Below are 59,966 nucleotides of genomic sequence, written 5' to 3'. Positions count from 1 at the left end.
ATCAGCCACAGCCGTGCTGGGCTGGGGAAGAGGGAGGAAGAGGAGGCCCCTTGCACCCATGGGAACCCGAAGTCTGACTGCTCGAGGCGGCCAGGCCTGCATGCGTGGGAAGGATTCCAAACGGCCTTGGGAGCTCCTGCCTGACTCAGTCAGTGGAGCCACGACTCTTGATCTCAGGGTTGTGAATGAGTTCAAGCCCCATGTTGGGCCCAGAGCTTACTTAAACAAAAATAAAATAAGGGGCACCTGGGCGGCTCAGTCAGTTAAGCACCCGACCCCTGATTTTGGCTCAGGTCATGGTCTCAGGGTCGTGAGATGGAGCTCTGTGCTGGGCGTGGAGCCTGCTTAAGATTCTCTCTCTCCCTCTCCCTCTACGCCTCCAGCCCCCCCAAAGAAAAGTAAAATAAAAAAATATTTTTTAAAATGGCTTTAAATAATAAAAATAAATGGTTAACACTTAGGATGGATTATATAGCAGACACTGTTCTAGGCACTTTACATAACCCTCTCAACCACCCCAGGAGGTAGGAAGTATTATCATCCCCACCTTACAGATGAAGAAACTGAGGCAGAGAGTTGAAGTCACTTGCTGCTGGAGTCAGTAATTCGAACTGAGGGCTCAAGGGTCCAAGCTGCTAACGACCACAGCTTCCGAGGAAAACAGCCAGAAGGATTGTCCAAATCAGAGCTCACCAGCTGAAACGGCCCGTGAAGAGACAGATGTTATGGAAGGGAGCAGAAAATCCGAAAACAGGCCAGGGGAATGTTAAGGATGCAGCCCCATTTCGGATGAAGAAAGAAAATACGGACTATTCACTACATGGCATTGGGACAAGGTTTTGCCACCTGAAATAAATAAATAAGTAAAAGGCTGCTCCGTACCTCACACCTTACAGCAAGGATCAATTACATTAAAGATTTAAATGAAAACAATAAACCACTACATAAAAATAAAACAAACAAACCAACAAAAACTTCTCATAGCAAAAGCCCCAGTGATATGAACAGCAGTCGAGAGGTAACACAGGCGGGCTTGCTTTGTGAAGATTTATCAAGCTGCCCGCTTCCGATCTGATATTTGCTGTGTATGTCATACTTGGAGGTCTTCGTGTTCGTTCTGGTTGGTTGGTTGGTTGGTTGGTTGGTTTTTATAAAAAGGGTCAAACTGGGAAAGTGACAAACCGGCAAAATATATTGGCTCCCTCAAATAACAGAGTCAATTTTCCTAATATGTAAAGTGTTCCTAGACATAAACAAGAAAAAAACTACCCGCCAAAGTGACAATGTATACAAACGGGTCACAGAAAAGAAAATACAGACGACTTTTAAACACATAAAGAGATGCTGGCCTTTTCCTCACGAAAAAGAGAAATGCAAATTAAAACTGCAGCTAGATGCCTGACAGTTTGGCAAAAAGTTTAAGAGTTCAAGAGCGCTCTGAGTTGGCAAGGATGTGGGGAGAAAGGCGCTGTCGGATATTGCTTGTGGGGGTGTCAGCCGGCCCCCTCCCCCGAAGGGGAATTTGGCAATATCTACCAAAATCACACATGCTTGTTCACTTTGACCCAATGCTTCCACTTCTAGGGATTCGTTATACAGAGATACTCCCACGTACGCTCAATGGCATATGTCTGAGGTTGTTCACTGTAACTTTTTTTGGGGGGAGGGGTAAATTATTGGAAGCCATCTAAAATGTCCATCCCTGGGGAGGGGGTGGAGGGTCGGGGTCACTGGGGGATGGGATGGAATGAGCACTGGGTGTTACAGAAGACTGATGACTCACTGACCTCTACCTCAGGAACTAATAATAGTCCATATGCTAATTAATTGAATTTAAATAAATTTTTTAAATAAATTTAAAAAATCAATCGATCCATCAATCCATCAAATGTCCATCCCTGGAGAACTAGAGGACGCACATCTACGTAATGCAGACCATGCAGCCATGGAAAGGAACGGGTCCCTGGCAAGGTGTGACGCTGGCACGTCTCCCTGTACGGCCCACGTCACAGGCGCTCTGCCCACAGGCCCGCAGCTCACTCTGCGGATCTGTCTGTTGTGACCATGTTCTGGAATACGCTTATTCTTATTTGAACAAAATCAACAAATGACGACAACTTCCCGACCAGCAGACATAAAGTCTCTGGGAAATGGAGCATCTTTTTCTAATTTGTACAGACCCAGGTCCCTCTGTCCGGTATTTTTTTTTTTTAAGATTTTATTTTTAAGGAATCTCTACTCCCAACATGGGGCTTGAACTCACAACCCCGAGATCAAGAGTTGCGTGCTCCGCTGACTAAGCCAGCCAGACGCCTCCCTCCAGTATTTTTTTTTTTAACACCAAGAGAATTAGACTGTTATTTTGCCTGAGCAAAAATCGGGTCTCTGTTACCTACAGTCAAATTTAATTCTAACTGATAGAGCGACTAATTTTTTTTAACAATTTTAAATAGAGGGTCACCTGGGTTGCTCAGTCAGTTAAGCATCCGACTCTTGATTTCAGTTCAGGTCATGATTTCAGGGTCATGAGATGGAGCCCTGAGTCGGGCTCCACACTGAGCATAGAGCCTGCTTAAGATTCTCTCGCCCCCTCCCTCTGCCCCCCACCCCACTCACGCTCTCTCTCTTTTTTTTTAAGATTTTATTTTTTTTTTTTTAAGATTTTATTTATTTATTTGAGAGAGAGAGAGCACAAGCAGGGGGAGGAGCAGAGGGAGAGGGACAAGCAGACTCCTTGATGAAGAGGGAGACTGATACGGGGGCTCGATCCCAGGACCCTGAGATCATGACCTGAGCCAAAGGCAGCTGCTTCACCGACTGAGCCCCCCAGGCACCCCTCAAGCTCTCTCTCTTACTAAAAAAAAAAAAAAAAAAAAAAAAAAATTAAATAGGAAAAAAATCCATCTTAAATTCATATGGAATCTCAAGGGACCCCAAATAGCCAAAATAATCTTGAAAAAGAAGAAAGTTAGAAGTCTCCCACTTCCTGATTTCAAAACTTACTACAAAGCTACAGTGCTCAAAAGAGTGTGGTACTGGCCTAAAGACAGACATACAGACCAAAGGAATAGAATAGTGAGTCCAGAAATAAGCCATCACATACCTGGTCACTTGATTTCCACCAAGGGTGCCAAGACCATTCGCTGGGAGAAGGACAGCCTTTTCAACAAATGGTGTTGGGAAAACCAAATATCCACATGCGAAAAAAAGAAGAAAATGAGCTGGAACCTCACTTAACACCATATGTGAAAATGAACTTAGAAATGGATTAAGATCAGGGGCGCCTGGGTGGCACAGCGGTTGAGCGTCTGCCTTCGGCTCAGGGCGTGATCCCGGCATTGTGGGATCGAGCCCCACATCAGGCTCCTCCGCTATGAGCCTGCTTCTTCCTCTCCCACTCCCCCTGCTTGTGTTCCCTCTCTCGCTGGCTGTCTCTCTCTCTCTCTGTCGAATAAATAAATAAATAAAAATCTAAAAAAAAGGAAAGAAAGAAATGGATTAAGATCAAATGGAAGACCTAAAACTATAAAATTCCTTGGGGGGGGGGAGGGTGGCGAGCAAACAGGGAAAAAGCTTCAGGATGTTGGATTTACGATGATTTCTTGGATATGATGCCAAAGGCTTAGTACATGGGACCACATCGAACTTACAAGCTTCTGCCCATCAAAGAACAAAATCAATGGAGTGAAAAGGCAACTCACAAAATGGGAGAAAATGTCTGCGGAGCATATATCTGATAAGGCATTAATATTCAGGATACATATACGGGGCTCCTACAAGTCAACAACAAAAAACCAGAAAACTAGATTTTTTAAATGGGCAAAGAATTTGAATAGACATTTCTCCAAAGACAACACACAAATGGCCAATATGCACATAAAAAAGATGTTCAGGGGCACCTGGGCGGCTCAGTTGGTTGAACATCCGGCTCTTGATTTCAGCTCAGGCCATGATCTCAGGGTCATGAGATCGAGCCCCACATCCGGTCCGCGCTCAGCATGGAGTCTGCTTGGGATTCTTTCTCTCCCTCTTCCTCTGGCCCTTATCCTGCTTGAGAAAGAAAGACAGACAGAAAGAAAAAGAGAGAGAGAGAGAGAGAGAGAGAAAGAAAGAAAGAAAGAAAGAAAGAAAGAAAGAAAATATTTTTTAAAAAAGAAAGAAAAGAAAAGATCCTCAACATCATTCATTAGGCAAATGCAAATTAAAACCACAGTGGGGTATCACCACATATACGTGAAGACGTCTACTATAAAAAAGTAGACAATTACAAGAGTCGGCACGGACGCAGACAAATTGGAACCCTTCTGCCCTGCTGGTAAGAATGTAAAGTCGTGCAGCCTCTATGGAAAATAGTCTGTTCTTTAAAAAAATGAAAAATAGCGTTACCCTAAAGATCCAGCAATGCCCCGTTGGGTACATGCCCCAAAGAATTGAAAGCAGAGTCTCGAAAAGATATTTGCACACCCATGTTCATAACGGCGTTGTTCACAATAGCCGAAAGGTAGAGGAGTCCACAAGGACGAACGGGCACTAAGTGGGGTGCACACATACACAGTGGAACAGTATTCAGCCTTCGCAAGGAAGGAAACCGTGTCACCTGCCACAGCATGGATGACCCTTAGGGACACCCTCAGCGAAATAAACCAGCCACGAAAAGACAACTAGTGCACGATTCCAATTATATGAGGTCCCTAGAGTAGTCAAACACACAGAAACAGAAAGTAGAAGGGTGGCTGCCAGGGGCTGGGGGAGGGGGAGGCGGGGAGGTGTTGTTTAACGTGTACAGAGTTTTCGTTTTGCAAGAAGAAAACGTTCTGGAGGTCTGTTGCACAACGATGTGAATATATTTAACATGATTCGACTGCACCCTGAGAAATGGCTAGATGGTTGAATCTTCTGTTATGTGTGTGTGTGTTTTTTTACCACAATAAAAAAAAATTAAACACTGCGGTGGGCCACCAGTTTGCAATCTCTCCTTTAGACAGTGCTCCCCCGCACCCCTCCACCCCCCTGGGACAGGCATGCACCACTTGCTAGGACGGCAAGGACCGTGGGGAAACTTGTCACGTAGGGGCTGACAAGCTTGTCTTAAGTGCTCTTTTACTCGTTTCATTCGACAATACTTACCAGGTGCGGACTCCGCGCCAAGCTCCAGGCCCTGGAGCGACAGAGATAAGTGGGGGAACTCCTAATCTGGGGGGGGGGGAAGGACAGACCCTGAACACATGAAAAGATCAGAGATGGTGATACCAATTCAATGGGGTTGCAGGATGCAGGGTGACTGGGAGGGCATGAGATTACAGGGAATGGACCGGAAGGGCTCTGAGAAGGGGAACTTCATCTGAGATCCCAGGGACAGAAGCTTCGGGGCCTGTGAGGATGGGCGGGAGCTCCAGGCAGAGGGAGAGGGAGCGCAGAGACCTGGAGGCAGGGGCAGGCCTGGCGGGGCCTGTGGTGGGCAGGAGCAGGAAGGCCTGACTCAGGGGCCGCTGGGGGGGAGGATGGCTCACGGGCTCCCAGCAGCCCTGTGTGCAAGAAACAGATAAAGCCCAGTCCTTTCTTGGCATAAACTTGCTCTGTGAGTTCAAATGTATCATTCTCTTTTATGATAAAAAAAAAAAATTAGAATAAACTAGATATTCCTAGAGAAAGCCTGAATCAATCGATGCCCCTCAAACTCTCATATTTGTCTCCATACACCCAATAACGGCTGGATCTCTGAATTAGCTCCTTGGTGTGATTTAAAAACCACGGATCTGCTTGGGCCCCATCACCCCCACTCGCCAGGTGGGTGTCCTGAGCCCCAGGGTGGGGAAGGAGCTGCAGGCAAGCCCAAGGCTGAGCAGGAGTTAGGTCTGGAGGTGAGGGGTGCCTGACTCCCAGGTCAGGGGTGGGAAGGCCCTTACTTATTGGGGCACTGGAGGGCCCTGGGGCCTGCTCCCCAACCTTGGGGCAGTCTGGGCATGGGCGTGGGGCCTTGGAGGGACAGCTGGCGGTCAAGCCAGTGGCTTGCTGGCTGGGCTGGGGGTGTCTAGGCACCCCAGCAGTGGCAGCCACCTGCTCAGCAGGACCCCCGCCTCACTTCCTGCTGGGTGGCCAAGCCCGCTTAGCCCTCTCCCATGATCCTCTGGGCCTGGCTCCCCGGCCAGGGAATCTCTGGATCAAACAGCCCCTGTGGGTGTCTAGGGCATTCTCCCAGGAACTCCGAAGGAGCTGGAAGTCCTCTCAGGGCCGGCGATCCTCCCACAGCCTGTGTGGTGGCTGCTAGAGTCCCAGCCCTGCCACCGAGCGGCTGTGTGGCCTTGGACAGGTGGTGGTGTGCTCTGCCGGCCTGGGAGGGATGCAGCAGGGCCACTGAAGGGTTCTCAGTCTCTCTAGGTTTCCTAAGGCTCCATCCTGAATCCACACATAGGACTTTTCCCCACAGCCACAGCTGCCCAAGCCAATTTTTTATTAGTGTTCCTTAAAATGGCTTCCTTTTTACACTGAAATTCATTTCCAAGACAACTAAATGGAAAACCAGTGTCGTTTGCCCTGAATTAAAACAAATCCAGCAAAATCACATCAAATTAAATTCCATAGAGCTCCCTGCTCGGGGTGCTGAGCTTGAGGCTTTCTCCCTCGGTGGGGAAAGTCAGAGCAGCGAGTTTCTCGGGGTGTCAAAGGGCAGCCCCGCAAAGAGCCTCTGTCTGTAACCAGAATCGGAATTGAGAAGAAAACGACTTTGTCTCCCCAGGATTGAAGGCGAGGTCATGCTGCCTCTGCCTGAAATGGGCACGTCACCGTACGCCCAGACCCTGGGGACGGTTCGTCTCCTTCAGAATCCTGCACACGGAGGTTTCCTAGCTGTGTGACCTTGGGTGGGTCACTCAGCTTCTCTGTGCTCAGTTTCCCCCTCTGTAAAATAAAGTTGATAACAGTCCCCACCTCCCAGGGGCGCCATGAGGATTCAGGCAGTGGGTGTTGACAGGACCTGTGGCAGAGAAAGTGCTGCCCAGAGCTGCAAGACACGGAAGCCCACCGCCCACCGTGGTAGAGATGGGATGATTGAGGTGCAGGGAGGGGAAGGGATGGGCTCAGCAGCACCTGGGAGCCCCCCTGCTCTAAGCCCCTCTCCGCCCCAGCCAGCCTCACCCTCGGACTCCCCTGCACGTGTCCTCCCTCCTGTCCCTCATCCCCAAACTCCCTGAGCCCCCCACCCTGGTCAGGTTGCTTGGTGGACTCTCGCACCAAGCCTGGGAGGGAGCTCGTTCATCGGGCCCAGTCCACAGAAGGGGGCACTGAGGCCCAAAAAGGGGACATAATTCCTCTGTCTCTGTGTGTGCCACACAGAGGGTACGAGGAAGGCGCAGGGGATTCTGGGCTCCCCCACCCCCATCCAGCCCCAGGCCCCCCCCTGCATTATCTCTAGGCGGTGGCAGCAGCCGAGCCTCCCAGTATCTCTCTGATCCCCCAAATTTCCGGTTCCCCAAAGACAACTCAGGATGTGGGGAGGGAGGGGCAGGGAGAGGAGGAGGGAAACAGAGAACAAGAGAGAGATCACAGAGAGAGACAGAGAGCCACAGAGAGACGAGAGACAGACAACTGGAGACAGAGAGCCGCACAGAGACAGAGAGATGGCAGAGAGACAGAGGAGAGATAGCACTTCCGAGACAGATGCGCCACAGAGGGAGGCGGGCAGAGATGGGGAGACACAGGTGGAGAGCCAGAAGGGGGAGAGGGGCCCCAGAGACACAGACCCAAAGGGAGACATGAAGGGAGGCCAAGAGCCTGAGAGGGAGGCAAAACTGAAAGTGGCAAGTGGGAGAGGGAGTCTGTCAGTGTTGGGGTGGGAGGCACGAGGTGTTGGAGGCATCCGGAAACAGAAAGGAAACTGGTGAGTGTGGGAGCCAGGTGGGAGAGGGTGAGGAAAGCTCAGAGGCCCGCTCGGGTGCACGGGGAGGCAGCTGGGGACAGGGACCCGGCCATGTAGGCCAGAGGGGCCCCAGGGGAAGCAGACCAGAGGCCCCACTTTCCCCTCTTTCTTGGAGCCCCCACGGGGCCGCAGCTGCCCCAAGCGTCCACCCACTGGGCTCATGAAGCCCTGTGTCCCCGAGAAAAGGGACTGTGTTCAGACCCAGCCCCGGAGCCCCCGCAGCCCTGGAGCCAGCCGCCTCTGTAGACGTCCGGCTGCGTGCGCTCTGAGGGGCTCAGCTGCCCACCCTGACTGAAGCCTGTGGACGGACCCGGTGGGCACAGAAGTAGCCCTTGAGGGCTGGCTGCTCGGGGACGGAGCGCCAACACCCTGCTTGGCCTGGCCACCTGCCCTCTGTGAGCCTCAGTTTCCTCGTTTGTCCAAGGGTGGTCATGAGAAGAACATACTCAGGATCACAGTGAGGACCAAGCACATGTGAAGTGCGTGGCGCAGGGCATATGTAGGGGCCTGGAGGTGGCCTGTTGAAGGTCGCTCCTCAGCATCCTGTCTCGATGAGTCAGGGCCCTTTCATTTGCAAATGACAGAAACCCAGCTGGAGCTGAGCCAAGTGAGGGAAGGGTGTTAATAAACTCAAGTAACTCAACAGTTCTTGGGTGGAGCAGGTTTCAGGCACAAATGGATCCAGGACCTCAACCCACATTCCCAAGAACCTTTCTCCCCGACGTGGCACTGCTCACCTCTGTGTTGCCTTCTCTCTCTCTCTCTCTCTCTCTCTCTCTCTCGGGTGCCCTTCCCGTGGTGGCCTCTGGCAGCTCCAGGCTCCTGTCCGCCCTGTTGACTGGTCCCAGAAGACAGAGAGAGAGAGACCAAGAGAGCGCCTTATTCCCCAGGGTTCTGACAAAAGTCCCTGTACAGAGCACAATTTACTCTCTGTGGAATTTCTCTTTTGGTTTGCCTCTTTGTTTTCTCCCTTTGCACTAACTTTTCACCAGAACATAGCCTCCCTCCCCCGACCCCAAAGTAGGCTGTGCTTCCCTAAATAACTTTGGAATGTGCTGTGTGACCTTAAGCAAATCACTTAACCTCCCTGAACCTGTTTTCTTTTCTGCAAGAAAGGTTCCTCATACCTTATACAGACAGGAGTGTAGTGAGACTCACTGAAATGACGAGCGTGGCACGCAGTAAGTGTGGAACAAGGGCCTCTCAACAGCTGTCCTCCTTTCTACCAGCAGTAGCCCCTCAGCTTGGGAGCCTTCCCATCTCCAGTCCAGAACTGGGGGTGGCGCATACGACACAGCCCTAAGTCAGTCAGCACATGGCATCCTCCTGGGCAGAGACCGGTTCAGGCAGTCCTGGGCCCCGAGCCAGGGCAGTTAGAGTCGCTGGAGGTGCTCGGACATCTTGCCCCAGGCTGGGAACCCAGGAGCACGCGGTGTCTGGAAGTGCTGGAACTGTCACGTGACCACACAAGGGGCGCCTACAAATAGAGGCATTAGAGAAAGGAGGGCTGAAGAGAAACTAGAAGGTGGCGATAATATTTAGGCCTCTGACTCCAGCTACACCTGATCGTTTCCAACCTTCTCAGCAACCAGGGAGCCCATCTTTCTACTTCTGGGGACACCTTTTGGGGCTATGGCCCTCAGAATGAGAAGGTTTTACAGTTGAGGTCTAACATCCTTGAAGGTCCCCAAAGTTCAGAAATCTAGTGGCGGAGTCGGGACTAAAACGAAGGCTCCTCACTTGTGTTCCGGTGTGCTTGCCACCAAACGTGGTCCTTGTTCTGGAATCATTGCTCATCAGCTCCGAGACTAAGAATTCCAAGTAAATAAAGCAAAAGTAAGGAACACCTGGAGAGATTTCCCCGCGGGGATTGAGGCGGGAGGGAAATGGAATGCAGGGCACGAACGAGGGTGGGGTGCCTGGGACAGATGGGTCACCTGCCTTAAAGTGTCCTCCCGGGTGTCTCCCAGAGGCAGTTAGAAGAGGTGGAGGGTGAGGGAAAAGGTGAGTCTGGAGTTTTCTCACGTGGGTTGCTAGGGTCTCATCATTAGACCAGGGTAGGCTGATTGTGGTTGTGATTTGGTGGAAATGATAGCAGCCATGGTTATGTTAGAAACCTTCCTCCTGTACGTGACAGAAAGCCTGGCTTAAATTAGCCTAAGCAAAAAAAAAAAAAAAAAGTCGATTGGCTCTTCAAGTAATGGCTTCAGAAACACTGATCTGGGTGCTTTGAGGGGCTATCAGAGCTCAACCCTTCTATTTCCATTTCTGTCCCCTGCTTTCTTCTGTGGTGCCTTCCTTCACAGGAAGGCGTTCTCCAAGCAGAAGCCTGCAAACCCTGCAAGTGAGGACCTCCCTGGTAGCCCCACACCCAGGGCACAAAGAGCTTCTCTTTGCCAGGAATTCCTCCAAAGTCTCAGGAACGTGTCTCATTGGCCTGAATTGGGTCACATGTTCCAGTATCAACCAATTACAGGGCCAGGAGGACAATGGTTGGCCATCCTGGGTCACGTGCCCATCCAAGCCCGCAGCGCCACGCAGTCGCAGGAACATTTCCAAAGCAAATCCCATGGCGGCGCTGCGTTGGACAAAGAAGGAATGGATGCTAGGAAGGTGAAAACAAAAAAATGTTAAAAGGTGGTCTGCAGATTGCTAATAATAACTTTTTTTTTCGTGAGGTCAAATAAGGTCGGGAAATACCAGATTAGGCAAAGAAAAAGCAGATATTTTATCCCAGGCCCTCTCCCGAGCCATGAACTTACCACTGCGCATGTCTCTCTGAAAGGGTGTAGAAAGAACGCTGCTTTTCCCAGGCGCCCCCGACCACACAATTCTTTCTTGAGAAGCCTCCCTCAGGGGCCACAAGATGCATTTTGGGAAAAACAACACAAGACACCACAAAAAGCCCAAGCAGTCACCGTCCGTGTGTCCTTCCGTTTCGCGGGGCACTGGCCTGAACGGCTCCTGGCACCTGTCTTCCTTTGCTCAAGGCTTGCTTCGGCCACCGGAAGCCGGAAGTTCTGGAGAATTGGGTGGGGACAACTGGGCAGAGACGTGGAAATACCCCCGCCCCCTCCCCAGGACGGCAGGGCCCACACTCACACGCTCCTCACCCACACGCACCGCGCTGGCTCCCAGCTGTCACAGGACCGTGCCCCAGGGCCCAGGAGTAACTGGCTTCATAATGCACCCTTGTTGGACGCCTTCTTTTTCCCGTCTCACTCCCCGACTCCCATGCCAGTGTTTTGGGACCACCTCCCAAATGAACTACTTGCACTAGGACTCTCACCTCAAGGAGTGCCTCTGAGAGAACCTAAATCAAAAGTGCTGTTGCCTACCGACGGCTTCTAGAAGCACCTAGATGTCCCCCCCAGCAATTCCAGAGAACACTCGCTTATCACTACACCGACCTTTCCAACAACAGACTTAAAAAAAAAAAAAAAGTCTAATTCGCTCCCCAGCTTCCAGGGGAAGCTCTTAGGGATTCTTTCCACCGGCCACCCCAGTGGGCTCAAATACCCCAGGCCCAGCCCTATAGACCTCATTGCATTGGATCTCTCTGTCATGCCTGGCTCGACTTGTGGTAGAAAAGCCACATGTTCTTGCTGGTCCAAGAAGCAAAAATGGGAAGCTGCTTCATGCTTCAGGGAATGCCCCTACCCCCAATGCACCAAGGAACGGACCAGAATCACCTTGGATTTCCCCATTCCTCACAATGCAGGGCCGTCACCACACCCCTTGCTTCAGCCTCCCAAGCATCTCATTCTACCACCTCTGTCCATTGTCCCTCCTTCTTTAGCCAGCTTACCACCATCTTTCACATAGATACTCCCAACAGCTTCCTCTCTGCTCCCACCTCAGGGCCTTTGCACATGCTGCTCCTGAGGCTGCAACACCATATGCAACTCGCCGACTTGGCACAGACAGATCCATGACTCTCAGCCTGTTTACTGTCTCTTAAAACTGCCCTGACCCCCCCCCCCCGCCACTCCCTCCTTGGGCCTCCGCCTCTCTTATTATGAAATCACTCAGATATGCAAACACTTAAGAGAATCATATATCAAACACTTGTGAACCCAACCCTGCTTAAGAATTAGACAGTACACTTACCGCTGAGGACTTCCTGAATGCCTTCCCAACCATTCCCCACACGCTGCCGCATGGTTGCCTCTCCCCTGAATTTGGTATTCCTCGTTGCTTTGCCTATCTTGCATATGTGTGTATCCCTGAACCATATATACCCGTTTTCATGCTTTCAACTTTATATAAATAAATCAACTTGTTTTCCTTTTCTCACTCCATACTCTCTCGGTGATGTTTATCCATGCTGACAGGTGCTGCCCCAGTGCACTCATTCTTACTTGCTGGGGAGCGCCCACCCGCGGTGTGATGGGCTACCAGTGCTCCACCCACTGTCCGGCCTCTGTCCGCCATCGCCCACCGCCACCACCATCGCAAGGCCGCCCCAGCCTCTGGTACTCGCCCCCTTAGCTGGCGGGCTATTTGATCAGGGTTTATACCCAGGAATTTGCTAGGTAAAAGGACACACCGTCTTCAGCCTTACTGATGTTGCTAGATTGCTCTCCAAGGTGCTTGTACCAACATCCCTTTTTGATAGATTTTCTGTTCCTCGGCCCAGGGACAAACGTGCCTCTTCCCTTGTCTGTGTCCTCCAAATAAACTCTGCCTGTTGACGTCCAGCCCGTCCAGCCCTCTCCCTGGGGCCTCCCTCCCCCACTTCTCCAGTCGGGCCTCTTACAAGCCTCCCTTGGAGAGCAGCCGGCACTTTGGACAACAGCCAGAGCAAGGACGTTGGCAGCAGGGACTCCAGAGGCCAAGAGCTGCAGATGCAATCCCAGATTTACCACTTCGGCTATGTGCCTTTGGGCACATCGCTTCTCCTCTCTGGGCCCGTTTCCCCACCTGCGAATGGGGATACCCCCAGTCAACCGACCACAGGGGAATGGCAGTGATTAAATGAGATAAGCACGGAGACATGGCGGGTGCTTGAAGATAAGTTGTTACTATTGCCTTTGAAGCCCACAGAGGACGCCGACAACTCTGCGTCGCTCCGGGCTACTTTGTGTATGCAACAGAAACCCCAAGTCAAGCCGGTTGAAGACAATTGGGAATTTATTGGTCCACGTAACTGGGAAGCCGGAGGGGGTGTCTCGCTTCAGCTGTGACTGGATGCAGGAATTCGGACACCATCAGGAAGCTGGCCCTGTCCATCTCTGGGCCATTCTGTCCTCCACACCGCCTTCAATCTCGGGCAGCCTCTCCAATAGGGGCTCAAGGAAGAGACTCTTCCAGTTTACCAATGGCCATGAACGAGAGCTTCACCTTCCAGACACTTCCTGCCCAAATCCCAGGGCCGGTCCTCAGGGGCCCAGGTTAGGTTACGTGCCCAGACCAGAGCCAGTCACAGTGACCGAGGCATCGCCCAGAAGCTGCTCAAAGTGCGGTTCTCAGCACAGAGCTGTCGGAAGGCCCTGGTAGCTCCTGTGAAATGCAGATGCCCAGGCCCCATCCCAGACCTACTCATTCGGAATCTGCATTTTAGCAAGACCTCCAAGGGAGTCATCTGCACATCAAGGTTGGAAAAGGCTGCACTGCACATTACCTTTCAGCTGCCCTGGCGTCCAGTCCGCCCCCTTACTTTAAAGATGGAGAAACTGAGGGCTGGCCGGAAGCGGTCTTGTTCCAGGTGTCTGCTTCGCACCCAGGGCTCCCCCAGGCCCTGCCCTCCCACCACCCCAGCCATCGTCTGCCACGTCCGTGGACTCTCATGGGGGGTGCATCGAAGCCCAGGAGTGGCAGCCTGGGTCGGACTTGCCTCGCACCGAGGTGGCAGAGCCGTGTCCCTGCCACCATCCAGCCACTCCCAGTACCTGGTCAGGACCGTCGGGAGCGCGGCGGCCCCAGGGAGGATGGAGACCCCAGATGCACACACAGGCTCGTGCACACACACGCAATCCCACACGGGTGCTCGGGCACGGCCCCCCCCCTCATGCGGACTCCCATCCACTGGGCCCCCCAAAGGCAAGAGCGCTACAGACCACGTCAGCCTTTATTCGACTGCAGAATAGGGCTGGGCCGGGGTAGTCCATTCTCAGGCTGTGTCAGAAGGTGCAGTGTCGGGGGCACACAGACTGGACCCCAAAGTGACAATAAGTTAGGGGGGAGGTTCTCAGACAGCTCTCTGGCTGGAGTCAGGGCAGGGAGCCACGTGGGGCCCCCAGGGCCCTGCCGGCTGCCCGGCTCGGGGGTTCCCAGGCGAGGCTAGTTCCAAAACAGGCACGGCCTCACGCTGAAACAACAGGGCAGGGGGAGGGAGGGGTCATGAAGTCAGGAGGTCAGCAGGGGTCAGACGGCCCCCGAAGGAGTCGGAGGACAGGGCTGAGGGGGGCAGGGCGGGGCGGCCGGGGCCTCTCACCGGACCCTCAGTGAAGCCCCTGCAGATTCTCATAATCTGGAGCTCCCTCTTCCTCTTCGTCGTCCTCATCCTCCACCTTCTGGGAGTTCAGGATGGCTGGGAGGGGAGGGACGGAGGTCTTCGGCTCACAGATGGCCCCCCCTTCCCCAGGCGGGCTCCCCGAGCTTCTGCCGCTGCCCACCCCCCCCCCCCCGGCCCGCCCCTCCCCCAGCCCAGCACACACCAGCCTCGGTCCTAGCCATGGGCGGCAGCTCCTGGGACACGTTCACATACTCCCGGCTCCCATCTGCAGGGGGCAGAGCAGAAGGGGGGACGGCCACGTGCAGGGTGAGAGAGCAGGACACTCCGGAAGAGTGCCACAGCAGAGTGAGGCAGGGAAGGGGGACCCCGGTGGGCAGCGGCCACTCACCCAGAGACACGTCGGCACTCTCCTCGCTCTCAGCGACGTTCACGTAATCCTCCCCCGACTCCACTGCAGGAGAAGCAGGGCCCCCAGCCCCGTCACCCAGAGCCCCAAGCGCAGACCCCCACAGTGTCCCAGCTAGACTTCTGAGCCCCGGACCCCCACCCGCAGATCCCAGAGGCCACCCCACAGTCAGCCCCGGGGGGTGGGGGCACAGAGGCCTTGGTGACAAGGAGAAGTAGGGCATCTTGGCCACAGCGGATGAGAGAAAGTGGAACTGTGGCAGAGGGCGGATGGCAGACACCAGCATGGCCCCCAGGCCGGGGACAGGGACAGAGAGCAGCTCAGCGGCGAGGCTCTGGGCAGCACCATGGGCAGAGGATGCCCACAGCCACTTCCCCCACCGGTGCTGCCAGTCAGGCCTGCCCCGAGCCCCCACTCTCATCTCGGTGCCTCCCAGCCCCTGTTTCCATCAGCACCATCTTGTCCTTTTATGGGGACTTGTAGCTCCACGAGGCCGGGGACAAGGCAGGCTTTGGAGCCAGAGGGCCCAGGTTCAAACCCAGTTCCGGCACGAAAAGGTGTGTAACCCCACACGAGATACCCAGCCTCTCTGGGCCTCAGTGTTCTCATCAGTGAAAAGGGGCGAGTGGTGGCACCCGCCTCCCAGGGCTGTTGTGCGAACTGAAGCAGAGAACATCGAACCAGGCCTGTCCACAGTAAGTGGCGCCAAGTGTCTGTTAAATAAAGGACCCCTCCTGTTGTACGATCAAGACAACCGAGGCGCTGGAGGGCAAGAGCTGGGCCCAACAGCACCTGCGAATCATGGGGTTTAATAAGTTAACACACGAAACACTCTTAGGAGGGCAGGTAGGAGGCTCCCGACGCCGCTAGCTCTTGCCCCCCCGAGCTGTCTGATCAGAGGCGCCCAGTGAACACGGGCGGGGAGGGAGGGGGTGAGGGACGATGAACCCGAAAGAGAAGAAGCGCCAGCACAGACGGTGAGCTGCCCGTTGAGCTGGCAGATGAAGCCAGCGTGGAACAGCTACGGAGAACGAGGAGCGTGACGGGAAACCAGGCACGGAAGGCAGCCTCTAACAGGCAGCGTGAGACCAACACGAAGGGAGAAGAGCAGCTCAAAGGAAACCGAAATGATGCCGGAAGCAGAAGAAAACTTCCAAAAAACCACCCCCTGCAGAAGATAAGCGATAATCAATAGCTTTAGAGAGTTCCGAGCCGAGACGGCCTCCGTGAAACAAAACAGAAGGCAAGAGAGGATCGCAAGAGACCAAGAAAGAGCTTCTAGATGGGAGAGACAAAAGAAGAGCGTCTGAGAAAAGAGTGAGGTCGAAGAAAGCGCGCAGGCAATAAAAGGGAAAGACAACGAAATAGGAAAGAGGACAGGAAAAGTAAGGAAATCAGAGGATCAGAGCAGAAGTCCACCCTGAGGGATAGGTGTTCTAGAAAGGGAGAACGTGGAGGGGCGGCGAGCATCAGAGAAACCGCAGGAGAGGGAAGCAAGGAGGGGCCGCGGCCCAGAGAGTCAGGAATGGCCAACTCACTGGAGAAGGCGCTGTCTCGGAGGCCGGGGTTGCTGGGCACGGGAGCCGGTGCGACAGCAGTGCTGGTGGCCGGCGTGCTGTCAGGAAGCACCTCCCTGAGGGACAGTCGGGGGGCGGGTGAGTGAGGACCCCCGGGCCACGGCCCCCCCCCCCCGCCCCAGCCTGGCCACTCACAAGTAGCCCTCGTTGTGATAATCCTCCTCGTCCTCGTCGTCGTCCTCACAGGCGGGCTCTGGGGTGGCGACACAGCGATCAGCAGGGCCCGGGCCAGGCCCTAGCCTCCCTGCCACCAGGGCACCTGGGGCCCCAGACGTACCCTCGTTCTCGTAGCTCGCCACACTGTTGGCTTCAGGGAGAGAGCGAGAGGGAAGCTGAGTCAGCTCAGACGGGATCTATCCTCTGCTCAGCCCCAGCCCTCTGAGCCCTGGCCTCACACTTACCCCCATCTGAGTCCTGCCGGGAAGATGGCATGCGGTGGGGCTGTGGGGACCTCCTGGGAGTCAAAGGCCAGAGGTCATGCTGGGGTGGGACTCTGGGGCAAGAGGGCTTGCAACGGGGAAAGAGACCCCCCAACCTACAGAGGTGGGGGGTAAAGAGGGGAATTCGGAAGGGAGGATGCTACTTACGGGATAGGGAGCAGGTCCGGCTGGCTCAGGGGGGGGTAGGAGGTAACAGGTGCGTAGGAGGTGGCTGACGGCCAGGGCACGACCGTGGCTGAGGACACAAGACCAAGCTCAAGGAATGAGTCCGGACAACTTGCCCCTGTCCTCGGGGAGGCGTTGATGGACAGACTAACCCCGTGAACCCTCCCATGCCCTGGACAGGCCTGAGGACAGCCATCTCCCTACCTGTCCCCAGCTCAGGTCAAAGCCATGTGGGCAGCCACTGGGGGTGACCTGAACAAAGGCACACGCCCTCTCACACGCCATGGGACCCTCTCCCCTACACCCGAGGGAGGGGGCCCTCCAGGTACTCACGAGGCCGTTTGAGCATGATGCTTGGGGTCAAGCTGGCAGGAGAGACACAGCTTGGTCAGGGACAGGAGAAGCCCCCACTCCCATCCCAGTCCCCAGGGCCACACAGGGTAGAGAGGGAGCCACACGGGGCCCACGAGCAACTCACCTATCAGAGGCACCAGTGTCATAAGAGCCTGGGGAAGAGAAGTCGGTGAGGCAGGAAGAGAGGTGGCGAGGGGAGAGGGTGGGAGTGTGGGGCAGAGTTAGGGAACGGCTAAGATGGAGTGGGGGGTCCGGGAGGGCCGGAGATCCCTCCAGGTGCGTCCTGGCCCGAGCACCTGGTCGCCGGGCAGCCCCCACTCACCTGGCATCTCCCGGCAGCGCACGCACAGCGCCACAGCAAGCAGAGGGAGCAGCAGGAGGCCCAGCACATAGGGGATCAGGACAATGACCTCCATCTGCGGGAGAGAGCTTGGACCAGGCCGAGCTGCCCGCCGCACACCCTCAAGGGCCGAGCTGCCACAGGGTGAGGGCTGGGCCGGCAGGGGTGCGAGAGCCGAGTGGGCACCAGCCTGGAAGCCTGAGGGGGGACAGCTGCGCCCTCCTGGGGCCCTCCCTGGGCCCCCTCCCCTTGCTGGGCAGCGTGAAGGTCAGCACTGGCTGGGGAAGACCCGGGATCCCAGGGCAGTCCAGCTGGGGTCCGGGCCAGAGTCTGGGGCGCCAGTCACCCCGGCGCAGCCCCTGCGCGCCCCAGCCCTACCTGCCCCTCGGCTAGGCGCCTGTCTCTCCACGCCTGCCCGTCTGTGGCAGGAAGCTGTGGTGAGCCCCGGGCGAGGGCAGGAAATCATCGGGCTCAGCCGGCTGCACCCGCCCCCTTCCCACCCCCACCCAGCCGGTGGGGAGGAGGAGGAGGAAGAGGCCTGAGGAGCCAGCCCCAGGCCCTCAAGGTGGGTCGGCCGGCCTCGGGGACAAGGAGCAACTCCCACCATGAGAAGGAGGGCGAGACACTTACAGGCCAGCCAACAGCCACAGGCTCCACAGCCATGGCCCAAGGAGGCAGCCAGGAGGGAAGCCTGCCTCTGGAATTCTGAGGGGCACGGGGCAGTGTCCACCCCACCTTACCCTGGCCGGCCTGCCAAGAGGGGAGGGCTCTAGGGAAACCATGGGCGTGACTCACGGTCACACTGAGTTAGCTCATTCCACACTCTTGTTCGCCCGGCACAGGAGGGCAGGGATTTGCCCAAGGTCCCGCAGGAGTGACCCCGCAACCCTAAGCGTCCTGGGGCTTGGCAGGGGGCATCCCCTGCGGCCTACCAGTCAGAGGTCAGTAACACCCAGACAGACTCAGGCAGGCACTGGGGGTCTGGCTACAAATTTTATTCAGTTACAAATAGCACCAAGCCCCTGGGGCCGCTCCAGGGGAGGGGAGCCCCCCTCCCGGACCCACTGCCCCCTGCCCTTGGCCGCTGTCTGTGTAGTGTGAGGGAGCTGGAACGCGGCCCGAGGCCACTCCTAGAAGCTGGGCCAGGCCGAGGGTTTGGGCCTGGGCTCCTTGCGGGGTGGGCCCGGGGCCAGCTGTGGTAGGTATGCAGGCTGGCAAGCGACGGCCCCTCAGATGAGCACACTGGACACGGGGACCCGCGTGGAGCGGCCTCGCTGCGGCACCACGATTCGGTCGTCTGTGAGCCCTGCCTCATGCAGCAGACCTGCTGGGGGAGGGGTCAGAGCCAGGGCTGGAGGGACAAAAAGACACAAAGCCAGGGAGGGGACCGAGGGGCAGTGGAAAGCGGACAGGGCATCAGAGCCATCAGAGCCGTGGGCACAGTGGAACGTCAGCTCGGTGGCAGGCAGACCCAAAGCCCAATGGACATGGGCAGGGACAGAGGGATAGACGGACAAGCAGGTAGTAGCGTGAAGCCGGGTGAGGAGCCATGGAGGGGGAGGGGACAAAGGGAAGGCCCCACTGACCCTGAACGTGCAGCTGGGCCCGGCGGCGGTCCCCCTCGATGAAGATGGCGGTGCCCAGGAAGGCGGCCCCGCCCAGAGCCCCGACGAAGGCGCAGAGCATGAGCGAGAACTGCAGGGCCCGGAACTCAGACAAGAAGGAGGGCGGCCAGCTCCGGCGCAGGCGGTCGGATATCTGCAGGGAGACGAGAGAAGGGAAGCCAGGAGCGTGAGTCATGGAGAGGGAGCCCCCCCGAACTCCAGAAGAACAAAGAAGTCAGGGGCCGGCAGAGAGGGGTGGTCTGGAAGACCAGGGAAAGCCCCACGGCCTCCCTGTGGAATGTGCGAAGACGAAATGCTGCCTGCCTGGCTGCCGGGCCAAGGTGAGGGGGGCCTGGCACAGAGCACAGAGACCTGCCCGGGGGCGGCCCCTCTAAGTCAGCCCCAGCTCTGGCCAGTGGCTGGTGCCGAGAATGCAGGGTTCCATGATCCCCACCCCAGGCCCAGCCAAGGGGCAGTGCTCACCAGGCCAATGAGGTAGGGGCTCCCGGCATCACCCAGCAGGTGGGACAGCACGATCTGGAAGGCCTCGGCAGTGGAACGTCGTGTGGGGATCACCACGTACTGGGGAGAGGAGGGGCAGAGGGCAAGGACAGGGCCAAGGCTCAGCCCAGGCTGAGGCCAGAGGGCACCCCAGCTCAGGGGCATTGAGTGGGGTGAAGGCCTGACTACAGGCCCCTCTGGGGCTGACTCTGAAGTTAGTCTGGGTTTGGGTTTTGAAAAAGGGGCAAAGGCTATAATGATGGCAAGCGAGGCCTCCCGCCCCCACTCCTTGCTCCCGTCAGCCTTTGGGCTAACCCTGCAGAGACACCCCTACTCACCAGCAGAATGTCAGCTACAATGGCCCAGTTCATGGACAGCAGTGTCTCTCCAATAAAGATGAAAATCTGGGGGGATGGAGGGGGAGACCGGGGTGGGGTGGAAGGGGGACTGTCTCATGGCAAGAAGAGTGAAGACATGGAGGGTGTACCGTGTACTAGGCCCATCTATTAACTCGTCTAATGAACCCTCAGAACGCCGCTGTGAGACAAAGCTATTCCTAGCTGACAGACGGTGAAACTGAGCATGGAAAGGTTAACTCGCTTGCCCGATGTCACACAGCTGGGAAGAGCCAGAGCTGAGATTCAAAACCAGGCACTCTGGTTCGAACTGTCTCCAAACCACTATACTGGTGGACCCCAGTCCTGCCCCAGTGCACCCCAGTCCTGCCCCAGGGCACCCCAGACCCAGAATGTCCCCTTTGACAGCTGCTGGCTACTCACATAGGTGGCCACGATGCTACCACGGGCACAGGCAAGGGACAGGAAGAGGAAGGGCGCGGAGCCCAAGAGGCCAGCAGCGCAGACCAGTGGGTCAGCCCGGGGGTTGGAACGACGGAGGCGGCGGCTGATCTCCACGCCCAGGCCCACACCCAGGACCCCGGTCAGGCAGGTGATGAGCCCAAAGATGAGGCTGAGGGCAGGGGGAGGGGCATGGGGGCCAGTCCCTCTGCCTGCACAGCCCCCTCGCCACGCCCCCACGGCCTACAGAAGAAGATGGTCCGTCCCAGCTGCCTGCACAACTCGGGTCTATCCAGGACCCCACGGGTCACAGAGCTCCGAGAGGAAGAAATCAGCCCATCACCTATTTCCCAGCCCAGGAAACGGACACTGGGAGAGGAAGTAGCCTGAGTCTGAATCAGTGAGTCTCTCCCTCCATCCCCTGCCACCTGCAGGCCACCTAGCCTCACCCCCTTCTGGTACCTGTCAGAGGAAGAGCAGGAGTCTCCAGGAAGGCAGGGTGGAGTCTCCCCCAAGACCACACGGGAACGCAGCAAGAACGCAGGAGCCCAAAGAGCCAGGGAGCCCGTGACAAAGGCCACAGCAGTGAAGCCAAGGGAAGAGAGGATGAAACTAGGACTGCAGACAGTTGGGAGGGAAGAAGTCAGACTCCACTGGGGTGTCAGGGTAGGGGACATCTCCTCTCCCTCCCTGGCTTATTTTAGTAAGGTCAGGACACTGGGTATGGAAGCAGTCTTGGCTCCTTGGATCTGGGCCTGTAATTCAAGTAGCTGCCACAAGGGGGCAGTCGTGACTAATGCCTGGCCTTGGGGGACCGCCAGTGGGGAGAAAACAAGAGCCCACACTCACGCGAATCTCAAACGCCACAGCAGGGCCTCCCCTGGGGGACCTCAGATATTGGGCTAGAATGGAACTAAACTCACTTTCTTGCCAGGGCCCTCAGATCTGCCCACCAGGAGGTGGGGTTGAGGGGCGGGGAGTCTGAGTGGCGCTCCACAGCTCCCCTTGGCGGCTCCCGTACCACCAGGAACAGCAGCAGAACAGCCACCACCCCTAGACCTGGAGTCACCTGGAGAAAGAGTGGGTTTCAGGACAGGCACAGACTGGGACACACTGAACCCCTGGGGCTGGGAAAAAGTGAGGTGTATAAAGGCAACTCAGGCCCCAAGGCCTCAAACCCCCAGCAACAGTCTGTTCACAGGCAGGCACTGAGCCTGCATCCCGAGGGAGGGGCAAATGCCACCAAGGGCCCGTTTCTGAAAGCCTAACTGCTCCCTCTTTGGCAACAGCACCCTAATTTCCTTTTGGGAAACTACTCCCCCCACTTTTCTTCATCCATGTGGTTCAAACAGGGCGGGGCTTGTAACCCAGACTTGGCCGACAAGAGTCATGTTAACCTCCCTGGCCTCCGTGATTGATTCAATGGCAGGCATGTGACCCACGTTCATCTAATCAGACACCATCCAGGACTATTGCTCAAGGATCCAGGGTGCCGAAGTTTCTAAATGGGAAGATAAACGCGTGGAGCTTTCACTTGCTTGAGAAAGAAATTAACATAGAGGAAAGTAGAGCTGAGAAAAAGAATAATTAAATTCCTGTGATGAAGTGGGAGTCCTGGATCCAGCTTTACCTGAAGCTCACCCTGGGACTCTCCATTACGAGAGCCACCGGAGTCCCATTTGGGGGGCTTACAGTTTTACGGGGCACCTGTCACCCGCAACCAAGAGTTCTGTCTAGCACACAGCTTCGTGGAGGGCAGCCAGGCTTCCTACACAGGCTTGGCAGACTGAGGACTGCCTTAAAAGGGGGGTGTCTGAAGGTAGGAAAGGGAGAAGCAGTGTGAAGGTTGCTGACTGTCCCCCAGGCTGTGTCCACACTCACCCGCAGAGCCCAGTGCCAGTCCCCCGCCACATCCTTCACTTTGGAGCCTGCAATGTAACCCAGACCACTGGGGAAAGGGGATGGGAGAGGAGAGGGGACAGCCAGTCAGACCTGCCCCACACCAGGTCCTTCTGCCGCCCCACCCTCCCCCCTCCCCGCCCCCCACCAGGCCCAAGGCCCACTCACCTGCCCACCGGGATAGCAAAGTAAAACACACTGAGCATCCGACTCCGCTGGTCCGCCACGAAGAGGTCAGCGATGAGGGTGGGCGCGATGGTGGAGTAACTGGCCTCCCCAACCCCCACCAGGCCCCGGGTCAGGAGGAGCAGCCAGAATCGCTGGGAAACGAAACATGGTGGAGGTGGCACCCCACCCTGCGGCCCACCCCCCAGCCCCCCTCACCAGCCAGCTCTGGAGAGGCGGCAGGGATGGCACGAGAGGCCTGAGCTTGACAGACCTGAGCTTGAGTCCTGGCTCCACTATTTACTAGCTTTGACTTTGGGAAAGCAACTTAACCTCTCTGAGCCTCAGATTCCTCATCTGCAAAAGGGGGGAAATGATAACTTGCTCACGTCACCATCACCAGGATTGGACAATCGAAGTTCTATTCAGTACGCTGCGCCCAGCAGGTGCAAAATAAATCTTAACGTCTATCACCCAGGACACCGCGGTGGTGAATAATGACCTCAGGCAGAGGTTTATTTGTCTACCAAAGACACCTGACGCTAAGGACAGGGTAGGGTCACCCAAGGAGAGTATGTAGTGCCTGAGATTAAGGACAGACTTCCAGGGCAGAGAGTGAGAACAGACAGAGGAGGTTTTGAAGGAGCAAAGAAGCAACAGCCAGGGAGACAGGAAGAAAACCAGAAGAGGGGCATCACGGAAGTCAGAAGAGTGTTGCCGGAAGGAAGAAGTGGGTCAATAGAGCCAGAGGCTCCGAGGAGATCTAGCAAAAGCAGACTTAGGAAGTAGAAGCTACATTTAGCAACCAAAAGGTCGCTGTTGACTTTGGCAGTGGAGCGGTAGGGGCAGGTTGGCCGGCAGTGGGGTGAGTGGAAGGAGAGGAAGTGCAAGCAAAGTGAGAGCCTCTCCCTGGCTGCTCCTTCACCCAGACCGGAGCTGGGTCAAGGGGGCCTTGTGGGAAGTCTGACGAGGAAGGAGAAGAGGGAGAACGGACAGTCCGGGTAAGGTCTTTTCCCTGTACAGAACTGTGAGTGTTGAGGTGTGGCATGGAAGGAGTCAATGGTCAGGGGGAAAGGGGATGGACAGAAGAACGTTCTAGAAGAACAGAGGAGAGGATGGGGTGGGCAGATTAAGTCAGGCAAGCGGGGGAGATAGGATGGCACGGACCCAGGGAGGTGCAGAAGTTCCCCAGGCCCGGTCTGCAACAACTCCAAAGAGCAGCAGCGAAGACTGACGGGCAGCGGGGGGGGCCGGAAGCAGGAGCCAGCATGGAGCCTCACCTCTCTGGGGATGAAGGACGACCCCAGTGTCACCAGGGACCAGAAGGCAATGCCCCCGCACATGAGATACTTCCGATTGTACCTGTCACCCAGGTAGCCAAACACAGGCGCCAACACCATGTAACTGGAAATGAACACTGAGGGGAAGCAGAGAGTCACAGCCCGGCCCCAGGACCCCTCACCCACCCTGACCCCAGCTCAGGGAGGGCAGGGGGGCCAGGGTTAACTCCCAACCCTGAAACTACCACAGCTTGCGGCCACAGAAGTCCAGCCCCATCTTCAGCACCTTTCAAACTTTCCATGGTGGAATGAATGGCCCGGCTGACCCGTCACTTCCTCCCATCCAGCCAAGAGCAAAATCCGAACTCCGTACCACGGCCTGAGAGGCACTAGCTGACCTAGCCCCTCCATACCACTCCAATCTCGTGCTGATCCACTCTCCCTTCTCTGCATCCCAATGGCCCCACTGCCAAACCCAGCACCATCTTCCGACTTTTGACACCCACTGTCCTCCCCATTGGGAGCATTTCTCCTCTCGCCTGAGTGTCACAGAACCTTCAGGGTCCGGCTCAAATATCTTCCCAACCCCCACATGTTCAATCTCGTTTTATCACAGCTACTCTGTTTTCTTTTACAAAATACGCCTACCAAAAATTATCTCATTATTTAAGTTTAGGTTTTTAAGGACTGGTGCCCTGTCATTCTCAGCAGAATGTCAGCTCTGTGAAGACAAGGGCCTTGCCTATCTTGGCCACGGCTGTGTCTTCACCACTGAACACATGGCATCGCACGAAACAGGTGTTCAGTAAACATGTGTTGAATGAAAAAGGGAACGGCTCTGACAAAGACTTGCTTCTCCTCTAACTCGGCAACTTTTTAACGCTTTGCAGACCTTGACCTATGATCCCATTCCCGTTCCTCTAGACCTTGCCTTAAATACCTCTAGGTCCTCTCTGGCCTGGGGCAAAGCAAAGAACTCTTCAAGATCGTATCTCCAACTCCTCTTCTCTCACTTGTTGTGTGACTCTGGGAAAGCCTGAATTCTTCTCTAAGCCTCAGTTTCTCTACAAAAACGTAGACAGTACTACCTACTTTTTCTATAAAATAGGAACAACACCGACTCTTTGATGAAAGGATTGGATGGGCGTAAAAGGTCTTGGCCAAATTCTGTGAACATTATCACCTCTTCCTCCAGGACCTGGCACAGAGTAAGTGCTCAGAAATGTTCGAGAAATGAAGGAAGGAAAAGAGGATTTAGCCTTGGCTTTGCCTCTCCCATAAATCCCAAGGCTCTGAACAAGTAAAACTCAACTCTCCCCATTCCAGACACCCCCTTCTGCCATTATTTATTGGGTGCTACCATGCTCCCGACACTGTACCATGCACGTTATAGGCATTAATTTGCATAAAATCCTCACATCAGCCCTATGAGGTGCTCTGGGATGCTCACCAACAAGGAAAGTGAGGCTTAGAGAGACTGAGGGCCTTGCCTAACATCACACTAAGTTAAGTGGAAAGCTGAGATTTAAACCCAGGTCTGTCTTAACCATAACACTAAACTGACTGCCTTTAAAATGTGGTATCCTAACTGAACAGGACAGCCCAGAGCAGAATAAGGGCCATCTCCCCCCTCCACTAAGTCTGGTCACTCTACCTCTATTAATGAGGCCCCAAGCATGCCAGCATGTAACCCCATTTGGGGCAGAAAAGGAAGAAATGCTGCTGTGCCCAGAAGGGACCTCCACTCACCGGTCTGGATGAGGCCAGAGCTGCTGTCTCCGATTTCGAAGAACTGCTCAATGTCTGGAAGGACGCCTGGGAAGAAGACTCGGGATGGGCTCGGCGAGGCAGCCCCACCTCCGGGACCCCCCCTCCCTTCCCCTGGTCTGACGTCCTCCCAGGAGTCAGTACCCGCCACGGTGAAGCGATCCATGTAGTTGAGGAGGTTGATGTAGCACAGCACGGCCACTATGAGAGCCGAACGGCCCGGGGACAAGCCGGTGATGCGCTGCAGCCCCTCCCGGTCCGGGACCTCGGGATCCTCGGACTTGGAGTTCCCCAGGGACCCCGGTAACCCCGGGGTGCCGGGCACCGGCCCGTCGTCCGTGTCATCCGCCTGGCTGAGGAAGGGCGCGGTGTCGGACCCGGACATGGTCCCCGGGGGCCTCGCCCGCCCGCGCTCCGGTCCTACAGACGATCCCACCTGCGAGGGGAGGAGGCTGGAGAAAGGAGGCTGGAGGGAACCCAGGCGAGGGAGGTGCGCCCAGACACCCGCAGGCGCTTGCCCGGAAGCACGGAGCACGGCTGGGATGGAACCCGGGCCCTGCCTGTCATGCCTCCCCGTCCCGGCAGACACAGCGCGCGGCGAGTGACGCCGGAGACAGGAGCGGGGTGGGGAGGGCCGACCCCCCCTGCCCAGGCCGAGGCCTCCCCTCACCCCTGGTAGGAACCCACTGCAATCACCGTCGCTCAGCCCCGGCCCTGCACCACGGCCGCCGCCATGTTGGACTGGAGCCGGTCATGTGACGCTGGAGCCCCGGGGGCGGCACCACCTCCCTGAAGCCCTCGACACGTGACCGCCGTGTGACTACTGCGTCGCGGCGGCCGCCGGCTCCCCCACCACGTGACTGTCGGCCGGTCGCCAGGGCAACCGGGGAAAGGTCTAGGACTCCCACCGGGAGTCGCGATGCACCGGGGAAGTCGCCCGACCCTCCGAATCTCGGCTTGCTTATCTGCAGCTCCCACAAGGCACGGTTCTTATCAAACGATATCAAACGAGATAATCGAATCGTAACGGGTTCTGGAAGTAGTTTATCTCCAGAAATGCCAACGATCAGTTCTCGCTCTCGGCAGTTACCCTTCCTCGGTGTCTGGTTTGGGCTTCAAACACGCTCAGGAAGCGTTGAACGAATGAGTGTTGAACAGCGGCCTCTGGAACGGCCCGTCCTTATCGTTCGGATTCCCCAAGCTAGCTGCCTGTCAACTCCTGGGCTTCCCCCCCGACACTGAAGGGAGGGTCCCAGACCCCACACGCCCGGTCTGGAAAGGGTTTTCCTCGCCTCCAACCGAGACTGAAGTCCTTGCGCCCTCTGGTGGTCTCATCTGGGATTCTAGCTGCAGGACTGGCCTCAAAGACCACAGAGCCCTGGCGCCAAGGGATAGCTTGGAGGGGTTCTTTAGTGGCCTCCCTGCCCCGCTCCAATCTCCTAGCTACAGTCATAAACGTACACTCGAAGTAAAATTACTATAGTTCCGGGGCGCCTGGGTGACTCAGTCTGTTAAGCGTCTGCCTTCGTCTCGGGTCATGATCCCAGGGTTCTGGGATCCAGCTCTCCATGGGACTCCCTGCCCTGCTTCTCCCTCTCCCTCTGCTGCTCCCCCTGCCTGTGCGCGCTCTCTCACTCTCTCTCAAGTAAATAAATAAAAGCTTTTTAAAAAAGATTTTATTTATTTGTTTGTCAGAGAGAGAGCACGCACAAGCCGGGCTCCTTGCTGGGCGGGCAGCCTGCTTCTCCCTCTCCCTCTCCTTCTGCCTGCCTCTCCACCTGCTTGTGCTCGATCAATAAATGAATAAAATCTTGGAGGAAAAAAAATTTTAAAAAACCTAAATACACCAATAACACAATTTTTTAAATGGACAGTAGACAGATATATGAATGGCCAACAAATATATGACACCATTGGTCATTGCGGAAAATACAAATTAAGACCACAATATCACTATACTAGGGGTCAGGGGGAGGAGGACATGCGAACAGGCACAGGAACCATCTGCGGACCTGGGTACTTCTACTAAGACTCACTGAACTGTACACTTCAAGTGAATGAATGGTTAGGCATGTAAATTAAACTCCAACAAATTTTTAAAAATTTAAAAGCCTGTAATCCAAATTATTTAGTAAAAATTAAATTTTTTGGTTATAAAGGCCAATATTTTGGGGCGCCTGGGTAGCTCAGCTGGTTGAGTATCTGCCTTCAGCTCAGGTCATGATCCCAGGATCCTGGGATCCAGCCCTGTATCAGGCTCCCTGCTCAGCGGGGAGTCTGCTTCTCTCTACCTCTGCCCCTCCCCCCACTCGTGCTCTCTCTCAAATAAATGAGTAACATCTTTTTTTAGATCTCAGATCTTTTTTTTTTTCCCAAAGATGTTACTCATTTATTTGAGAGAGGGCGAGAGTGACAGAGAGAGAGAGAGGACAAGGGGGTTCAGGGGCAGAAGGAGAGGGAGAAGCGGGCTCTCCACTGGGCAGGGAGCCTCATGGGCTCTCGATCCCAGGACCCTGGGACCATGACCTGAGCCAAAGGCAGACGTCCAACCAACGGAGCCACCCAGGCACCCAATAAATAAAATCTTTTTAAAAAAGAAATAAAGGCAAATATTTTGATGCTAATTGGTTTTGCCAGATGGGAAAAATATTTAGCTCTTCTCTGGGGACAGGTGTTTTTTCAATCTGATGGATCTCTTGAATAAAATTCCTTTAAGGTCAGATAAATAAATATGTCTGTACAGCTCTATTGGCTTAAACTGGAGCCCAACTTTTGTTCCACTTGCTGTGGTTTGTGACATGAAAACTATATGTGGAATTTCTTGGGGAAAAAAAAATAGTTCACCTATGACAAGTGCCACAAAAAAGACATCTGGCCTATGGGTATGACGAGGACCTGATAACAGGGCCATTGGACTGGGTCAAGGAGGTTGAGAGTCTCACTGAGGAAGTGGTCCTTGAGCTCAGATATGGGGGAGGGGCAAGCGCTGACCTCCCAGGAGGCAGAGGAAGGCTTGTGCAAAGGCCCTGCCACAGAAGGAAGCAGAATGAGCACAAGAATCTGAAAGGAGGGCAGTGTGGAGAACAGGGAGGGGAGGGACGCCAGCCAGGCAGTAGGCAGAGGCCGGCCTGGGCCTGGGCCTAGCCCATGTTAGGGATTTCCTTCATTTTAAAATCTGACTTGCAGGGCGCCTGGGTGGCTCAGTCGGTGAAGCATCCGACTCCTGATTTTGGCTCAGGTAATGATCTCAGGGTCGTGGGTCTGGCTCTGTGCTCAGCAGGGAGTCTGCTTGAGATTCTCTTTCTCTCCCTCTGCCCCTCCCTGCCCTGTGTGTGCACACTCTCTCAAATAAATAGCTCTTTAAAAAAATAAATAAAAATAAACTCCAATTTGCATCTGAGAAGATCCCTCTGGCTGCACTGTGCTTGGACTGAGGGGTCAGAGAGGCAGCAGCAGGCGGCTGGGGCACTGGGCCAGCCTTCAGGCAGCGGCGGCTGGCACCGGGGTGGGATGGAGGGAAGTGAACCCCTTTTAGAGACACCAGGGGCAGTTGAGTTGGGTGGGTGATGGAGCAGATATGGGGGTTAAGAGGCATCAGACACCAAGCTAGGGATCCTTGAGAACAAGATACAGTATTTGTTTCCAAGGAGCCTACAGTCTAGTAGGGGCGACAGAGACCTATGGGCGGAAGAGTGTGCTGAGCCAGACCCCTGCCCCGGGCTGAGATGGGACGCGCACAAGAGAACATGGCCAGTACCGGGGGGGTGTTACGGAAGGAAGGACAAGGGTCGGGAGACAGGAGGCTGTGCGGCTATGGGAAAAAGGCAGAACTGCACTTTCCTCCTCCAAGTGTGGCCAGCGCCCTCGTCACGACACCTGGGAGCTCGTTGGACACGCAGCATCTCGGGCCCTGTGGCTGAGCGCTGACCCCGCGTGTGTGTTTTCACAAGCTCCCCGGCTCACGTGTGTTCAAGGGTGAGAAGCGCTGGTCTTGTCGTAGGTCAGGCGCACCTGGCTTCCGTCTGGCTCTGCATTCGGTGGCAGTGAGGTCTGGGGCAGGCGCGCTACCCTAAGCTTCTGCTCCGCTTCTGAGAATGGGAATGACTCTGCCACTTACCCCGTAGGAGCGGTAAGGATGAATGAGATCGTGAAAAGTCCCGAGTTTGGTATGTGGCACAGAGCAGGGCCCCCTCTAGCTTTGAAGGTTTTTAATTAGGAGAGTTTTTGTTTGCTCTGTCTTGATTTTTTTTCAGGAGAGTTCAAGAAGACCACCCAATGAGGCACCTGGCTGGCTTGTCAGTAAGGAACGCGCGACTCTCGATCACGCAGTTGTGAGTTCAAGCCCCACACTGGGTGTAGAGATGACTTAAAAATAAAATCTTTAGGGGCGCCTGGGTGGCACAGCGGTTAAGCGTCTGCCTTTGGCTCAGGGCGTGATCCTGGCGTTCCGGGATCGAGCCCCACGTCAGGCTCCTCCGCTATGAGCCTGCTTCTTCCTCTCCCACTCCCCCTGCTTGTGTTCCCTCTCTCGCTGGCTGTCTCTATCTCTGTCAAATAAATAATAAAATAAATCTTAAAAAAAAATAAATAAATAAAATAAAATCTTTAGGGCGCCTGGGTGGCTCAGTCAGTTAAGCGTCTGCCTTCAGCTCACGTCATGATCTCAGGGTCCTGGGATCGAGTCCCTGCATCGGCTCCCTGCTCAGCGGGGAGCCTGCTTCTCCCTCTCCCTCTGCCTGCCTCTCCGCCCACTTGTGCGTGCTCTCTCTCAGTCAAATAAATAAAATCTTTAAAAAAAAACCAAAAATAACAAAAGACCACCTGACAAGTGATCCTTTGATCAAAAAGATGATCTCTCTCATCATAGAAGAAATGCAAATTCTTTTAAAATGAGTAGTCTTTCCCATCTCCTCCCCAGATTAAGTGCTGGCGAAAAAGAACCCGGAGTCTTCTCGCACTTGAGGTCCAGTCACTTTGGTCAGCAATCTGGCAGGTACTGAAGAGAGAGCAGACAGGGACATGCGTGTTCAGTGACCGGTGATTCCACTCCTGGATATAAACCTGAGAGAATCGCAGCTGGGGTCACTACAATGCTGCTTGCGATAGACACATCCTGGGGCTAGAACTGGGTTGGGTTCCCAGGGACAGAAATCCTCAAAGAGCAGTGATTTTAAACAGGATGGAAGTTCCCCTTCCCGTGAAAGCCTGGAGGTCAGCAGTGCAGGGTTGGTGGGACCCGGGCTCCTTCTCTCCTTGTCCTGTCCCATGTGGCTTCCTTTCCCAAGGTCATCTCGTGTCAGCGGCAGGAAGAAAGCGAAAGAGAGGGGCTCACACTTGCCCACTTTGGGAAACATCCCGCAGGGCGCATCCCTCTCCCCCTTCCACCCGTGAGGCTACACTGGCACCTGGCTACAACAGAGGCTGCCAAGTGCTGTCCTCACCATGAAGTCTCTGCATTTTGCTAAAACCAGGGGTCCTGTTAGCCTGGAAGGAGGAAGAATGGATGCAAGGGGCCATAGCGGGAGTCCCGTGAGGACCACGAAGACAGAAATCCTCAAGTAGACACGAGTTGAATGTACTCCCGTTTATTTTGTTGAAACTGAATACACAATTTTAACGTGTGCAAACTTATTAATGGATGTAAAAGATCCGGGGAAAAAAATGAGAGTTATACCATATTGTGGATTATTTAAATGTTATAGAGGCTTCTTTCTGTTTCTCTCACATTATAAGGTCAAAGGAAGGCCATATTCCAACAAAAGGTTTTAGAAGGTGAAATACTTTTGCCAAAATTATACCACATATCAGTGGAAAATTAATGGCTTTATTAGTAGACAGCACTTGAGAAGACTGGCTCATTCTGGGTTGGAAAATAAAACTTGGATCTCTTAGCAGCCGGTGCAGCCCGGAATCAACCAAGGAGAACCAATGTTCATCACACACAAGAGACACCAGCCAACGTGCATACCAGGCTGTGCTGGCTGGACTTCAGCCCTAGTCAGTGGCCGAAATGTGAAAGGACAAACTGAGAAGCTAACAGCAGAAAACATAAACCATCTAAACTACTTTTAAATAAGAAAACGAAAAGCAACAAATGATAGGACAAAACAGTTCACCCATCTACATTAAAATTGAGAATTTTTCTTCGGTGAAGGGCACCCCTAAATAACCCAACACGAGTGCCACCCTGAGAGCTGTTTGCAACCGGCAGGGCAGTGCACAGAAAGGGATCCCCAAAGGCTGCTTGGTGGATGAAGAAATCCCCCCAATTACTGGTGATCAGATGAATGGACATTGAAACACGCCCCCACTTTCCACCCAACAGACTGGAAAAAATGAGAAAGCAGGGCAGCAACAAGTGCTGGTGAGGATGAGGAGAAACGGAGACCCCCGAAGGGAGGCTCAATGACTAATCGAAAGAAGAATTCGGTAGAACCATAGGAAATTAACCAGCCTGACCCATCATCCCATCCTGGGTACCCATGACGGAGAACCTTCCACGCGAGCACGGAAGGGGATCCACGGAAGCTGTCCCTCAGGGCCTTGTTTACGAGCCCAGGAGCTGGAGGCAGCCAGCTGTCCAAACATGTGGGACGTAGCCAGGGCCCACGAGGAACACCGCAGAGCGGTCCGGCATCAAACCGGAAGAAGCAGCAACACATGTTGCGTGACAGAGGAGACAGCCCAAGGTCTGCCGCCGAGTAAGACCACATGTCACGGGGTTTAGTCCCACACGCAACAGCGCACCTGACAAGGACACACTCCTGTTCAGAGACGTGTCATCCACACAGTAAAACAGGCACTCGGGATGGCAGGAAGAAAACAGGAAAAGAAAGCCGTGAGACCAGAGAAGCCTTTCGTGGACTAGCGTCCTGAGATCTAGACAAAAACGCTCAGTGTGTTTGATTGCGCCTTAAACAACACGCGTGCGTCAGGAAGGTGGGCTCTGACGGGCGCAGGGGTGAGGAAGACACGCAAGGCTGAGAATCCACTCTGTCCTGCAAAAGCGTAACCCACCGCCTGCCTGGCTTAAGCGTGTGTGTGTGTGTGTGTGTGTGTGTTGTGTGTGTGAGAGAGACAGACTCGTGCAGCTTGTGCTTCAAGCAAACGTCATCCGCTCCCCCCACCCAGGGCCACTGCTGGTCTTACGCACGGCAGAACCCCCAGGCCTGGAATCCACACCCACACCCCACGTACTTCTACTTGCTCTAAATATGAGCGGTTTCGTACAACAGACATTTTGAGGAAGGAAAGGCTGCGCGTGAGGGATACCTTCTCTGTGTCCCAAGGGGGCCGCAAACGTAGTGTACCAGGTGGATGGAGCCACAGTCCACCCGGGGCGACAACAACCACCACACAACTAAGCAGGTTACTAACGGTGAGAAACCAGGGTCAATGGGAAAGGGGTGTGGGGGAGGGTCAAAGGTCACTGCTCGATTTTGCGTCAGCTTAAGGATAAGCCCACATAGGGCCAAAAGGGGCAGCTGTTCTCCCCAAGTCCAGGCTGAGCCTCCAAACAGGGAGTGGGGTTTCAGCCCCAGACCTCGATGAGGTCCCCGGATTCCATGCCCAGGTCAGCAGGCAGCTCCTTGCCTGACAGCTTTGTCCCATCAAAGAAGAAGGAGAGCTTGTGGCCTGACAGTCCCATGGCCTCCTCGTAGCGGGACATGAGGGTCTTGAGAGGAGAATCCTGGACAGAGAGGAAAAAAGTAAAGGTAAGGATTTGAACAGAGGGGGTGGAGCCTGGCTGGTTCAGTTGGAAGAGCCTACAAGTCGTGATCTCGGGGTTTTGAGTTTGAGCCCCACACTGGGTGTAGAGATTACTTAAAAACAAGTCTTAAGGGGCGCCTGGGTGGGTAAGTCAGTTAAGGGTCCAACTCTCGAGTTTCGGCTCAGGTCACGACCTCAGGGTTGTGGGATTGAGCCCCATATCAGGCTCCACAGTTGGCGTGAAGTCTGCTTGTCCCTGTCCCTCTACCCCTCCTGCCCCTCTCTTTCTCAAATAAACAAATAAAAATATTTAACAATTGTTTTAAAAAAAAATACAAGAAAATCTTACAAAAAAAAAAAAAGAATTTGAAAGGAAGGGCTTAGAACTTGTAGAGATGGACAGAGGACTCAGGACAGAGGGGACAAGGGGACAAGTACAGTCAGAGCCCACGAGGAAAAGGCGATTGGACACAGAGGCCAGCACAGCCGGCTCCTCTCTACGGGACTGGGCCACAGAGCCAAGGCTCAGGATGTAGGTCAGACAAGTTCCGCAAGCCCCCAGTTCCTCACGTCCCAGTGCAGGCATCTGTCACTGTGATCAGACAGCCCAGACCCCAGCGTGGAATGAGGATGACCTGAGCTGGAGGCCAGGCTCGCCCACTCAACTGACACTTGACCTTGGGCAAGCATTATGTATCCTTTGTGGTCCCGAGCGCTGGTAAGTGCGAGTGGGACCTTGTTTGGAAAGAGGTCCTTTGCAGATGTAATCGGGTTAAGAGGAGGGCACACACTCGATGAAGGTGGGCCCCAATGACTGGTGTCCTTGCAAGAAGACACACGCACAGAGACACAGGGACGACACCACGTGACCACAGACGCAGAGACTGGGGTGACGCAGCGGCAGGCCACGGAGAGCGCCGTGGACCGGTGGCCATCTCCAGAAGCCAGGCCGAAGCCAGGAAGGGCTCTACCCGGGGTCTCAGAGGGAGCATGGCCCTGCGGACACCCCGGTTTCTGACTCCCCGTCTCCAAGCCCGTGAGGGAATGCGCGGTCCGTGGTACTTTGTTACAGCAGCCTTAGGAAACGACTCCTGCAAATTATCCCCCTTCTCCAGACCCTATGAGTTAAAGGAGGGCTACAACCGCGGTTTCCACCTAACTCGGCTGTGAAACTCACCAAGCCCCTGACTATGAATTCTCTCTAGCACGGGGACCGCCGCTTAGAAGCTCGGCGCTGTTACTCTGACAGGTTTCACTGTCACAAGGGGCCTTTCCATTTTGCCCAGAAGGAGGAGTCAGGAGACTAGAGCAGAGGTTCCCGGCGCAAAGGGGAGGGAAGTTGAACAATGGGCTTCTGCGGGTCTCTAGGATGGGCGGGAACCCGAACCGCTCAGGACCAGGGGGCAGCCCCCTCGGTTAACTGACGGGAGAGACAGGATGGCAGAGGAAAGAGTGAGGGGCATGGACGGCCATGCCTCCCACTCCACTCACGGGAGACAGCGAGACTTCCAGCGACTGGTGTTTCTCCTTTCCCTGCACCCGTAGCTGGAGCAGTCGCGACATCTCCGAGGCCTCGGGCGAACTTGCGAGCACCACGCAGTCTGTGGGAAGGAGGATCAGGAAGCCAGGCCTAAGCAGGGCCTGGAAGCGGGGCCAACCTCTTTCCCTTCATCCCTCCCTGCAGCAAAGGCCTCCTCAAGGCTCCACCTCCCTGCCTGCCTCTCACCGATGATGTCGGCCACTCCGAGCTTTAGGGTCCTGGGAGTGGCAGTAGGGGACAGCTCTGTCTCTCCGAAGAGCAAGAGGATCCTGCTTGGGGACACCCCGAGATGGGTGGCCATGTGGTCCACCACACGCTGTAGGGGCTCCGACTGGCGAGGGGACAAGAAGCAAAGAAGGCCACCTCCTGACGTGCCCCGCCCGACCCACCACCTCCGACGCATTGCCGGCCTTTGCTACTGGCTGAGCTCCTCAGTCATGAGTTCCATAGATTTCCCTGGCGAAGTACAGAATAAAGTCATGTCAACATGGGGTTCAGGGAAGTAACACAAAGAACTGAAATAGCTGTGGATCAGGAGGAAAAAGGGCAATGGTGGGGACAGCAGCAAAGTAGACCTCACGTGCCCCATGTGACAAGCCAGATGTTCTCCGCACTCCCGGACAGGTGCAGCTACGTCTCCCCATGTGAGAGAAGCCAGGCGCCTGGTCCTTCTTAGGAAATCACTCATTGCAAGGGGTGGCAACGAGTTCCTATGTTTTAAAAGCATTCTACAGGTGCGCCTGGGTGGCTCAGTCGGTTAGGTGTCTGCCTTCACCTCGGGCCATGATCCCGGGGTCCTGGGATCGAGCCCCACATGGGACTCTCTGCTCAGCGGGGAGCCTGCTTCCCCGCCTGCCCTTCCCTAGTTCGTGTGCGTGCATGTGCTCTCTCTCCCATTCTCTCATAAATAAATAAATAAATCCCTTTTAAAAAATAAATAGGTAAAAGCATTTACATCTACAGGGCAAAAGAAGCAAGATGCACTGGCTAAAGCCGTGGGCTGCACGTTCGCAGTGTCTGGCTTAGTTGTTTCCCTGGTGCACGGTTATGGCTCAACAAATGGTCATTTCTGTTATCACTCTTGTTTCGGCATCAGGCTCATCCCTACAAAAATGGTCCTTTCCACCAGGAAGCTGGGGGAGCTCAGAAGGCCTGAGTGACACCTGTGTGTGGACCGCAGTTAGAGCAAGCACTCGTGGGAAGCACAGGGCTCGTGGGAAGCACAGGGCCCGAGGGAAGGGAAGAAGGAGGAGGCTACCAAGCCAAGCCTCTCCAGATGCTTCCGTGGAGCGCTGAAGGCTGGGTGGGCAGTCTGCCGGAGAAGGGAGAGTGAGGAAAAGACCATCAGAACAGAGGGAAGAACGAACCCAAGGCACAGGGGGCCTCAAGGAGCGCTGGCAGGATGGGCAAAGCGGGACACCGTGCTTTCTGTCCACACACCACGCTCGCTCCACAGGCAGCTCTGGGGACCCTTCTCCCACAGGCCCTTCAGGCACTTGCCATTCTGACGGGCAGTCTGACCACATCAGCCCGGCACCGGATTTTCAGCGGGAAGAGTCGGGGGCTCTCTGGAAGGATGGGACCCTCCACCAGGACCACCTCGTCCTCTTGGTTCTGGTGATCCTGGCCCTGGCGCTGCTTGGGACTCAGGCAGGAACGGAGATCTTGGAGGCGCTTGCTCACCTCCCTGGGGTGCAGAAAGGACTGTGGGTCAGGCAGCATGGGCCACCCGCCAAACTGCCCCTCTCTACCCCAGTGAGCTCCCTGCCCTTGGCACCTTAACTTCCGGAGTGCCCGAGTGTGCTTTCTGCTTTTGGTCCTCGGCAGAGGCGAAGGCAAAGGAGAGGTGTCTTGAAACCTGCAAAGAGGAGAGAGGGCTGGGACGCAGGAAGAGGACGGGACCCCAGCCCCACACCTCTCCTCATGAGCTAGGGACCGCTGGGGACCAAGAGAGGGAGCTGGATAATCAAGAGGGAGCACCTTCCAGCGACATCATCTTGTGGACAGGGGGAAGTAAAGTCAGGGAAAATCTGAAGCATCATTTTTATACTTACATGACCCAAATATTAGTGAGGAAAATGCCTAACATTCATTCACTCATTTGTTTGTTTGTTTATTTATTTATTTATTTATTTATTTTAAATGCCTAATGTTTAAGGTAAGTCACTGCCCAGGTGAATATCTGATAACGTCCAACAGACACCAAGTACTTACTATATGCCAAGTGTCAACTCTTAATCTACTCAAAAATATTGACACAGGTGCCATCATTATCCCCACTTTCCAGAAAAGGACAGAGAACCACAGAGACAGTTAAAGAGACAGGTAGCTGGATTGGAAGCACAAGGGCCGTCTCCACAGCCACTACCCTGTCAGACACGGAGATGAAACATCCCACTCCTTTGGGTGGTCTCCTCCCAAGAACTTCATTCCTCACCTGACCCTGGAGACGCCCTCCACTCCCTCCAAGCCTCCTCCTTACCCGAGGATCCTGCCCCTCTCTGGCCACCCCTCCGGCTCCCTTTCTGCTCTGGCGGCCTCAGTGCTCCCGCCTCACTCACAGAAACACGTCCTTTGTCTTCTCTTCTGCATCCTTACTCCTCAGCTTCTTCTTCCAAGGAGAATCTGGAAACGGGACATCCTCCGCATGGGGACTGCTAGAATCTGCCACATCTGCATCTGGGGACAGAGGAGGAAAAGTACAAGGAGTCAGCTAAGGGAGGGCCGCAAGAGGCCAAGCAGAGGCATGCCAGGGGCTTCACAGGGTCCCAAGAAAGGAGGAGACCAAGGTCCCAAAGCGTGCACACGCACACACACACACAACCACGAAATACTGCTGGGGCAGTGCTGGACGGGCATGAGTCACAGGGAAATGCCTGTTGCAGAGAAAAGGATGAACTGTGGTCTGACAGAACAGGAGTGTCTGAGCCTCGTGCTAAGGCACAAGCTGGCGTGGCAAGTGTGGACAATCACCGAGCGGCCCGCTCCCACTAATTACGATTAACGTAATCTCTTCTCATTTTTTTTTGATCACCTGTACCCCACAAATAAAAAGTACACACAAACTAGGAAATACGCATTTACTTAATACACATGTACCCCTTATTACACATGTATGTACTACTTCAAACCAGATGTTGGCAAAGGATTTCAAAAAAAAAAAGTTCCTCTTGGGGCGCCGGAGTGGCTCAGTCGGTTAAGCATCTGCCTTAGGCTCAGGTCATGATCCTGGGGTCCTAGGATGGAGCCCCACATTGGGCTCCCTGGTCAGCAGGGAGCCTGCTTCTCCCTCCTCCTCCATGTGCTCGCTCTCTCTCTCTCTCTCTCTCTCAAATAAATAAATAAATCTTAAAAAACAAAAACAAACAAACAAAAGTTCCTCTTATTTCTTTCCTGTACCCTATTGGATAGGCAGAGAAATACTATGCGAGCGTGGGGTAGGAGGTGGCCTGGCACAGGGAGGGAATGAAGTAGAGGTAAGTATGGGCCCTCAAAGCCCGTATTTCTCAAATTTCATCCATGTGAGCATCCCTATTGCATTCTGCCACCCATGCCTCTGTAATATTTAATATCTTTCTTCAAATCCCTCATTGTAACTAAAATTCCTTACAACAGGGAACTAGAGATTTATTCTAGAATATAGAGGCTCTTTTCCATTTGTTTGCCACCAACAAAGGATCATCAGTAACCATAAAAATAAATATAAATACTGCAAAAACAAAGCAATGATAATAAATGCTAGATCAGTGGTTCTCCACCAGAGGCAATTTCGCCTCCCAAGGGATGTGTGGCAATGTCTCAAGACAATTTCTGTTGTCACCATGAGGGGGGGAGGGGGTTGGAGTGTGTGATCCTGGCCTCTGGTGGGTAGAGGTCAGAATGCTGCTGAACGTCCCACCGTGCACAGGACAGCTCCACACGAAGAATCACTCAGTCCAAATGTCAGTAGTGCCGAGGCTGAGTAATCCTGTCCTCAATAAATGTGGCAGCTGCTAGAGACCCGAGATTCTGCCTCTCCGACAAGCTCCCGGGAGATGCCCAGCACTACTGGGCCTACGTGCAAGGGGGCAGAGGGACCTTTGCACTTCTACGCTCCAGGAACCGTCCGAAACCATATATATAGCCCAAGAGAGGGCTCTCTATGTGTTCTCTTTAATTAACTCTCACCAAAATCCTCCGACATAGGCCCACCGTTATCCCCATTTTCCCGATGACAAAACTGAAACATTAAGAGCTAAACCTGCCCAAAGTCACACAGCTAGCGACGAAAGGGTAGAGCTAAGATTCAAACCCAGGCCAGCTGGTTCCTAAGTCAGATCTTCCTACCATACAGGGTAGAAGTCTCATTCCAAGGTCTACATTTGCCCCCTGGATCACTTCCTTATTAAACTTGATTCCTACTCACTGCCTTTGGGTGGTTTGCAAAAACCGCATCACTGGGGGAGGACCAAGGCCGGCACCCCTGATAAGATTCAAAGAACACCATGCTGGCTCCAGAATGTTCCCAAGGAACTTGTTGCAGATGTACCAAGATGTTACAGATTCTCAATAGCTCCTCCTCCCAGGTCCCAAATCTCTGGGGATGGCCTAGAAATCTGTAGATTAGCACACTCTTGTGCCTAGCAGGTGGTGGGAAGGGTGGTTTGGCAGCATATCCCATGCCTCCTGGTTAACGCTCCATCTCAATTCAGGACTGGAGCTTTTTTCCGGCTGGGATGCAGGAGTCACCCCCTACCATGCCTTCCCCTAAGCCTCAGGGAACAACGGACCACAGGGATGTAAACTCCAGGAAGCTTCCTCAGAGAGGCCAGCACTGGGCACCTCTCCCTGGAAGCCCTCCCCTACCTTCCTCAGGCTCTTCAGGACACAGTTTCAGGAGGGACTGGTGATCTGGGATGAGATGAAGGCTGCTTTTCACCTGTGAAGACAAAAGCGAATCAGTCCCAAGTCCTCCCTCCACTGAAAGGGAAAACAAGATGACTCTTCCCTTCTTCCAGCTCCCAAGTCCAAGTCCTCTCTGGGGGAGTCAGGAGCCCAGCTTCCCCAAGATCCAAAACTGGATTTCCCTTACTACTACATCCCATTTCCCCCAAGGCATTCTGAGGATGCAAGTTTAGTTCTTCTTTTACCCTCTTACTAGGTTGCTAGCCATCCTGCTATCTCAGAATCCTGGGAAATCGCAGATACCTAGCTCACCCTACCACCTGGAGTCCCCAGTCTTCTCTTAACTTCCATGACGCCAGCTTCCTGAATCCTTAGCAATGGGCCCCAACCTCAAAACCCAACACGCCCCAAATCCCAGTCCCAGGTCCTGCCAGTCCCTCTCTGAACCATCAGGGATCCCGGCCCCTAAGCCTCTCTCTCTGCTCCCGACACTCCAGCTCCCCGGAATCACAAACTCCCAACACACTCCAAACCTCTTCACCTCTCCCATCTTCAGAAACCCTACATCTCTCTGCCCCACCCCCTGCTCCATTTAGTCCCCCAAAACCAACCCCAGAAGCCTAAATCAGCAGTCGCCCGACCCAGCCCTTCTGCGCTAGCCCTCCCGGGGCCCCGGCTGCACCTTCCCGGAATACACCGGAACAACGGGTGCCTCCCCCGGATCCAGCAGCCGCCGCCGCCGCCGCCTGACCGGGGCCCGCGGGGCTCCGGCGGGCGGTGCGTCCGCCCCTTCGCTGTCACTGTCGCTGTCGTCCCGGGGGGCGGCCGGCACTGGAGGCTCCGGGAGAGGGACCTCGAACGAGTCCGCAGCGCCGCGTGCCGTTGCGACCTCCAGAATATCCTCATCGCTGTCGCTGACCAAGTCCACAAACTCCGAGTCCAGGGTGCGCGGGGCTGGAGACCGCGGGACGAGAGGACGCCGGCCCCGGCCGCCCCGGGCCCCGCGACCTCCCCGGCCGACACCGCCGCCCCGAGGCCGGCGGCCCCGTTTCCTCACCGGCTCCGCCATGGCATACACCCGCCGACCACAGTCCCCGCCTCTAGACGTCTCGCCCGGCCCCCTCCAGAGACTTCCGCCAGTCATTGGGTGAACCGTCTGCTAGTCAACACCTCTCCCCACCTACACTCTCTGGGTCCTCCTCCCTGCCTTCTCATTGGTCGGTGCTCCCGCCCATCAAGCATCCACCACTGAAACCAAGGCGCCAAAGATTCCAACCAGTTTTGGTGCAATCAGCCTGGGTTTCGATTCGTTACAGCTCACCCATTGGCCGGATTCCACCTTCCTGACCAGCCCACTCTAGGCCCTCCCATTAGACATCTGTGTTCCGGGTCTGTGGAGGCATCCTGGGAATTGTAGTCCTTAAGCCCTCAGACTACAAAGTGGAGGAAGGCGAACTCCCGAATAGCTTTTATTTTATTTATTTATCTACTATCGTTTTTTTAAAGTCATTTCTACACCCAGATTGGGGTTCGAGCCACAATCCTGAGACCACGAATCACCGGCTCTACCGACTGAGCCAGCCAGGCACCCCTCAGAATTGCTTTTTAGAAACTGCGGAATTAGGAGCACCTGGGTGCGTGGGGCCTCTGACTCTTGATTCTTGACTCTTGACCTCAGCTCATGTCTTGATCTTGGGGTCTTGATCTCGGGGTGGTGGGTTCCGGGGCGGTGGGCTCCACAGTGGAAACTTAAAACACTTAAAACACTTAAAACTTAAAAACAGGCAAACAAAACAAAAACAAAAACAAAACCCACTGTGGAGTTAGGCCTTAGCCCTCTGGGGTACCCTCGTTACTGTTCACCGCAACCAGATTGTGCGCTGAGTAATTGCACTTATCGCCACCCCCAAGCGCACGCCCCTTCTCATGTGCAGAATTCACACGGTCCACGCACCAGCCCAGCACTTCAACCCCACTCAACTCTGAGCAACCTCCCACATCACACATCCCCTCCCTCGCACCCAACGCCTACAGCCCAGCTTCACGCGCGATGTCAGCACAACCCGCGCCCACGCAACACCCGCCCACTGCACACGCCTAAGCACAACACGCCTCGCAAACGACACCTGGACGGGCAAATCCAGATGAAAACTAAGAGGCTTAATTCTCCCGGTTGAAAAGAAGAGGTGTGATCCCCCCCATCCCTGCTTTTGTTTCAGAATTTCTTTCTTGGTCCTTTTCAAATCTATGTAAATCTCTACCGTGGTTAAGCAAGCCTTTGGGAATTCTCACAACTCGGGGACTCCCGGAGCTGGAAGTCCTCTTTTTGAAATGCAAACATCTCGGGAGGTAGCTCCGGATCTCCCGCGTCCTGGGGAAAATAACAGCCTAACTTTGGTGGGGGCCTTGCTGCTAGATACTGAACCACCTCTGGTCAGAAGTAAGTGAGAAGCTTCTTTCTCCCCCGGATTAAAGCCAATGGCCAGGATAAAGTTAGGATGAACTGCGCGGGACAAAAGGTGTTGCTAAATCCTTTTACTGGAGGTCTAGTTGTTGTTTATCTTGGAAAGAAGACATGGGTTTTGAAATTTTATCCTGAAAACAGGGTGAGGGGTTGTACCTGCTTGGATACCTGAACAATTGCTTGTGTGAAACTGAAGGGAAAAAATCCACATTCAAAATGAGGTTGGGGGACACCTGGCTGGCTCAATGAGAGCGTGTGACTCTTGATTTCAGTGTCCTGAGTTCAAGACCCACGTTGGAGGTGGACCTTGATGTGGGGGCCAGAAGTAGGTGGTCAAGGAAGAATTCTTGAGATGTTTTCAGTGCAGAAAGGTGCTTTTATTGTAGCACAGGGACAAGACCTGTGGGCAGAAAGAGCTGCCCGTGTGCAGTATGAAGCTGGTGGGTATATGCTTAGTGCTCAACGGAGAGGGGACATGCAGGGAAGAGTAGATTATAAATGCCTTCTTCAAATTTTTTTTTAAAGATTTTATTTAGTTATTTTAGAGAGAGGAAGGGAGAGTGCACGGGGCAGGGGGAGGGACAGAGGGAGACGGAGAGAATCTCAAGTCGACCCCTTGCTGAGCACAGAGCCACTCGGCACCCACTCAGGGCTCAATCCCAGGACCCTGAAACCATGACCCGAGGGGTAATCAAGAGTCAGACACTCAACACTGAGCCACCCAGGTGCCCCTGTTCCTCAAATTTCCACTTGTAAAACTACCTTCAAAAGATTTCTCTGGTGCTTATCATTCAGTTAGATATTAACTATTGGTGACATGTACAGACAATCAGGAGACCCTTGAAGAATGTAGTAGCCATTAAAAAAAAAAAAAAAGGGATGTAGCAGCCAGCATGTATTTGATCCTTGTTGGAACTACGCAAGGCTTTAGATCAGCCTTCTGGGCTAAAGATGAGCATTTCTCTGCTTCTATCCCTCACCAGAGCTTACTTAAAAAAAAAAAAAAAAAAAAAATGTAATATCAAAGTTGCTGGTTTCATTGAATTTATTCTTTTTTTTTTTTTAAAGGAGGGTGGTGGTCACAGCACCTTCCTTTTTTTTTTTTTTTTTTAAGATTCTATTTATTTAACAGAGAGACAGCCGGTGAGAGAGGGAACACAAAGGGGAAGTGGGAGAGGAAGAAGCAGGCTCCCAGCGGGGCAGGGAACCCAATGCGGGGCTCAATCCCAGAACACTGGGATCACGCCCTGAGCCAAAGGCAGACACTTAACGAACGACTAAGCCACCCAGGCGCCCCAAAACTTAGCTTATTAAAAGAGAGAGAGAGGGGCGCTTGGGTGGTGCAGTTGTTAAGCTTCTGCCTTCGGCTCAGGGAGTGATCCCAGAGTTCTGGGATCGAGCCCCACATCAGGCTCCTCCACTAGGAGCCTGCTTCTTCCTCTCCCACTCCCCCTGGTTGTGTTCCCTCTCTCGCTGGCTGTCTGTCAAATTAATAAATAAAATCTTTAAAAAAAAAATAAAAGAGAGAGAGAGAGACTTAGCTTGTACTTGCAAGAGGAAAATCCTACAAGGAGATTTTCCCTTTACCCAGCAACAGCCCAGCCAATGTGAAACCATCACAACTCAGCCAATGAGAAGTCAGGGTGCTTGGAACTCCCAGTTCTCTCCAATGGACTCTTTGTTTATAAGAGCCCCCCCTCCCCAACTTTCCCTTTTCCACTATAAAAGAGCAGTTCCTCTCCAGCCTTTCCTGTGATTTTATGAGTTTGCATGTCCTGGATAGCAGTTCTCTGCTATTCCTGAATAAACCTATTTTTGCTGGAAAAATAACTGACAATATGAGTTGTTGGTTTTTTGTTTTTTTGTTTTTTTGAGAGAGAAAGAGAGTGAGTGCACAGGTGAGCGGGGAGGGAGGGGCAGAGAGAGGGAGAGAGAGAGAATCTTAAGCAGGCTCCACACCCAGTGCAGAACGCAAAGCAGGCGGATCTCAGGGCCCTGCACCACCATGAGCTGAAATCAAGAGTCGGATGTTCAACCCACTGAGCCACCCACGTGCCCCATGACAGTGTTATCTTAATGCCTGTAATGTGCATCACATTCTGGTTTAATGCTTTCAATAATAAAAACTTTCTGTGGGGATGCTCGGGTGGCTGAGTCGGTTAAGCATCTGCCTTCAGCTCAGGTCATGATCCCACGGTCCTGGAATCGATTCCCGCATCTGGCTCCTTGCTCAGCAGGGCAGCCTGCCTCTCCCTCTCCCTCTGCCTGCCTCTCCCCCTGCTTGTGCTCTCACGCTCTCATTCTCTCTCTCTGGCAAATAAATAAATAAAATCTTTTTTAAAAAATTGTTTTTGTGTCTCTGCTACCTTGGTGGAGGTTTTCAGCGTTGGAAGAAGATTTTGTCTTTTCTTTGCGTTTCCCAACACACCCACCAACCACGCTGTGCACCTGAGAAGCTACGTACCCTCCCTACATCCACGTTATTTGCAACTCCGGCTCTTCGCGCACCCCAACGTGGCACAGAATTGCAGACGGAGCCCAGCCCAGAAGGTGCACAACTCCAGCAGGCGGTGCTGTTTACCAGGGGACAAAGGCACCCCAGGCTCCGGCAGAGGGAACTCCAAGGACATCCCGGTCCCAGGAAACCGTCAGCCACTCTCTGTTGCCAGGCTGAGAGCAGAGAGATTGCGCCAAAAACCCTTCTGCCAGCCTTGGACCCCACCTGGAGGCCACTGCCAACTAGGGAGGCAGGGACTGGCTCTGAGGACCTGGAATGTCCCTCAAGCCTCCTGCTTCTCGAACCTTGCTCGAGAGCTAGAAGTGGTCCAGCCCCTGCCGAAAAATCAGGTCATGTGGGTGAGGAGAAGCTTTGGAGTGTGACTTCCTCCTGGACAAGTCTCTGCACTGGAGGGAGCCCCAATCCACATGATCTTGGTGCCCCCTGGCTCATGGCACACCCCCTGGCTCCTGGCGGGTCCTCAGTAAATGCCACATCATAATAATGGCTACTGTTCGAGTGCTTTCTATGGCAGTGTCATGAGCTTTCCATCTCACTCAAGACTCGTTAAGGTAGGTATAATTATTATCCTATTTTACAGATGTCTGTCTGCCGCACAGAGAGCTTGAGGCACGCAGCTAGAGAGGGCTGAGCTGGGATCCAAACCCATATAGTCGATCCCAGAGCACTGGGCGGGAGCTGGCACACCTCTCCTTCTCAACTTCCCCCTGAGACTTCACCGGGTGGCCCAGGAGAGGCTCCATCCTCTGCACTCCGCCTCTCAGGGCTTTCCGAGTCGGTCCTTCCCTCCTCCTGGAGCTCCTGATCTGTGCCTCTGCCTGGCTGGGTACCAGGGGCACAGAGAAGACCCCGACATGGATTCACCCCCAAGAAGGCGGGATGTTTTCACCCAGAGTCACATGCTCAGATGCTTCAGGCACAGGCAGAAAAGCTAAATGGAATGAAGCAAGTGGGTGACAGGTAATAGGGAATGGTGGGGATTGTGGCAATATGGAGGGCTTATTCTGGCTGAAGGGTAAGGTGGGGGTTTGAATGCTGAGCTAAATCTGGATTTCTTATTAATTTGTTTTTCTTTGCCACAGGGACTGTGTCCAAAATGCAAGCCCAAGGTAATGCTGGAGGTTCATATCCCACCTCCCAAATTCCAAACATACACTATGCAAGATATAGTAGGTATTGCTTTCTTCTTCTTTTTTAAGATTTTATTTATTTGACAGAGAGAGAGTGAGAGAGCAAAGCAGGGGGAGCAGGGAGAGGGAGAGGGAGAAGTAGAGAAGCAGACTCCCCATTGAGTAGGGAGCCTGACACAGGGCTCAATTCCAGGACCCTGAGATCATGACCTGCGCTGAAGGTAGATACCCGACTGAGCCACCCAGGCTCCCCTCTTCTTGTTTTTTCTTTTTTTTAAAGATTTTATTTATGGGGCACCTGGGTGGGGCTCAGTCAGTTAAGCATCTGCCTTTGGCTCAGGTCATGATCCCAGGGTCCTGGGATCGAGCCCCACATCAGCCTCCTTGCTCAGCGGGGAGTCTGCTTCTCCCTCTGCCTGCAGCTCCCCCTGCTTGTGCAGTCTCAATCTCTCTCTCTCTCTTCCAGCTCTGTGTTAAATAAATAAATAAATAAAATCTTTAAAAATAAATAAATAAAGATTTTATTTATTTGAGAGAGAGAGAGCAAGTGAGCGAGAGGGAGCACAAGCCGAGGGGAGGGACAGAGGTAGAAGGAGAAGCAGGCTCCCTAAAGTAATCCGTACCCGCAACATGGAGCTTAAACTTACTACCCTGAGATTAAGAGTCACATGCTCTACCGACTGAGCCAGTCAGGCACCCCTTCTTTTTCTTCCTTTTAAAACAGATACCTGAGGGATGCCTGGGTGGCTCAGTCAATTTAGTGTCTGCCTTTGGCTCAGGTCATGATCTCAGGGTCCTGGGATCGAGCCCTGTGTCAAGCTCTCTGCTCGGCGGGAAGCCTGCTTCTCCCTCTTTTTCTGCTGCTCCCCCTGCTTGTGCTCTTTTGCTCTCTCTGTCAAATAAATAAATAAATCTTAAAATAAAATAAAATAAAATAAAATAAAATAAAATAAAATAAAATAAAATAAAATACCTGAGCTCCAAAGCAAGACAGAACCTTCCTAGTGCTAGAAATAAAGAAGGAAATCAAAGCCACAGCAGTGAGAGTGGCTGAAGTCAAGCAGTCCCCAGGGATGCTGGGATCCCGAGGACTGGGGTTCTAATCCCCACATAGGGACAGAGGTCAAGCTGAGGCCCCAGGAACAGCACAGAACTGAAACTCCGCGCCCTGCACAAAGCTAGGAGCTGAGAATGGGCTGTCTGTTCTGGGCGCAGAAGACAGAGAAAAAAAATCCATCCACAGGCCCTGGGATGCCATAGAGAAGGAAGCCACCCAACAGGGAGGGGGCGGGAAAAGTCACTGCAGGAAAGCAGAGCCCCAAGGTTCACCAAAGCACGGGCTTGGATTCTGACCAAATCTCTGGTAGGAACACCTGCTCTGAGAAACTCATGAATAAAATGGTCAGAAACTTGTGTTGCCTGTAAGAATGTGGTAGAAACCAAAGCAAGCTGGCCCCCCGGGGATGGCAGTGGGGCCCAGGGGACTCAGGGGACTCCTGCAGGCAGGAGAAACACGAAGAGGTCAAAAAAACCTTCCATGGTGACACCACCATGGGAAAAGCCAACCCGTTGTACAGATGATAGTAACCACACCATGCTCCCTCCCTAATGCTGTTTTATAACTGGGGGAGCTGAGGGTCACTGAGCTTAAGCAAGTGACCTAAGGTCAGTTAGCAATCGAAGTCTTTAATCTCTGTGACTCAGTCTTCTCAGCTGTAAAATGAGAATAATTTTAGCGTCCCTCCCTCATTAGGATTGTTGCAAAGATAAAATGAGATGGGCCCCGGAAAGTACTTAATAGAACAATGCCTGGCACATAATAATAGCGTTAATACAGAGAAAGTAAGTTTTAAAGGTTCAGAGATAGGGGCGCCTGGGTAGCGCAGTCGTTAAGCGTCTGCCTTCGGCTCAGGGCTTGATCCTGGCATTCCAGGATCGAGTCCCACATCGGGCTCCTCGGCTGGGAGCCTGCTTCTTCCTCTCCCTCTCCCCTGCTGTGTTCCCTCTCTCGCTGGCTGTCTCTCTGTCACATAAATAAATGAAATCTTTAAAAAAAATAAAGGTTCAGAGATAAAGAAGGAATAGGGACATTATGAGGAAAGAATTGGTGCATTAGGAAGAGGAATTCTGGAGGGGCGCCTGGGCGGCTCAGTCGGTTAGGTGTCGACCCTTGGTTTCAGCTCAGGTCATGATCTCAGGGTGGTGAGATAGAGCTGGGCATTGGGCTCCATGGGAGGGGAGTCTGCTTGTCTCTCTGCCCCAACTCCCCACCCCCGCTCATGCTCTCCCTGTGCCTCAAATAAATAAGTAAATCTTTAAAAAAAAAAAAAAAAGGAGTTTATCAGAGAGGAGGCACACTGGCTATAACTGCAGTCAGATTTCTGGATTCACACCCAGCCCTGTGCAGCGCCAGTCAGGGGACCTTAGACATGTCACTCGGCCTCTCTGACATTCATTTTCCCATCTACAGAATTGCAACCAGGGAGAGAGTCAAGTCTAAGTATAGGCTCTGGAATTGGACCGTCAGAGTTCGTGCTGACCCCAGCTAGGCGAGCCTTGGCCATGTTCCTTAGCTTCTCTGCCTCAGACTCTCATCTCTGAAATAAAGTGGTTTATGAAGATAAAATGAGCTAATATACATAAACCTATATACATATATGTGTATATACCATATACGTAAAACAGACATAAATACTTAGATACAATCCTGGCACCTAAGTGTCAATGAGCTTGTGAGGTTATTGTAGAGATGAAATGAGTTGACTGGCGTGAGAACGTGGGAGACGGTCCGTAAAGGCTAGTGATGACCACGCCTTCCCGGCCGGCTGCCTCTTCCCGGGGCCCCCACTGCCGCTGAGGGAACGATCACTGAACGATGGGGTGGTGGCAACGGCAGGCAAGTGAGGGAGATGGGTGCAGGCCAAGTCACTGGAGGGAAAAGGCCCCTTTGTACCCAGGATGCAGCTCTCCCTCCTCTGCTGGATTTGAGAGGAGGACGGGAGTGCAGCATCCTCACCTTCCCCTCCCCTCCCATACAAGGCCATTTACATCAAAGGAGGAAGAAGTCATTGAGTTTATTGGAGGAGTGCAAGGGGAGCCAAAGTTTCATTGGTACACACACACACACACACACATACACACATACACACATCCACGGTGCTCTAGAGGTCGACGCTGTCTGCTCAGGGTCCCAGATTTCAGAATCAGGTACGGATCTCAGGGGCCTAAGGAGGCCCAGGCTATGGAGAAGAAATGGTGAGGTTCCAGAAGCTCACCCCCTGCATACCAGGCCTTAGGAACCCTTTCCGCTCTCCCTGCCTGAGAACCACTTCCAGCCCTACTCATCTCCCTCTTTCTCCCCCTTTTTTAGGGGGCAGTTCCCGGCTCACCTGAAGGGAATCATCTAGTGCTCCAGGTGCCCATGTGACCCCCTCCTCCCCATGCTGGTTCTGGCCCACTGGGATTATCCATGTCCATGTTCTCATAGGAGTCCGCATCTGATCAGGACCAGGAAGGGTAAGACACAGCTAGGGTCAGAGGTAGACTGGGAGAGGGTGAGCCTCAGAGGACAACAGGGGACAGCGGCAGAAGGACCCACCTTCCTCATGACTGGGTCCAGGCTGGGCCCGGATGGAGCGGAGCTGGGGGGCGGCATACAGGATCCCTCTCATATCCTCATAGGACTGGGAGCCTGCTTGGGCAGGAGAGTTGGAGGCCTAGAGCCACGCTGGGCTTGGGGAAGGGAAGTGCAGCCTAAGACACGGGATATTTGAGGGGCAGAGGAAGGCGGAGGGCTTGACCCATGCTGTACTAGGAGGAAAACGTTAGGGACAGCGTCAGATTCAGGACGCTTGTGAAGGGCTTGGTCAGATGCAGGTTAGCTTATGATCACTGTCAAGAACAGACCTGGCAGAAGTCAAAGTCAGAGTCGTGAGGAGGTTGTAGAGACAACTGGGGTCAAAGCTGTGGTTTGTATGGGGGCTGGGGTGAGGTGGAGGTCAAAATCCAAGCTGGAATCACACTGGTATCAGAGCTGGTGTTCAGAGTTAGGGGTGGGGTAAATACTGGGATTAGGATTGGGGTTGAGGTTAGTGTTAGGAATTGATCCAAGGCCAGAATTATAGCTGGGGTCAGAGTCAAGGTCAAGGTTGAGGTTGAGCCTGGAGTCAGAGCCCAGAGCCAGGTCAACCCAATGTGTCCAAGGCAGGACGGGTCCTAGCATTTCTCACCAAGAGAGGTTGCTTCCCTGCTGGGGTCCCAGGCTGACCCATGGGGGCTCAGGAAGTCTAGAGAAGAGAGAGGCAAGTTATTCCTCCTGGCCTCCAGGTCACACATACACACACCCCCACACCCCACATTAATGTCACCGTCCTCACACATACCTACTGTCCTGGTGACTGGCTGGGCCAGCTCTTCATCCTCATTCTCATAAGACTCGGCGGCTGCAGGAAAAAAGAGAACTCCAGGGACCGGTCCTGTCCTTTAGGGGCTCCACAGCCGTCCGGGTCCTCTTAAGCCTCTGAGGCCCCACAAGGCCCCCAAATTACCGCTGGAGAAGGAGTCTTCATCCTCAGGACCCAAGGCCCCATCCTCGGGGTTCTCATAGCCGCTGCCATCTGGTGGAGAAGGAGGGGGGTCCAGCGAGGGCCCACAGCCCACCGCTGGGAAGGCGGGGGAGCCGCGGGGGGGCGCAATCTTACCCTGGGAGAGTTGGTCCTGCCCACGGTTGGAGTCATTCTCGTAGAACTCGGAGCCTTCCTCACTGTCCGGCTCCTCATAGGCCTCCCCTTCCTCTTCTTCTGGGCCTGGGGTTTGGGGATGCGAGTGGGAACCGAGTCACAGCCCCCTTCCTCCAGGCCCCAGTCCAGTATTCCTGCCGCAGACCGCTCCAACACCCCTCACATGAGGACACCCCCCCCCCCAAGGCTCCCTCAAATCACCTGCCGGCGGCGGGCTCCGGGACCCCGAGGCTCCAGCCTCCGGGACGTCGCTGCGCGGGCTTCCGTAAGACTGGACGGCGGCCCCCAGGCCTGCAGCCCACCTCAGGGCGCGTCCTGGGGGGAGCAGCGTTTTAGCGGGAGAGAAGAGATGCGGGCGATCAAGGCTAAGGGTCTGCGAGGTTGGGCAGGGACAGGAAGCTCCCGGCTCCGCGGGGGCCTTCGCGGCTGGGCCCCAGGCCCTGAGCCTAGGGGGCGAGATCTACGCCTGGGGGCGCGGCCTCAGTTTCGGGGGAGGTGCGGCTCTCGGAACTGGACTTCAGGTCCCGCGTCCTGGGGGCGGGGCCATGAGCTCTGGGGGCGGGCCCTGGGTCTAGGGGCGGGGCTAGAATCTGAGAGGGGCTCCGCCCTCTAGGGCGGGCTCTTTTTTTCTGAAGGCGGAGCTCCCGAGCTGGGGGAGGCTGGGCGCTGCCGGGATTGGAGTGACGCGAAAAGGGGTGGGGCTCTAGCTCGGAGTCCAAGAGCGGGGGGTGCCGCCTACCGGTGCCGGAGGTGGGCGTGGGAAGGGAGAGCACGTTCCCGTACTGATTCTGGGCCCCGCTGCCCGGGGGAGGCGTCACTTTGAAGAACCTGGCGGAGGAAGGGGAGTTGCACTGTGAGGCCTGGCCCTCAGAGTATAAAACGTAGTCACGTGTATTTAGCTCCTCTGTTCCGCCGCAGCCTACAGAGGGGTCTGGAATTACTCCAAGGAGGTCTTCACAGGGGGAGGTAGCTTTGGAGCTGGGCTTTGAAGTTTGTGCAGTATTTCAACGGTAGAGGTGGGGAATGACACGCTGAGAAGAGGAAACAGTAAGTGCAAAGCATTGAGCAAAAAGTGCAGGGATGGGAGACTGCGGGGGCGCTCGCGTCATTACCTTCTGGTGGGATCGGTCATTCGCTTTCTTTTCCTCCTGAGGATCAGGGCTGGTGAGAGTTAAGGGGCGTGATCAGAGGAGGCAGGGTGAAGATGGGCGGGGTGCTGGGGAAGTCACTGGGGTCAATGGAGGGGAGGGGACTTCAAAGTCCAAGGGGCCCGGTAAGTTTGGAGGGCGGTTAGAAGAGTGGGGAGCAGGACTGGAGGTCTGTGAAGGAGGTATGGGAGGAGAAAGAGGTGGTTGTCAGACTGGCCGGTGTGGGCCGTCCTGGGGAAGATGGGGTAGCTTGGGCAGACGGGCGGGGGGGCATGACTCACCTCTTCGAAGATGAAGAAAGCTCACCAGGGATCCCAGGCAGAAGATCAGATAAAGTAATGGCACAACAGGGACTTTCCAGCCACCAGTCTCCAGCAGCCAATACCTTACTGCTGGGGAGAAGCAGCCATGAGACCGGGACCCCAGGCTGGCATGTTGCCTCCCAGCCTCAAGACCTCAAAGGGCCATAAGTCTGGGAGACACGGACAAGACACAGATCCTCAAAATCACAAGCTACAAGGAGGGCTGGCCTCCCTCCCTCTGAGGTCAGGGACTGTGCCCCAGAGCCTGACCTGGGGCCTGGGGCAGTATCTATGCAACAAACCATGACTATAGTCAGACTCTGTGTTAGGATTCAGGGGAGCATGATGATAAGCTTCCTGCTGCAGTGAGGGCCAATCATGTTCAAAGTGAAGGTCAGAGTCCAGTTCGCAAGGTTAGAGGTAGGAAGCAGCAACGTACTGGAGTGAAGTGTGGAGCGAAAGTTGAGGTTGAGGTTGAGTTTGAGAACTGTGGTTAGGGTAGCAGGGGAGGATTGTATTAAGGGAGACAGAAGGGGCAGAGCTCTGTGACCAGTTTGATGAAAGGGTGAGGGAAGGAAGGCTACCCAGGTTCCTGGCTTCGGCCCGTGGGCAGGTGGTAGTGGCCTTCGCTGACACAGAGACACCCAAAAGACTATGCTTGGGGAAGACGTCAAGTGTGATTTTGTATATTTTGAGCCTGGGGGGCATCAAATGACAGGAAGTGGCTGGGGGTGAGGTGTATGGAGTCTGGAATCGAGTCACTAATGCATGGTGGCCTAAGGAGCCATGGGAGTAAAGGAGGTCAGACAGGAAGAGAGTGTAGACAAGGACAAGAGAAAGTGCTGTTGGGATAAGACGAGGCCTCAGAGCTCCAACAGTGAGGAGTGGGGGAGGGAGGAAGACTCTTCCAAAGCCGATGGGAAGGAGCAACCAGTGGTAGGAGAAGACCCAGAAAAGTAGTGATTTGGAAACAAGGGAGAACAGAGGTGGGGTCAGTGGTCAGTATAGAAGCTGCGGTTCGGGATGAGCCTGGGGGTGCCAAGGTTGGGGGTGCCAAGGTTGACTGGCTCCCGATTCCTCCCAGTAGCCCCCATACAGATGCCCTGCAATTGGGAGAAACTCTACCTGACTGGGCAATGACCTTCAGCTGCATCTCGATGGTCATGTTGCCGTGGTAACAACGATAGATGCCAGCATCTCCAACTGTGGCCTGGGGCAGCAACAGAACAGCCCCTCCCCTGAGGGTGCCCAGGACCCACATCTCTCTGCCTGGGGCATCCTCCCTCAGGTTTAAGCTCAGCAAGGAGATGTTATGCTTCTTGGGGCGCACGTGGGTCCAGGAGATGGGGCCTCTGGCCACGGAGGCAGGGGGCACCTCACAGGGCAGCCAGAATGTGGAGCCACGGGCCACGGTGAGGTCTGGGGCAGGGAGAGCCAAGGCTAGGAGGGTGTAATCCTTGAGGTCTCCTCCCTGCAAACCCTCCAGTTCCCAATAACCATCCCCCATCCCTGGAACCCCCACTTCCTGGCATCTCCCCATCACCTTACCTTGGTTGAAGGTCTGGTTCAGACTGGCTGGGGCACATTCAGGGCCTATCTCCCAAGTCTCAGGGTGGTCTTTGGCCCACACATACAGCTGGGAGCTTGTGGGGTAACCGGAAGAGGGCTTGGGGCCCTCTGAGGACCTGTTCCCCAGGCCACAGCCTGAGTCGTTTAGGGCCGAAGCATTCCACCGGAACAGCTCCCCTGGGAAGAGACCCAGAACCAGATACGGACACATCCAGGAGAGGCATAGAGGTACAGAGACCCAGAAAAGCAGAGACAGAGACAAAGACCCAGAGAGAGACAGAGAGAAATGACAACTCAGAGAGAAAAGAGAGTGAAAGACGGAAGAGCTCAGCGTTGAAGTCAGAAGGGACAGGAGTTCTAACAAGCCCCTTGTCCCTCAGCCCCGCCAGCCCCTCCCTCCAAATCCGTTTTAGCTGCCGGACGTCCTCCATCTGTGGTGGGCCTCCCTCTTCTCGTCCACCCCTCCCTGCCCCAGCCCAGACCTCACCACTGCCTTCCACGCTGACTGTCCAGCCAGACTGCCAGGCCTGCTCGGAAGGGGGCCCCAGCTGGCACAGGTAGAAGCCCCCCATCTGGTCAGAGACGTTGAAGACGAACAGCTGGACGCCCAGGGACCCCTTCCGGATGCCCAGGCCTTGGGACCCGTAGCCCAGCTCTGACTGAGACCCCCGAAACCAGGCCTGCTGTTCAAGGGGACCATCTGAGGGACCTTTGAGACATGGCAGCTCAGCTTTGGCTCCCTCTGAGGAGAGAGAGAGAGGGAGAGGAACTCTTCGTCCACTTCATTCCTCACACTGGGTTATTCCCCACCGACCCCACCAGCTGGGAGTGGATGAGCTCTCAGAGTCCTTCCAAGCCCTCCCTGAATTTTATAAATAACAAAATGAAGGCCCAGAGAGGGTAAGCAACTTGGCCAAGGGCACCCAGCCAGACCCAAGTTTCCAGCCCCAACTCTTTCCATCTGTACCCTCTGGACATACCTTTAGCCTCCACCAGCAGTGTTTTCTGGGGCCTGACTCCCTCGGGTGTAAGGAAGAGGAGGAAGAAGAGAAGGAGAGGAGGTGGCATGGCGGCCAGACTCCCCGGGGCACCCAGCTTGGCCGCGCGGGGGATGCTGGGGCAGGCAGGGGCCTGGGGGGCACTGAACCATGAGGCGGGCGGGCAGGCAGTCCCCCGAGGGAGGAAGGGGTGGTCACGCCTCCGGTCCCCTTCTCCATGCACCCCTCCAGACCCACTAAACTTGTCTCCTCCCTGCCACACTTTTATTTTCACCCCGACACTTACCACCGTGTGAAATGACCTTGTTTGTGTGTCTGCTTGTTCACTTTCTGTTCCTCCCACTAGAAGGTAAGCCCCTCGAGGCAGAGCCTTGGTCTTGTTCAACGCCATATGCACGGTGCTCTGGGACAGTGCTTGGGGCATCGCGGGCGCCCAATAAATATTTGTTGAATTGAGTGGCTCCAGTTTTAGGGGCTCCTTTCTTCTTCCCCTCCCTCCAGGCTCTAAACCCATTTCTCTTCGCACACACACCCCATTCATTCATTCCACCCACATTTCTCGGGCCTCCTTCCCACTCTGTACAACCGTCCTGCGTCCTTTGAGATCTGGTGGACTTGACTTTGAATCCACATCCACCACTTGGCTGAATGTCTTCGTCTCTCTAAGCTTTCGTTTCTTTCTCTGTAAACTGGGGATAGTAATAGTGCTATCAAAATCTTGTTTCTGAAGAGCAAACAGGGCAGTATCCATATGGCATTTTTAGCCCAGTGCCCGGCACATAGTAGGCCCTCAGTTAACCAGAGAGAGCATCAGCCAACGTCCTGGAGTGTGAGCCAGGTTGCCCCCAAAGCGCATGCGTGGCGGTCCCCAGCAATGCCTGGGACCAATGACCCTTCGTGTCCCATCTCTTCCCCAGGAAGCCCCTGCTTCAGTTATGGAAGGAACCCATTTAGAAATGGGGAAATTGAGGCCCCCAAAGGGCAGGATATTGGCTGCGATCACACAATGAGCTGGTGGTGTGATAAGCCCTAGAACTCAGGGGTCCCGACTCTGAAATCTGTGCTTCTGCCCCCCCCCCACCACAGTCTCTCCCCTCCTTCCTCCTCCTCTAGCTCTCTCTCCCCGCATGTGTGGGTGTATCTCTGTCTTTCACTCTGCAGTCACTCAGGGAAAGGGTCCAGGGACCCAGGAGACCTGCTCTCGGTAGCCAGTTCCCAGGCCTGGGCTCGCTGGGCTGCCGCTTCCTGTTTGCTTCAGGCAAACCCCAGGGGACCCTCCAGCTGGCAGGGCCCCCACTTCCCTTTGGTGGGTTGGGGTGGCTCGGAGGGGGAGAGTGGGGCATTGGGGAATGCAGAGGGTGAGGGGCAGAACCCCGTTTGCCTTTCCACAAAAATCTGTCCAGCCCCCTTTGTTAGCTTTCCAGCGGCCTGGGGCAGATTTCCTCACTAGAGCACACCGGCTCCCTGCTCGGTCCCCACCAGCGGTGGTGGCTTTTTCTCTACCTCAAATAACCCCTCCAAACCATGGCCTCCAGAGGCCTGAGGGAGGCTGCCCAGAACTGCAGTCCCACCCCAAACCCCCAAACAAAGCCTTCAGACTTGTTGCCCTTCCTCCAGGATCCCTCCCTGGCTCTTCGCTCCCCAGGGTCCTTTTCATCCCTCAGGCCTCCATTCAAATGCTACTTCCTCAGAGAGGCCTTTGCTGACCGCCCCCCCCCCCACTTTTGATTTCACACTCCTGTTTTATTTCCTTCCCAGCATTTGCCCAGTTCCCAAACATGCTTGTTTCTTTGTTAATCTCTCATCTGCTTCCTGCCCCAGAATGGTCACTGGCTCTTCCACAACAGGGATCGTTCCTGTCTTGTTCCCCAGCATCTAGTAGGTGCTCAGTAAGTATGTGTTGTACCAAGTGTGAAAAATTCAGCAAGGGAAACTAGGCCAGAAGGGGGAGCACTCACGCAGAACCACTACCTCAATTAGCGGAAGTGTGGTCAACTACAGACCCAACAGAAGACCCCTCCACAGGAAAGAGTCATCCATTCCAGGCCCCGAAGGAAAAGATGTACGTCCGTGCATTGCATCTCCTACAAGAAATCGGACAGCCCTGCAACTCAGCCAAGGAGAAACCATTACCACCCTGAACTCCTGCTTTTCTTCTTCCAAACAACCCCTCCCAACTTCCTCCTTCTTCTCCCTAAAATAACATTCCTCTCCTTTGTTGGTTGGGCTAGCCTATAGTTTTTGCTGTAGCTTGCTTATTCTGAGCTGCTATTCCCAAAATGACCCAGTTATTGCTGGTAAAGTACCTTTTATTTTTAAGGTCCACAAAAGGAAGGAAATTAGGAAGAGCAAAAGAAAACTTTCTCTTCACTTCCCTCTCACGCATTCGGTCGCCAAGGCTAGTCCAATTTTCATCCTAAATATTTCTAGAACCAACTTCCTCTTTTTGGACTCTTCCCTTCCCACCAGAACTACCTTAACAGCCTCTTTTGTGGGCTGTCTTCTGTCTCTTTTGCTTTCTACCTACACTCCCCACAGAAAGAACTTCCTTGGTATCAGTCATATGCTTCTCCTGTTCAACAGTCTTCAAAGGCTTCCAGGGTCTCAGGATAAACTCCAAGCCTGGTAGTTGACTGGAGCCTGATAGTCATCATTTCATCTCCTTCTCAAAAAACTCTGCCTCACACACAGAGAACCTCAGGGCAGTAAGCTACTGAGAGCAGTAAGCTGCTGGGGTTTTATAAGCAGGAGTTAACCTGGCCAGATTGGGTTTTTTTAAGTTTATTTATTTGTTTTAGTGACCTCTACACCCAATGTGGGGGTTGAATTCACAACCCCGACCCTGAGATCAAGAGTCACTTGCTCCTCTGACTAAGCCAGCCAGGAGCCCCTAACCTGGCCAGGTTTGCATTTTCTAAAACTCCTCCTGGATGCAGTGTGGAGGGGAGATTAAAGGGAGGCAGAGGAAAGTATTCCTTAGTTCATTGGTTTATTCACCAAATGTTTATTTACTATTGTTTTGTTTTTACCGGGCACTGTGGTAGGTGCTGGGGAAATAGCAGGGGACAGGACACCTCATGGAGCTTTGATTCAAGTTTTGGGGACTCGGAAGGGTAAAGGGGAACAGGCAATAAACAAGTTAATCCATAAACAATTTCAGAGGGCGAGAAGTCATTTAATAGCGGACAAGTGATAGAGGTAGCTAGCGACTTGAGACAGGATAGTCAGGGAAGGCCTCACTGAGGAGTTCGGGAAAAGCTTAGTGTGTTCAAATAAGGTCACGTTTAGGGGCGCCTGGGTGGCGCAGTCGTTAAGCGTCTGCCTTCAGCTCAGGGCCTGATCCCAGCGTTCTGGGATCGAGCCCATCAGGCTCCTCTGCTAGGAGCCTGCTTCTTCCTCTCCCACTCCCCCTGCTTGTGTTCCCTCTCTCGCTGGCTGTCTCTGTCAAATAAATAAGTAAAAAATAATAATAATGTCATGTTTAGTTTTGTCAGAAACTGTCATACTTTTTTTTTTAAGTTTATTTACTTAAGTAAGTAATCGCTATACCCAAGGTGGGGCTCAAACTTGGGACCCCAAGATCAAGAGTCACATGCTCTTCCAACTGAGTCAGCCGGGCACCCCGGAAACTATCACACCCTGTCCTAGAGTGGCTATACCATTTACATTTACCATCAGGAATATAAGAGAAATCCAGTTTTTCCACATACCAACCAGCATTTGGTATTATCACTCTTTTTAAATTTTAGCCATCTGGTAGGTGTGTAATGGTATCTCCTTGTGGTTTTGATTTGCATTTCCCTAATGGCTGATGACGGTGAACATCTTCTCATGCACATATTTGCCATCTGTGACATCAGTGAATTGTCTAGTCCCGTCCTTTGCCTATTTTCAAATCTGATTGAACTAGAAGATTTAAGCTGACATAAGATCTGTTTTGCAAAGAACACTCTAGTTGCTTTGAGAATTAACTGAAGGAGCCAAAAGGCGCCACAGGGGAACAGGAGGCGTTGTGGAAGTTCAGGAGGGAGATGGTGTTACTGCTGGAGAAAAAGAAAAAGGGACACCTTCTAGAGTATTCAGTCCTTTGGGGATAGAGCTTACAGGACTTAAAGGCTGCTGGAATGTACTTCACAGAGGGAGAAACGGGTTTAGAAGAATGGGAATCAAGATTCTGGACTTAAGTTTGAGCTGCCCGTCACCGTCCAAGGGAAGATGCCAGGTTGCCTGTTGGAAAGTTCACAGATAATGAGACCTTGATTTAGGGCAGGGGCCCAGGGAGGAGAGGAGGGATTTGAGAGGCACAGAGAGGGGAGGGGGGATTAGCAGCAAACCCTGACTGGTTGAGTATCAAGGTGGGGGTGGGGACGCAGAAGTTTCTAGCTTCTCCAACGACTCCGCGGGACTCCTGCGCCCTGAAAAGTGAAGCCGACCCAGCCTTGCCCCGAGGGACGCTCCACCAGGGCGGAGGTGCAGACAGGCCCGGCCACAATTCGCTGTAACGTGAGCCAGGCCCCGGCGGAAGGGGACCAGGGGACCATAGAGGAGCTGGCTGCGGGGCTCGGAAGAGACCGCGAGAACTTCGCCCTCTTTAGGCTGAGGCCGGCAGGCGTCCCGGAGGAGGTGTAACCTGAGTAGACCTTCCCAGGTCACGCGGAAACGCCAGAAGGCCTTTGATGAAAGAACTTCTTCAGGATTTGAAGGACAAGCGTCCTTCTCGAACAGCGCTGCCCAGGAAAAAAGGCGGGGAGGGGCGGGGCGCCCGCGGCCGGGCTCGGACTCGGACTCGGAAATCTTCGGCCCGGGCTCGGCAATCAGTCCCCAGCTCCGGCCTGGGCCTCGAGCCCGGGGCTGATCCGGAAACAGCCGAGCGGATCCGGAAACAGCCGAGGGGACCCGGAAGGGGTGAGCGCCGTCACCAGGGAGTGCTGGAACCCGCCGTTTGCGCGGAGGCGATGGCGGCAGCTGCGCCGGCGGCCGCGGGCGAGGATGGCCGGCGTCGGCGGCCGGGGGCCGGTACGTGAAGGCGCGTCCGTGCACGCGAGGGGCGGTGGAGCTGGAGGCGGGGCCGAGCTCGGAGCCGGCGGATGGGGGGTGGTGAGGGGAGACGGGAGAAAGGGGCGGGGCCATGCCGTCTGGAGAGAGGGGGCGGGGCCTGCGGCCACCGGAGGAGGGGGCGTGGTCCGGCGGTCGAGGGGTAGGGCCAGTGGCAGGTGAGAGGTGGTCCAGTGAGGGAAGGGGCGGGACCATTGGAAGGGCGGGGTCTAGTCTGGGAAAAGAGGTGGCGGGGGGGGGGG

General features: G+C 54.4%; 5 protein-coding genes and 1 long non-coding RNA gene across 18 annotated transcripts in view; 1 reads left to right on the top strand and 5 right to left on the bottom strand.

The window, feature by feature from the left end:
* Positions 1 to 463: 463 nt before the first annotated feature.
* Positions 464 to 3,960, bottom strand: LOC103657813. Its single transcript, XR_566973.2, has 3 exons — positions 3,900 to 3,960; positions 3,104 to 3,159; positions 464 to 696 (listed from the first exon to the last, which is right to left on the bottom strand). It is a non-coding gene; the product is annotated as an uncharacterized LOC103657813 (long non-coding RNA).
* A 10,007-nt stretch (positions 3,961 to 13,967) lies between these two features.
* LAT (linker for activation of T cells) lies at positions 13,968 to 18,086 on the bottom strand. Of its 2 annotated transcripts, XM_040635172.1 has the most exons (12): positions 17,637 to 18,086; positions 17,439 to 17,466; positions 17,294 to 17,325; positions 16,943 to 17,030; positions 16,757 to 16,809; positions 16,633 to 16,662; positions 16,491 to 16,548; positions 16,317 to 16,411; positions 14,761 to 14,823; positions 14,575 to 14,637; positions 14,352 to 14,447; positions 13,968 to 14,225 (listed from the first exon to the last, which is right to left on the bottom strand). In XM_040635172.1, exons 1-11 carry the CDS (start codon positions 17,728 to 17,730, stop codon positions 14,359 to 14,361), a joined length of 693 nt encoding a protein of 230 aa, XP_040491106.1. In that variant the 5' UTR covers positions 17,731 to 18,086; the 3' UTR covers positions 13,968 to 14,225; positions 14,352 to 14,358. The 2 variants fall into 2 exon arrangements, with proteins under 2 accessions (XP_040491106.1, XP_040491104.1); XM_040635170.1 differs by having other exon boundaries at positions 16,491 to 16,662.
* A 548-nt stretch (positions 18,087 to 18,634) lies between these two features.
* Positions 18,635 to 26,438, bottom strand: SPNS1 (sphingolipid transporter 1 (putative)). Of its 5 annotated transcripts, none has more exons than XM_040635167.1 (13): positions 26,364 to 26,438; positions 25,812 to 26,103; positions 25,650 to 25,715; positions 23,901 to 24,037; positions 22,624 to 22,775; positions 22,438 to 22,504; positions 21,480 to 21,625; positions 21,019 to 21,174; positions 20,539 to 20,728; positions 20,098 to 20,163; positions 19,742 to 19,840; positions 19,241 to 19,412; positions 18,635 to 18,981 (listed from the first exon to the last, which is right to left on the bottom strand). In XM_040635167.1, exons 2-13 carry the CDS (start codon positions 26,050 to 26,052, stop codon positions 18,884 to 18,886), a joined length of 1,590 nt encoding a protein of 529 aa, XP_040491101.1. In that variant the 5' UTR covers positions 26,053 to 26,103; positions 26,364 to 26,438; the 3' UTR covers positions 18,635 to 18,883. The 5 variants fall into 5 exon arrangements, with proteins under 5 accessions (XP_040491101.1, XP_040491100.1, XP_040491102.1 ...); XM_040635166.1 differs by having other exon boundaries at positions 26,338 to 26,422; XM_040635168.1 differs by having other exon boundaries at positions 26,355 to 26,371.
* Positions 26,439 to 31,236: 4,798 nt separating this feature from the next.
* LOC103657910 (nuclear factor of activated T cells 2 interacting protein) lies at positions 31,237 to 40,870 on the bottom strand. The gene is made up of 8 exons (XM_040635164.1): positions 40,484 to 40,870; positions 39,763 to 39,835; positions 37,479 to 37,596; positions 36,695 to 36,775; positions 36,418 to 36,604; positions 35,104 to 35,248; positions 34,869 to 34,978; positions 31,237 to 33,357 (listed from the first exon to the last, which is right to left on the bottom strand). The coding sequence occupies exons 1-8, from the start codon at positions 40,868 to 40,870 to the stop codon at positions 33,199 to 33,201; spliced, it is 1,260 nt and encodes a 419-aa protein (XP_040491098.1). The 3' UTR covers positions 31,237 to 33,198.
* Positions 40,871 to 48,968: 8,098 nt separating this feature from the next.
* Positions 48,969 to 54,802, bottom strand: CD19 (CD19 molecule). 7 transcript variants are annotated; one of them, XM_040635158.1, is made up of 15 exons: positions 54,652 to 54,802; positions 54,159 to 54,413; positions 53,651 to 53,848; positions 53,228 to 53,542; positions 52,082 to 52,192; positions 51,765 to 51,813; positions 51,392 to 51,480; positions 50,854 to 50,967; positions 50,614 to 50,718; positions 50,461 to 50,529; positions 50,296 to 50,355; positions 50,143 to 50,199; positions 49,512 to 49,604; positions 49,303 to 49,410; positions 48,969 to 49,152 (listed from the first exon to the last, which is right to left on the bottom strand). In XM_040635158.1, exons 1-14 carry the CDS (start codon positions 54,737 to 54,739, stop codon positions 49,313 to 49,315), a joined length of 1,701 nt encoding a protein of 566 aa, XP_040491092.1. In that variant the 5' UTR covers positions 54,740 to 54,802; the 3' UTR covers positions 48,969 to 49,152; positions 49,303 to 49,312. The 7 variants fall into 7 exon arrangements, 6 of the variants coding, with proteins under 6 accessions (XP_040491092.1, XP_040491093.1, XP_040491094.1 ...); XM_040635159.1 differs by having other exon boundaries at positions 52,082 to 52,189; XM_040635160.1 differs by having other exon boundaries at positions 53,228 to 53,521.
* A 4,390-nt stretch (positions 54,803 to 59,192) lies between these two features.
* RABEP2 (rabaptin, RAB GTPase binding effector protein 2) overlaps positions 59,193 to 59,966 on the top strand; it is a 12,155-nt gene continuing 11,381 nt past the window's right edge. The window contains exon 1 of one of the 2 annotated variants that reach the window (XM_040635157.1): positions 59,193 to 59,685. In XM_040635157.1, coding sequence (XP_040491091.1) covers positions 59,346 to 59,685 — 340 coding nt within the window. In that variant the 5' untranslated portion in view covers positions 59,193 to 59,345. The remainder of the gene's footprint in view (positions 59,686 to 59,966) is intronic. The other variant, XM_040635156.1, reaches the window with a different exon arrangement.

This window comes from Ursus maritimus, unplaced genomic scaffold (assembly GCF_017311325.1).
Source record: "Ursus maritimus isolate PB19 unplaced genomic scaffold, ASM1731132v1 scaffold_2, whole genome shotgun sequence".
NCBI classification, from domain to species: domain Eukaryota; kingdom Metazoa; phylum Chordata; class Mammalia; order Carnivora; family Ursidae; genus Ursus; species Ursus maritimus.
This window is presented reverse-complemented; position numbering and strand designations above follow the sequence as displayed.

Excerpts from the sequence above, each read along its gene's own strand:
- LAT (XM_040635170.1), bottom strand. The coding sequence starts at position 17,730 with ATGGAGGTCATTGTCCTGATCCCCTATGTGCTGGGCCTCCTGCTGCTC. Across the intron at positions 17,031-17,293 it reads CATCATGCTCAAACGGCCTC|CCACGGTCGTGCCCTGGCCG; the intron begins GTGAGTACCTGG and ends TTGTGTCCTCAG. Across the intron at positions 16,412-16,490 it reads TATCACAACGAGGGCTACTT|GGAGGTGCTTCCTGACAGCA; the intron begins GTGAGTGGCCAG and ends ACTGTCCCTCAG.
- SPNS1 (XM_040635167.1), bottom strand. The coding sequence starts at position 26,052 with ATGTCCGGGTCCGACACCGCGCCCTTCCTCAGCCAGGCGGATGACACG. Across the intron at positions 24,038-25,649 it reads CTCTGGCCTCATCCAGACCG|TGTTCATTTCCAGTTACATG; the intron begins GTGAGTGGAGGT and ends GCTTCCCCTCAG. Across the intron at positions 22,505-22,623 it reads TTTGCTATCCCGGTGGGCAG|TGGTCTGGGTTACATTGCAG; the intron begins GTGAGTGGGCCT and ends CCCTTTCCCCAG.
- LOC103657910 (XM_040635164.1), bottom strand. The coding sequence starts at position 40,870 with ATGGCGGAGCCGGTGAGGAAACGGGGCCGCCGGCCTCGGGGCGGCGGT. Across the intron at positions 39,836-40,483 it reads TTCCGGTGTATTCCGGGAAG|GTGAAAAGCAGCCTTCATCT; the intron begins GTGCAGCCGGGG and ends TTGTCTTCACAG. Across the intron at positions 35,249-36,417 it reads TCAGACTGCCCGTCAGAATG|TCGGAGCCCCTACAGCGTGT; the intron begins GCAAGTGCCTGA and ends TCCCCTCGCCAG.
- CD19 (XM_040635158.1), bottom strand. The coding sequence starts at position 54,739 with ATGCCACCTCCTCTCCTTCTCTTCTTCCTCCTCTTCCTTACACCCGAG. Across the intron at positions 53,849-54,158 it reads AGTCAGCGTGGAAGGCAGTG|GGGAGCTGTTCCGGTGGAAT; the intron begins GTGAGGTCTGGG and ends GTCTCTTCCCAG. Across the intron at positions 50,200-50,295 it reads GCCAGTCACCAGGACAGTAG|ACTTCCTGAGCCCCCATGGG; the intron begins GTATGTGTGAGG and ends TCTCTTCTCTAG.